Source organism: Mesoplodon bidens, assembly GCF_964165515.1.
Source record: "Mesoplodon bidens genome assembly, chromosome: 13".
Lineage (NCBI taxonomy): Eukaryota > Metazoa > Chordata > Mammalia > Artiodactyla > Ziphiidae > Mesoplodon > Mesoplodon bidens.
The window spans coordinates 50471784-50532731 of NC_138169.1; the positions used below are offsets into that span (position 1 = coordinate 50471784).

The 60948-nt window shown below is 41.2% G+C and overlaps 2 protein-coding genes and 1 pseudogene across 8 annotated transcripts; all 3 read left to right on the forward strand.

The window, feature by feature from the left end:
• Window positions 1-2994: 2994 nt before the first annotated feature.
• ZNF397 (zinc finger protein 397) lies at window positions 2995-11496 on the forward strand. Of its 2 annotated transcripts, XM_081253052.1 has the most exons (4): window positions 2995-3056; window positions 4374-4869; window positions 5145-5286; window positions 7945-11496. In XM_081253052.1, the coding sequence occupies exons 2-4, from the start codon at window positions 4462-4464 to the stop codon at window positions 8991-8993; spliced, it is 1599 nt and encodes a 532-aa protein (XP_081109178.1). In that variant the 5' UTR covers window positions 2995-3056; window positions 4374-4461; the 3' UTR covers window positions 8994-11496. The 2 variants fall into 2 exon arrangements, with proteins under 2 accessions (XP_081109178.1, XP_081109179.1); XM_081253053.1 differs by lacking the exon at window positions 2995-3056 and having other exon boundaries at window positions 4260-4869.
• Window positions 11497-31742: 20246 nt separating this feature from the next.
• On the forward strand, window positions 31743-52640 carry LOC308626826 (uncharacterized protein). 5 transcript variants are annotated; one of them, XM_081252327.1, is made up of 3 exons: window positions 31743-32047; window positions 41302-41533; window positions 49660-52640. In XM_081252327.1, exons 2-3 carry the CDS (start codon window positions 41485-41487, stop codon window positions 51669-51671), a joined length of 2061 nt encoding a protein of 686 aa, XP_081108453.1. In that variant the 5' UTR covers window positions 31743-32047; window positions 41302-41484; the 3' UTR covers window positions 51672-52640. The 5 variants fall into 5 exon arrangements, 4 of the variants coding, with proteins under 4 accessions (XP_081108453.1, XP_081108450.1, XP_081108452.1 ...); XR_014017305.1 differs by lacking the exons at window positions 31743-32047; window positions 49660-52640 and adding exons at window positions 40068-40960; window positions 43840-45847; XM_081252324.1 differs by lacking the exon at window positions 31743-32047 and adding an exon at window positions 40068-40960.
• Window positions 52641-56811: 4171 nt separating this feature from the next.
• On the forward strand, window positions 56812-57571 carry LOC308626838 (small ribosomal subunit protein uS2-like; annotated as a pseudogene). Its single transcript has one exon. The product of its transcript is annotated as a small ribosomal subunit protein uS2-like (transcript).
• Window positions 57572-60948: the final 3377 nt, after the last annotated feature.

The window sequence follows — 60948 nt, forward strand, 5'->3', positions numbered from 1 at the left end:
GTCAAACGACCTCCCTGTTGAATTACTTTAACAGAACCAATGCTCTCTCTTGTGTATTTGCTAGTCATACTGGGGAGATGACAACAGAAAAAACCCCTGCCCTCATGAAGTTTATACTCTAGGTGTTATAGTTGTAAGTGAAGTGAGGAAGCTTACCTTTTATTTCATTTGAATCCCTCACTTTTCTTACATATACTAATATTCAATAATATTTGCTGAATGAAAGAATGATCCATTTTCCTTTAAGCATCAGAAGCCATTTTCTTTATCTTTACAACTGAATAGTGGTTTACAGTTAAGTTTATCTCACTTGATGAAGACCATGAAGTATAGCACTGCTAAATGATATTTACATAATTCAAGCAGTTGGACTTTACTGAATGAATAGCTTTACTCACCAATCACCAGTTTATGAATAAGTGGGTCCTCACCAGACACCGAATCTACTGATGCCTTGATCATAACTTCCCAACCTCCAGAACTGTAAGAAATAAATTTATGTTGTTTATAAGCCACTGAGTCTATGGTATTTTTGTTATAGCAAAATGGGCTAAGACACTATGTAAGTGGAAATTGTCGACTAAGGCTCTTAAAAGTAATCAGTTGCTATTCCACTAGGAATTTAAACCAAGTCCTAGAAATTTACTATAAATCTCTAGTCTACATCTCTTGCAACTAAGTAACTGGTTTATATTTTAAATATCTGTACCATCTTGTAAGGAATGATAGGAATTTGAATTTTTTTCAAAGTGTCTCACTTTCTTACCCATATAGGCCTATTACCTATAATAAGATTACCTACTGAAGTAGATGCTCCTGTTGCACACTCATTATTCATCTATCTATCCCCTTTTTCTGTCTTTTTAACATAACCCTAATTTTGTTCACCTTCCCCAGACTGTCTGTGTCTTTCAGGAGAGGCTGGGATATGAATCTCAATTGGCCAAGCCTATCTTGGAGGCCTCACCCCTTTGTTAGTGATAGGCATGAACAGGTGAAGCAATTTTAACTAATGAGATATGAGGGAAAATCTGCTGGGGGGACAGGTTTTCCTTAGTCTTAAAAAGAGACCGAATATAAGGGTGTCCCCCTTTTCTTGCCTCTGGGTATTATCTGTAATCTGTAACTGAGACCATTTTAGGACCATAAGGAAATCCAGAATGGAGAACAAGCCAACACACTTAAAGATGGAGGAGCAAAAAGAGGGAAGGGACCTGGGTCCTTGACAATATTGTCAATTCATTGAATTAACCAAGCCTGGCGATGGCCTGACCTCCACGCACCTAGCTATGTTAGGTAATAAAAAGGCTTAAACATTAAGGACATTTAGTAAGGTTTTCTACCACTGCAATTGAGAGCATTTCTTCTCTCTCTCAATAGCTCCGCTCCTAAATAGTAGGCTTCTCTATATAACAAGGTGTGGTAGATTGAATGCAATGATAACTGCTTAAATTTCCTCCTATGTTCAAGCTGTTCTTCCTATTAAAAGGTAGTCTATTTCAAGACGCTACCCATGAGACTAGTCCTGCCAGCAGAATACAGAAGAAGTATTACGCATATATAAATAAAATGCCAGTTCCAGACCTAGGTCTTAAGAGATCAAGCATCTTCCCTTCCTCCTTCACTGTTGGAAACCAGGATGATGTAAGAAAGCCTAGGCTAACTCCCGAATGATGGGTCACTACATGGAGAGAAACTTTATGGAGGAGAATCAAGTAACTCCAGCCAAAAGGCAGCACCAAGACCACAACAATGTGAGTGACACCATCTTGGACCTTCCAGTCTCAATTAGGCCAAGAGGACTGACACATAAAGCATCTCTGCTAAGCCCTGTCTGAATTCCTGACCACAGAATTGTGAGCAATAAAACACCTGCTGTTTTTAGTCACTAACTATTGGAGTGCTTTGTTAGGCAGCAACAGCTGAAACACAAGACTGTATTACTTGTTCTCTTGCTTTGTAAAATTACCATAGTCTGTGCACAACGATTAAGAATTTAGTGAGCCACTCTGAATGCTAGTGAATATTTTTTCCAAATATTTGTTTTAATTGTCTTAGCTCACAAAGGAGAATGTGTTTCTATGCATGTATTACCTTGTACTAACATTTACAAAATAATTAAATACTAATAAGAGGGGAAATATTTGTAACAAATGAGAGTAGATATCCTCAGCAAGTAAAAGCCTCTCTCAAATACAAAAGAAACATAGTAACACCTCAATTTTAAAAATGGGAAAAGCCTTTTCCATGAAGAACCATAAATGGTCAATAAACACTTTAACTCAAGCTCACTAATTTAAAAGAAATGCAAGTTAAAACAACATGAGGCATCATTTTTAAATCTACTGAATAGCCAAAGAAAAATTTAAACCCTAAAACTTAAGCCAGCTAAGTTCCAGTGAAAAATGGAAAAGTCCTGTATTAGAGGCGCAATGTCTGGGACCCCAGAGTGTCCTTGAACTACGGCGACTTCGGCGTCTCCGGTCACACGTTGCCTGACTTTGGGCAGAGTCTATGGCTGTAAAATGGGCATAAATAGCTATCGCGCAGAGCAGTTGGAAGGCTCAAACGATACGCAGAGGGAAAAGGAATATAAATGGTTGTTACTTTTTGTTCAGCCCGTTCATCCACAGGTTTACTTCTGCCGGCAGTACGGGAAATGCACAGGAATTACAGGAAAGTCCAAATTACTTTCTGGAAAACTGGAGGTAAGATGACTCGGGAATGACAAGACACAAAGTCAGGAGGAAGAAAGCCAGGGTAGTAGGTGGCCGAGGCGTGGAGCAGTGCCCTAGGGGAGAGCGACGTCCCCCTAAGATCCCCGCCTCTAGAGAATCCTCGCCGTGGCGTCGACGCTCCGCGGGGCCCGCAGCCACCCCGGGAAGGCGGTGGGAGGGCCGAAGCCACGCGCTGATTGGCTGACTGTGAGCACGGGGCGGGGCGGATGGAGGTTCGGGAGGGCGCGCGAGCGGAAGGCCGGGAGCGCGCACTTCCGGTCTTTGTGGCTCGCAGCTGTAGGTTCGCGGCTCGTGCCCTGGCGGCTCCTGAGCTTCGCGGTGAGGGACACTGGGCCTGAGACGGAGCGGGGGCGGGGAGGGCGCGCGGCCGGGGCGGTGGACGCTGGGTGGAGGAGCCCCGCTCCTCGGCCTGCCCATCTCCGGGTCTCGGCACCTTGTCCGGGCGGCGTCTCCGAGCGTCCTGGGGACGCAGAGGAGACCAGCACTGCCCCTGCTTTCCAGCGGAAAGGGCAGTTATTCCCCCACCGCCGTGATTTCGCAGGTGCTGCGATTTAACCGGGATATAAAAATAGAAAGGCTAGTGCGGCAGGGCTGGTTAATAAACCACGGATTTGTAGGCTAAGTATTCTTTTCTCTAAAGTTAACTGTAGTGTTAGTGTTCAAATGTACTGATCTGTCTTGCTAATTCAAGGGTACACCGTTCCATCAGTATTCTCCCATCCAAAGATCAGATCATGATCGGTCTGTATATTACAAAATTAAAAACAATTATTTGTTGCCATATTTCACTTTTTAAAATGTTTACTCCCCTATCTTCTAAGCTTTTTGAGAGTTGAGATTAACGTTGTTGCTTTTGTGTCTCTATAATATCTGACATTTGCACACATGGTAAGCATTTAACAAATACTTCTTGGTTAATTCCTAGGTAGACTCATTTATTCACGAGCAAAAACCTTTGTATCTTAATACCTGGCTCGGGACAGAGCCCATAATAAGTGCCTCAATGTTTGTTGAAGAAGCGCATTAAATACTAAATTTAATCAAATGGCAAACGTCCAACAATGTTTTTATTTAAATCAACTCATGTTTAATATGGACTTTTAAAAATGTTTTATTACTGCCTAAATGAAAAGCACCATTATGTGCCATAGGTTAAAGATAACTAAAAATAAATGTTTAAAAATCAGCATATCAAATCCGAGCTAGATACTGTTACCCATGGAAGTCTGAGGCCTATAGTTTATTTAAAAGGGAATTCTGTAAGTAACATCTTCAGAAGATGTTAAAGACAGACTATTCTCCTTGATGCAAACAGGATTGAAAGAGAATTGAAAAGGAAATTCCTCAATATGTGATTCATGTTAATATTGCATTCTTCTGCCTCTAAAATAATTTCTCATAGCATAAATGTGGTAGGAATTCTACAAAATGAGAGACGTTGAATGAGGTGAGTGATTGTTAGTTTTGTCATTTGATTATTAGTTACAGTCTCAAACCTGATCCCTTTCCATATATTACTTAGATGACTGACCTTTGTTATTGTAAGTTCTTAGAACGATGACTGATCTTTATTATTGTAAGCTCTTAGAGGTTTTTTTCATTGCTGTAAGTTAACAGTGCTTTTATATGCTTCAGGAAAGAAGAGATTACTCAAAAGAAACTCTGAAGTAGAGGACCCAGTTGTAGTGAGCTTTTTGCTAAGCTGTTTCAGCCCAGAACGGGTATGGAATCCAGAGCAGTTTCAACCCCAATACCTCAGAATTCTCAGGAACAAGAGCTAATACTAGTGAAAGTAGAAGAAAGCCTTTCTTGGGGTCAGAAACTTAAGCAGAATGGGAGTACCCGATCCTGCCAGGAATTGTTTCGCCAGCAGTTCAGAAAGTTTTGCTACCAGGAGACACCTGGGCCCCGGGAGGCTCTGGGCCGACTCCAGGAGCTTTGCTGTCAGTGGCTGAGGCCAGAGTTGCACACGAAGGAGCAGATCCTGGAGCTGCTGGTGCTGGAGCAGTTCCTGAGCATCCTGCCTGAGGAGCTGCAGATCTGGGTTCAGCAACACAGTCCAAAAAGTGGCGAGGAAGCTGTGACTCTGTTGGAGGATTTGGAGAGGGAATTTGATGATCCCGGGCAGCAGGTGAGAACAGGGAGATGTGATATGTTTTGGGAAAAGGAATCTACTTCCTGGAGCATGTGGCGGCATTATAAGAATGGGGTGAGAATTTGTCTCTACTGAACCATAACACTGAAGTGACTACCAGGGCCATACCTGTCTCTGTCCTTAAACAGTTCTTTTGTTCCTATCCGTCATCCTTGGAGATGTGTTCGGTGACCTCTTGGAGACTTTTACTAAGCATTTTCCCTAGGGATTTTCTCACAAAGAAATTTTCTCACAAATTTTACTGATTTCAGGTCCCAGCTAGTCCACAGGGACCAGCAGTGCCATGGACGGATTTGACATGTCTTGGAGCATCCCAGAAGTTAACAAACATCGAACTCCAGCCTTTAAAGACACAGCTGAAACCCTGGGAACCTTGCCTTTCCCCCAGAAGCGGTAAGAAATAGAAACTCATCTGGGAACTGTTATCAGGCCTCTGGTCTTGAGGGTAGAGAATTAACAATATTTTACAGCATGCCCCATGTGAGCCTCACGTTTATTATTCTAGAGTGGAGGTGCTCACTCTTGAGCACCTTTGTATTCAGCAATCCTGATGAATTGCAGTCAGCCCTCCTTGTGTCAGTTTCCCCATCATTTATCCACTTATTCCTTCATTTCATGACTTAATAAGGTGCTAATACACATCTGTATTGTGGTAGGCACTGGGTCTCTATCCTGAAAGAATTTTCAAGCCTAGATGGGGTGGTGGACAAGCAAAAAGGCAATTATAATACAGTATAGGGTAGTAAATTACAGAATAATTAATGTACTATGGGGGCACATATAAAGGCACCCACCTAACTCAACCTTAGAGGTCCAAGGAGTACTTCCTGGAGGGAGAGACATCTAAGCTAGGACTTGAACTCTGAGTAGAAGAAAGCCAGGTAAATAGGTGGGAGGAAGAGATTCCCGAGCTAAAGGGAAAAACTCTCTCTGCTCACAACATTTCTGACGCTGCATATGTGGGGTTTTCCCTCCCATTAAGCAATTCTGACACTACCCAGAACCAGTGCAGACCCCACAGGTTAAGGTTTCAGTCCCAAGAGACTGCCTCCCACATCAGATGCCAGTTGCATGTAATGAGTCCCCAGATTATCCACACTTCTGTCCGATTTGGCTGCAAATTGGTGGTTCCACAACCCCCTCCTCAGGTTTCATAATTTGCTATAATGGCTCACAGAACTCAGGGAAACACCTTACTTACCATTACCTGTTCATCATAAAGGACAGAAATGAACAGCCAGATGAAGAGGTCCATAGCACAAGGTCCAGAAGGGTCCTGAGCACAGGAGCTTCTGTGTCTCTGGAGTTTGGGGTTCACCACTCTCCTGGGTGCATTCACCATCCCTAAAGCTCTCTGAACCCCTTTGTTTAAGGTTTTTATGGAGGTTTTGTTAATTAAATCATTGGCCATTGGTGATTAACTCAATCACCAGCCCCTCTCCCTGGAGGTCAGAGGATGGGTCCAAAAGTTCTAACACTCTAATCAACCAGCCCCCTTGCCCTCCAAGAGTCAACTCATTAGCATAACCTCCGGCACCTCCTCATCTCTACCACAGAGGAAATTTTCAGGGGTTTTAAAAGTTCTGTGCCAGGAACTGGGGATGAGGCCAAATCTATATTTCCCACATTACAGTATCACACAAGCAAAGTCCACAAAATCCTGAAGGTGAGAGGATACAGTCCATTCCGGGAATTGCAGGTAATTCAATTTAACTTGAAGAGAGAACTCCTAGGGGAGAGCTGGTTAGAGGGAAACTAGAGACGAAACTGGGACACAGGTTGTGAGAATGTGTCTGTCATCCTCATTCGTTTGTACAGTACAGTGGGGAAGAGTTGAAGGGTTTTAGACGAGTGAGTGACATGATCAGATTTGTGTTTTAGGACTCAGTTGCAGAGCAGAAATGGATTTGAGGAAGGCAAGAGTAGAGTCTGGTTAGAGACAGTTGTAATCCAAGTGGCCACAGTGAATAAATCAAGATGTATTGTGGTGAGAGGTGGGAAAGATCACGGCTGACTCTTGTTCTTCTGCATTTAACTTGAATTGCAGTAGCTGGTCATTGTTAAACGTGGAGCATGTGGGAGACGAGTTGAGGATGGTACTCAGGTTTCGGTCTTGAACAACTTGGTTAATGGCGGTGCTATTCATATAAGTGGGAAAACATAAGGGAAAAAAAATACATATGATGATGTGTTTAGTTTGGGACATTTTGGTGCTTGTCAAATATTTACAAGTAATATGGCCAATTAGCATTGGCTACGAGAGTCTAGAGCTTCATAGACCTAGGATAGAATTGGGGATCTGGGGAGATATTAGCTTATAACATAAGTAGTGATTGAAGCTTAGGACATAGAGAGTTGGTGGAGTGAGGATATATGAGAGCTCAGAACAGAACCCTGAGGAACTCGTGTTCGAGTGATTGACCTTGAATCTAAGAAGGAACAGCCACAGAAATCAGGCTAATGTATTTGGAAGAGAATGGCTCTGGAAGGAAGATGTGGTCCCCAGTGTCAGTGCTACAGAGAGGCCAACTAAGTAAGATCCAGAAAGAAGCCATTGGATTTAGCAGCTATGAAGTTGATTTTGATGACAGTAGTTGGGGGGGTGGGAGGTGCACAGGTATGGCAGAAACCAGATTACAGAATGGGAACGAGTACAGACAACCGTTCGAAGAAGCTTTATTCTCAGTGGGAGTGAGGTTGCATGAGGGAGATGTGTAGGCAAGGAGCTTGATTTAAAAAGATGAGAGATTGAATTTATTTAAATGCTGACGAACAGGAGTCAGCAGAGAAAGAGATTGAAAACAATCGGAAACGAATAGTGGGTAACTGATCAACTGAAGTCTCAGAGGAAGCAGGAAAGGATAAATTTCAAACTGTAGATGTAGGCCTTAGTATTAGAAAGGAGGAGGGACCCTATTTTGACCAGTTAAAGAAAAGATACATGCAGATGGCTTTATCTTTGTAAGTAGAAGAATTTATTTTCTCTCACATAGAAAGGGAGTATTGAAAGTGGAGAAATAAAAAGTTGTTTTTTTGCTGTTATCATTTCAGATTGTGAGAATAATGGATCAGCAACAAAGAAGGACATTTCAGGAGAGAAATCGCGGAGACTTCCCCGGGAGCCTTCATTTGGAGGAATTAGTGAACATGAAAGCAGTTCCGAGTGGCAGCAAGGAAGTGCTACAGGGGAGAAATTAAGAAGATCCCCTTCCCAAGGGGGCAATTTTAGTCAAGTAATCTTCACACACAAATCTCTAGGAAACAAAGACCATCCTGAGCCCCAGAGAAGCTTGATTCTAAATACAAACTCTATAACGTATCAGAAAGTTCCTACAGAAGAGAGACCTTACAGGTGTGATGTATGCGGGCACAGCTTCAAACAGCATTCTGCTCTAACACAACATCAGAGAATCCATACTGGAGAAAAGCCATACAAATGTAGCCAGTGTGGGAAGGCCTTTAGTTTGAGGTCCTATCTTATTATTCATCAGAGAATTCATAGTGGTGAGAAAGCATATGAATGTAGTGAATGTGGGAAGGCCTTCAACCAAAGCTCAGCCCTCATTAGACATCGGAAAATCCATACTGGTGAGAAAGCTTGTAAATGCAATGAATGTGGCAAAGCATTCAGTCAAAGTTCATATCTCATTATCCATCAAAGAATTCACACTGGTGAGAAACCCTATGAGTGTAATGAGTGTGGGAAGACCTTTAGCCAAAGCTCAAAGCTTATTAGACACCAGCGAATTCATACAGGAGAAAGACCTTATGAATGTAATGAGTGTGGAAAAGCTTTCAGGCAGAGCTCAGAGCTGATAACCCATCAGAGAATACATAGTGGAGAGAAACCCTATGAATGTAGTGAGTGTGGAAAAGCCTTCAGTCTGAGCTCAAACCTCATCAGACATCAGAGAATTCACAGTGGAGAGGAACCTTATCAGTGTAATGAATGCGGCAAAACCTTCAAAAGGAGCTCAGCCCTTGTTCAACATCAGAGGATCCACTCTGGGGATGAGGCTTACATATGTAGTGAATGTGGGAAGGCTTTCAGGCACAGATCAGTCCTCATGCGCCATCAGAGAGTCCACACTGTAAAGTGACTTATGAATACTGTAAATACTTCAGTCAGGCTTCTATCTTTGTTCGTCAAAAGGGTTTAATTTACTTTGGAGTAAGACTCCATGGAGGTGGTTGTACAGCACTAGGTCTCGAATCAATCTGACTTTATACAGCACTTGCCAGTGCTCATGCACATTGTCCCCTGAAAGCTTTTCCTGTGACTAATTAGAAAAGCAGACAGAAGAATTATTGCTTCCACCTTTCTCTTACCAGTAAGAATACTCAGGAACTGCGAAAGATAGGACTATAACATTGAAACATCGTTTTCCATGAGAATGTCACAAAGGGCACAGCAGCTCTGTCACTGCATCTAATTGTCAGTGGGTCAGATTTGGAGGATGGTGTGGAGAGTATGAGGGACATTTTGTCTCAGGAATGCAAAAATTTTACTGACCAGTTAAGAACAGTGGCAGGGCAGCAAGATATGGGGAAACAGTTTCATCAATGACTTATTGAGCCCAGAGCAGACCAGAATTAAGATAGTGAAAAGGAAATACAAGTTTCCACCAGTTATTTTTTGAGTGGCTGCTTTGTGCCAAGCACTAGGGATACAGTGGAAAATAAGACCATACCTTCAGTTTCACGGACGACACAAACGCAGTGACACTGTGGTACGATCAGTGCTGTGTGATGTTAAGGAGTACCTGGCCCAACCTTGGATCAGGGAAGGCTTCTGAGAAAAATTATCTGAAGGATGAATGGCCAGGAAGGTAGGCCGGCCAGGAAGAAAGTCTGGCACTCTGAGGAGAGGAAAAGGCCATTTTGCCTAGAGTCTTCCTTTTGAGTTCCTTTTGAAGTGGATTCCTGTCTGTAGGAAAAGCATGCATGGGGCCAGAATCTCTGTTTACTACAGTGCCTGTAGTGAAACATGAGCCAGTGGAGAAATTTGTTAATAGACAAAACCTGGAGTCCTTGGAGCATGGGGTGGTGAGGAGCTTTGTCTTGGTTTGTATGACCCCAGGGCAAGGGTTAAAACGTAGTTTCCTTGTCCAGCCTGGAGGCTAGGCCTTCCATGTGAGTGAGGGCAGGGGGCCAGAAAGAGCCCAGTCTAGAAGTTAAGAGTCTTAGAGTTCCAAATCTCACCCTCGCGGACATAAGGACTCCTTTGGTTCTTAAGACGTGACCAGCGCTTCTGTTGGCTTCCTCCTAACTCCCCAGGCTCTGGGTTGGAAGCCGCTACGGCTGCCATATTTGTTTCTGGGTCTGTACTCCCACAGTTCCTAGTGCGCACACCTAGGCTCAGGCACTAAAAACTTCTTCCATTGCTGGGTCTGTTACTCTCCAGGCGCCTCACATGTGTTCAGTTTTGTCATATCAGCAGTATTTCACAGTCGTGAATTTTGTTAAAGACCATGCTAAAGGGAAGTAACAGTAACAGTCATGGTCCATCCAGAGAGACTGCCCTCTTCTGAGGGACCCAGCAGGAAAAGGATCCCTAGACTTGTGCTTCTCAGTGCAGTGCAGAAAGGTGTATAGGTTAGTCAGCAACAGAAAGACATGTTATTTAAAATACCTAATAGATCAGAGTTACAACACACCTTACCAAAAATTCAAACCTTTGGAAATCTCGAGTCCTGTACATAGGAAGTTTTCATGAGGATAAATAGAGAAGTAATGCTTCTATTGGAGCATGAGCATGTACTAACCAGTAAGAATGGCAGGAGGACTAGATGCCCATGCTTGGAGAGAGAATGTGAGAAAAGAAAGGGCTAGGTTAAATAACAAAATAGCATGGTAAAGCTATTCAACTCATATTCCTCTTCCACAGAGGAAGATCCAATCAAACTGAAAAGGGCAGAACAAATGTTAAGTAGGAATTGATACAACATGTATTACAAAAGGCAAGTATTCTTTATATAGAGGGTTCTTACATATATTGGTAAGAAACATAATAGGTACTTGCAAAGGGCTTTGTATATATGTATTACTTCTCAGCCCATATTTTGCAGATGAAGAAATGAAGGCTTGAGGTTATGGCTTACTCAAGGTCATGTAGCTACAAAGTGGTGAGGTCAGACTTTAAACCCAGGCAGTAGGAATCCAGAACGCGTCTGGGGAGCCAGTTCTCTGTACTATCTCCCCATGAAAAAGTCCCAATAGAAAAAAGTAGTACTTAAATAGGCAAATCACAAAAGAATAAATGCCAATGGACAGTAAATATTAGCCTTGCTAGAATTAAAAATGTATATTAAAGCAAGAGTTGAGATGGCACTTTTTTTCCCTCATAAAACTAACAAGATTCAGGGAAATTGGGACTCTAATGCTGCTGGTGAGATGTGAATAAATGCTGTCTGTGGCAATCAATACCAGAAGCCTTAAGCATTGCCTTTTGACTTTAAAATTCTACCTAGAAATGTATGCTTCAGAAACCATCGTGAATGTACACAAAGTCTTAAAAGCTGTTAAAAAGTGATGTTGATTAATATTAAATAAGAAAGCGTTCATATCTTAAGTAAAAATATAAGACGATATGTACAATACTATTTGTGTAAAAATATATTTATGCATTAAAAATATTGGAAATGTATATAATCTCAGTGCTATACTGGTTATATCTGAGTAATAAGATTATAGGAGATTTAATTTTTTCTTGTGTTTGTGTCTTCCAATTTTTTCTACAATAAATACCTAATATTTCTAAAGTTAGAGAAAAAAAGGTTTAAAAGGGAATGGAAGCCCAGGATAGCTGAGAAATTATCAAGAAAAGCATGTGCTTTCTATGGCATCTTTGTGCCTTCCAAGTCCTAGGCAGTTAGCTAACTCGTTAACTGATCTGTGACTTCCTAACTGGTAAATGACAATGGCAGATGTACTCATCTGACTAGTGTACAAAAAAGTGCAAATTATAAATCTCTGTGCAAATATAAGTTATTTGCATGAAAGTGATTATAGTTGAGAAACACAGTAGCCTTGAAGTGAAGACTTCTGTTCTCATTAGTGTTTCTCCGTGAATTGTGCAGCCATAAGCAAGTCACCTGACAACTCTGGACCCTCAGTTTAAAAGAGCTGAAGTAGGTGATCTCTTACAGTTCAAGCTTCAACAGTCTATATGAAACAGAGGGGGCACCAAGTAGGTGAATGTCAAAGGTAATTGTTTTTCCTTCACCAGAGTTGCCTGAGGAAAAGTAATCCATCCGTTTCCTTTCTGCTCAGAACCCTCATTTCTCTTGGTGTAGAGGCAGTCCACTGTTACCTTAAATGGGTCCTGCGCAGATTTTAAAAGATGTGGATTTTAAAAGATGTGGAATTTAGGCAAAGTGCTTAATACCAGTTTCCTACCTCTCCACTCCTCCCTCCTCACTTCCACAGGCTGCAGTTAACACTGTCCAGATGAGAGGATTAGAGATTTAAACAAGTCTGACCTTGGTCTCTCCAAGCCCCCCTGTGAACAACTTTGCTTCTTTTGCCCTGTAAAGTGAATCCTCAGAGCAAGGAGGATTGCCAATCATTTCCATGCAGAAGGAACTGACCTGAAGAGCATTTCTGCAAAGTCAAGAGGAAGGGTGAGCGGGGTAGGCAGATCTACCCCCTGCTCTCTGATGGCCCAAAACCAGATGTTGCTGCTCAGTAACTTTATCGTTCACAGCTCTCTTGTTGGCAGGCACAAATGATGATAGGTCTAAAGGGTCATGGGGTGTTCCTGCACGTGTGTGTCTATTAAGGACCTTCTGAGAGGGGAGGGGAAAGCTGTGGCATTCTCCCAGGCTCTTGCTCCCAAGGTGGGGAAGCGTCCTGATTCTTGTGGACGATGCGTCTGTTTGTAGAGTCTACTTGCTCTCATTCCCATGTTCTTTCAACCACAGTGCAGCTCCAGATGTCCCCTCAATTTTGTGACTTCACCTGGTGAACTGCAGCCCCAGGGACTAGGTATCATTTCCAGACATGTTTTGGCCCAGGAATCAAAGCTAAGACCACCAATTCCCTGCCTTCTTCCCACAACTCCTTCCCCCATTCTCCCAGCACATTTCCATTCGTGTTACGGTGCTCCCTATTACTGAATGATTAATTTCAAAGCAAAACTTAAAACTCAAATTTTATTACAAGACATCTTGCATTACATTCTAATACTAAATAGTTAAAGTATAAACAATGAGGTCCTACTGTATAGCACAGGGAACAATATTCAATATCCTGAGATAAATCATAATGGAAAAGAATATTTAAAAAGAATGTGTATATATATATATATATGTATAACTGAAACACTTTGCTGTACAGCAGAAATTAACGCCACATTGTAGATCAACTATACTTCAAACTTTTTTTTAAATAAACAGTTGAAGTATATAATCAAAAGTATAAGTGTTAAAATCAGTTACTAAAAATGATTTACCAAACAAGATTTTCACCAAAAAAGTACACATATATTAAGGTTGGGGGGGTAAAAAAAAATCTACTAGAAGTACTCCAAAATGTTAACAAAGTTTCTATGGATGGTGGGATCGTGGGTGATTTATACTTTCTCATTTTCTGTACTATCAACATTTACAATTAGTTCACAATCAGTAAAAAAAAATATTAAATGGTATTAAAAACATGAAACCGGGTTCCCTGGTGGCACAGTGGTTGAGAGTCCGCCTGCTGATGCAGGGGACACGGGTTTGTGCCCCAGTCCGGGAGGATCCCACATGCCACGGAGAGGCTGGGCCTGTGAGCCATGGCCGCTGAGCCTGCGCTCCGCAACGGGAGAGGCCACAACGGTGAGAGGCCCGCGTACCGCAAAAAAAAACAAACAAAAAAAAACATGAAATCATTTGATTGTCACCCATAGGAAAAGGCAACTCTATCCATTTGAACGATCTTTTTAGATTTCTGACTGGCCTCACTAATAATCCTACAACCTCTGGACACAAAAGCTGTCTCCCTAATTTCACCTCTCCTATTACCCACAACAGCTTTGATTATCACATCTTCTTCAGTGACAGTATCAGGAAGGGAAATCAGGACATCTTAGAAGAGGACTCAAACTTTCTTTTAGGTATTAACTGCCCTCAGCAATTGTGAGTTAATTAAAACTGCCAAAATAAAAATTGGGGAAGTAGAGTTTTAAGGAATATTCAACAAATATTCATTGCCCTCAAGTAGCTTAGCATCTGTGAGTCTGGTGATGAGGGGAGGGAACAGGGAATGAGGAAGGCAGACCTCCCATTCCCGTGTTCCTGTCAGCTTCCCATTTCCTGGGCCCCAGGGTCATGGGACACAAACACTCCAGTCCCCACTGTCCCTCTAGCCTCCAATATGTATTCTTTCCTTGGTGTACAAACATGCCTTTTTCCATACAACGCAGCAAAGTCTTCCATCACACTAATTCTCCTAAGTACTTCAAGAGAACTGGGATAGGCCACCCAACTCAGTGACTAAATAGGAAGAGAGGAACAAACACCTGTCCTGGCTTCTGAACCAGGGGCCCCAAGAAAAAAGTCCTGCCAGAGAGAGGAGTTCAGAGGAAGGGATGTCTCCAGATCCTCTGTTCATGCCATTGCATGTGCTATAACCTCTGCCTGTAACATTCTTCTCTTCCTTCTTGCCTTGGTCTGGCTAACTTCTACCCACCTTTTATGTCTCAACTGAGATTTCATCACATCCAGGAAGCCTTTAGTGACTCATGGACCAGGCTAGGTACTCCCCTGCCATACATGCATTTCAACAGAACCATATATATATGAGATGTATATATATATATATATATATATATATCTCATATATCCCATTATACCACATATATATCATATATACATATCCCATTATTCACCTCCAAAGTGAATTCCTAGTATTTCATAGTTGTACACCTCTTACCCAAAGAGTTAAACTCTGGTGTGAGTTCTCTGATGCTGCATAAGGCCTGATCTATGCCTAAATGTTTTCTTACATTCACTACATTCATAAGGCTTTTCTCCAGTGTGGATTCTCTGGTGCTGGGTGAGGGCTGAGCTCTGATTGAAGGATTTTCCACATTCATTACATTCATAAGGTTTCTCTCCAGTGTGAATTCTTTGATGTTCAGTAAGGATAGAGCTTCTACCAAAAGCCTTACCACATTCAATACATTCATAGCCTTTGTCTCCAGTGTGAATTTTCTTATGCTGAATAAGGGCTGAGCTCCGGCTGAAAGCTCTCCCACATTCACCACATTCATAAGGTTTCTCTCCAGTGTGAATTCTCTGATGCCGGATGAGCTCTGAGCTGCCCCTGAAAGCTTTTCCACATTCACAACATTTGTAGGGTTTTTCACCACTATGAATTCTCTGATGTCTAACAAGGTCTGAGCTCAGACTGAAGGCTTTGCCACATTCTTTACATGCATAAGGTCTCTCTCCAGTATGAGTTCTCTGATGTCTAATCAGCTTTGAGCTCTGGCAAAAGGCTTTCCCACAGTCGAAGCACTCATAGAGCTTTCCCCCAGCGTGAATTCTCGGTTGTGTTATAACATTTGAGTTCAGACTGAGACTTCCTTCACCTTCATTACATTCCAGGACACTCTCTTCTGTGGAGATTTCCTTGTTGAAGCTTGCCAGGCTAAAATGTCTTTCCTGGGAAGGGAGCTGACTCATTTTGTCCCCTGAAGCACTTCCTTTTGGCTTCTCAAAATTGTCCAGACCTCCCAAAGCTTCTTCAACTACCTGTCCTGAAGGAGTTTCCCCAGGGAGTCGTCTTGAGGATATCATGGCTGCTGATGCCACACATTCAATAATTTCTTGCTTTGCTGTCAACAGTTTGTCAGCCACCAGCTTGCCATCTAAAAATGTGAATAGAAAATGCAAGTGTCATTTGCTCCCCATGTTGGAAGAAAAGAACTTATTGTAGCAGAAACAGAAAATAAACCAAATGAAATAGGTATTTACCTATTAGAAGGAAAACTCTTAAAAACTAGCTTCCCAACCTAGAATTTAGAAAAGTGGCCTTGGGTAGGGAGAGTTGGCACCCTCAGAGAGTAATATAGACTAGAATGAGAGTCAGCATTGGAAAGGAGGGATGGTGAACAGGGCAAGACATTAGTTAAAGGAGGTAGTGATAAACAGGAGTAGCAGTGAGAGACCAGGAAGCTGGCAGACAATCTTGGGTTAGAGGAGAAGATGTGCTTTTAGGTAATGAGGGAAAGGAAAAGAGGAGATAAAGAGTAATTAGAATAAAGACAGATGTCTAAGAGTCTTGAATCAGCAGTGCTTCTACAAAAACAGGAGAGCAGGAGATACAATTAGGAAATGCTTTAGGGGTTAGAATCGGACAGAGGTAGGTGGTGCAAAGGTAAATTGCAGATTCTGGCAGGTTCTAAGTTGATCAAATGATTATAAGTAAATAGAATAAGACATGCAGAGCATAAGAAAAGGAATATTGTGAGTTCCTGACTCATTCTGGGGCCAGGTGGGAGTCTTCTATGTTCACTTTTTTATGTATAAATGGTCAAAGATGGTGGATGGAAACAAGAGGCAGATGTGACGGCCTGGTGCCAAACCTTCAGCTCTCACATGACACGCCCCTCTCATTTCTAGATTTCTAGTAACTCAGAACAGGAGACTACTGGATGATGGCTGAGGTAACTTCAATTATTTTGAGTGGGGAAAATCTGAAGAACTGTTAAGTTACTTTCGTCCGCCCCAGAGCCCTCTAAACTTATATGCATTTTACAGATCCGGAAACGAAGGCTCAGAGAGGCTATGTCACTGATGTAAGGCCACAGAATTAATAACTGGTAGAGTCAGGATTCAAACAAAGATGCTTAACATCAAGGCTTGCACTTTCCCCCTACGTCATCTGCTTTCCCTACTGGAAGGAAGCAGGGCTGTAGTTGCACTAAGAAAAAAAAATTCATTTAAAAACCATTTTTATTTAGCTTCAGAAAAGTCATATTTTTCTATGAAAACAAATACTTCTTTTTTATATTCTTGGAGTTCATCACACTTCAAACACAACAATAAAGGCTCACAATGATTACCTGACCAAAGCAGAGGGCTATCCAGCTTCCCTTTTCCTCACTCCTTACCAGAAATCACAGATGGACAACACTGCCTCTTAGATTAGGACAGAACACTAAAATTCACACTGTTCTTGGATCTTAAATAGAAATTTAAATTACTCAAGGCTATGCTCATTCAAAAAGGGAAAATGTATGAATAAAAGCATAATATATAAAAAAGGCAGAAGAATAATAAGCACCAACTTGGTTAAAGTCAGAGACCTGACAACCTAATGAGAAATCTTGTCAAAGTAGTAAATAGGTCAAATTATAAAGAATATAAATTATAAAGGGTATAAAGTTGCAATAAAATGGTGTAGGGACAAATTTAGGGCTGTGAAAATTAGAAAAGCAATGCAATTTATAGGATTTAAAATACTTCTTCAAATTCTATAATCACATGAAGACAAATTATGAGACCAGAGAAAAATCTTGACCTTAGATGTATCGATAAGGAAAATATCAAGACTCTTATTCTTTCACCTATATATGTATATTATATTTAAAAAATTAGGATAAACAGTTAACTAGAGTAATTCCTGGAAATGACAAAGATTAAAAGTAGAATATGAGATGATTACTTAAATATTTAGAAATATTGGTACAAAAATAATCCAAATAATCTAATTGATATCTTCCTAGAATCAATGATAATTTACAATCAAGCCCAAAGTCCAGATGCTGGAGGGCAGAGTACAGATTATAGGAGGCTCTTTGGAAGAGAAATAAGCCATAGGTTCCTCTGTAGAAGAGCTCTTCTATATAACATCCCCTTACCCCATGCCACTACTTCCCTACCTTTTCAGTGACCTGTATGGTCTAAAATCATCTTAACTCGGGACTTGGCCTTTAATTGCACATGGACAAATATGATTCAGCCTAATACTATATAGATGATGCTCCACTACCCACTCAGATCCCCTTCACCAACACAGTGCCTCCTTCCCTCAGCTGCTGTGAGTGTTGGCTCCTAACGACCCACAGCTGCCCTCTTCTCTGGAGCCCTGGCTGATGAAAGCCACCTGGCCTAGGAAATTACTTCCACCCTCACTGCCCCCCAACCCCGCCTCAAGAAGGAACAACTCAGCAGTACAATTATGCTCCAGGGGGTCCTCCCAAAGCCCCACCTCATGGATTAAGCCAAGGCTAGGTTTTACCCGAGACCATATCATTGCTTGATCTTTTCCCTTCCTAACCCTACCTCTCTCACTCCATCACAGAGTTCTCCTGAGGAGCATGCCCTCAGTAAACCACCTGCACTCAAATCTCCATCTCAGGTTCTTCTTCTAGCAAAACGTACTGCTAGGCTAGTGAAGAAGCTAAGGAAAATTATATATTATATTATAAAACCAAGAGTGTAAGGTTGTAAAAATGACATGGCAACTTTTACAATCCTATCAAGGTGGATTCCTCCAATGATTTAATCCTTACTGACCTAGGTAAAAGATGTGAAATGGTCCACATTAATTCTTCAGAGGTGGAGCTAAGCCCCTCAAGACTAAAAAAAGATCAGCATAATGAGGTTTATCAGAAACCCAGTCAAGGCCATTCAAGACCATATACTTAGGAATCAGGCATAAATGGAGGATGAGGACATTTTGCTAAGGCCAAGGAAGGCTGGAAGATGGAATCACTGTGGCCATAAGTTGATTGAGTCAACAACATAATACTACTGTGAAGGGGCAAACAAATAAAAATATATAGAGTGCAACAAATAAGAGTTGGGGGGGGGGTGTGAATCTACCTTGTAAATTGACCAGATCTTCATTAGAGTACTTCATTTTTTTATCCCTGTACTTCAAATGAATGTGGAGAAGCTGAAGCACGTCCAGAGGAATGAACTGTGATGACCAGAGCGATGGAACACAGATGGAATCAGAGGCAGTGAGATGCTTAGTTAAAACAAAGTCAAAGGGCAGTGTACTCATTACCTTCAAGAACAGGTGTGTTTTATGAGGATTCTGCTAAACAAATAAAATAAAATGGAATTAAATTAAAGATGGAAGTAGTTCATATGGACACAGAGAAGAAGTTTAATACCGTTTTAGTTTGCTGGTCTGCCTGCCATAACAAAATACCATAAACTGGATGGCTTAAACAACAGAAACTTATTTTCTCACAGTTCTGGAGGCTGGAAGTCCAAGATCAAGGTGTTGGCAGGTTTGGTATCATTTGAGGTCTATCTCTCCTTGGCTTGCAGTGGCTCCTTCCCACTGTGTCCTTATACGGTTGTCCCTCGATTTGTGTTATGTCCCAGTCTCCGCTTCTTACAAGAACACCGTCATATTGGATTAGGGCTCACCCTAACAGTCACATGTTAACTTATTTACTTCTTTAAAGGCCCTATCTCAAATACAGTCACATTCTGGGGTACTGGGGGTGGGTAGGGCTTCAACATAGAAATTGGGGGGACATAATTCAGGCCACAACAAATATCAGTATGAAAAACCCAAGAACAACTTAAAAAATTACAGCACAGTCTCTGTTCCTCAAGACCTTAAAAGGAGGAAATAGAAGTAATCTACCCTAACTGATTTAGATATTTACCTACTTTAAGGCAGGGGACTTGAGGAGATGATTTTTTTAAATCCACTTGAATGTAGTTTTTGCTTGATGCAGAAAATATTTAAGTGGGCTTACTTGGCTAATGATGTGTGTTGGGGGGCTGGGAGGGAGTTTCCTAGGAGGTCTCAGCGTACAGATGCATGGATACCTTTGGTGAATGCCAAGGTCCAAGATCTAGCTCTTGACTTTGTGGCCTCATAAACCTAACTTTATCACCATACAATGAACAGATTTACCTCTTGGGGTTAACTCTCATTAGCCAAGCTCATGAAACTGAGCAATAAAACCATAACAAAAATTAATGAGTAATTTAACTGTCACACAGACCAGACTAGACTAATGTACATTTTTATTATAGCTAAGCTTCATAGGAATTTAATAAGGTTGCTTGGTAAAGATGAAATCAGAAGGGTAGTTGGGTGTAACAAACTTGTTAATGAGAACAAGTTAATAAGCCTGATGTACATGCTCCCCATAGGGATGATTTTGCCAATAACATAATCAAAGCCCTTTTGGCCAGCTTCAAATCCACCCTTCAGTGCCCTGCCTGTGCTACACTTCTCCCTGGCCAGCTGACAACGATGTGAGCTTTAACAGTAGGGGCTGAACAGACCCTGGAGGAGGAAGGGGCTTTTCTTCCTGGTGCTGGTGTGCTCTCTTTTTCCCTGCACGTGTGGGGCACCCAGCAGTGCCAATCAGTTTCAGGGGCACCATCCCTGAGGGTGGCTTTGCAGCAAGTTCTGTGTCATGGCACCTCCCCACGGTGGGGGCGGGCTCCTGGCACCCCAGAGGGTAGCTTCTCAGTGAGTTCTGCCCCCTAGAACACACACTTTCCCCCCACCCATGAATGGCTTTCCTTCATACCCCAAAGAGCAGTTTCCCAGCAAATCTGCCAGCAAGCACTCAGGGAACATCTCCATCCAGTGGGCCATAGCTGTGTCCTCTCCAACAAGATCTGGATCTCAGTTCAGCCAAGGGAACGGTAAGATGCAGCACCCTCTTGCAGATTTGTTCCTTTCTTGGGCGTTCTGCCTCAACCCTAGAGACTCCCTGTATGTGTTATTTCTGTATACTTTATGGGAGTTTTAAAAACTAATTAGTATGTAATCCTCTATCATAGTTAATAATTCATAACATTAAATTTTCCCTTGTCAAGTTACTATGTGGTTTCTCTTATTGATACATTATGCATCTCCATCTTAGGGACTGCCTTGCCAGTAGGACCATAATATTAAAAAACCAGAATACTGCTCTTTGAATATTATGGATATTATTAGAGAATCTTATTAGAGACCTTAATTCTTAACCCTAAATTAGAAATTATATTGGAATTTCAGATTCTAGGCAGAGCCAATGGTAGAATATTTCTAGGCAAGGGGGCTTTTTCACAGCACTTAATGACAGTCATAAGAAGCAGTTATTAAGAAAATGACCCATGCCACGGATTTAAGCCCTCACCTCCGCCCTCAACCCCCAGTGGACTGTGGCTCCTCACCTCTCTCACAGAAACCGTGGGGCTCTTGAATCTCATTCTTGCCCTGGTTCTCCAAGGGCTGGAGCTGGATACTCAGCGACTTCAGTGCTCCCACAGATGTCATTTCCTTCCAGATCATTCCTTGGCCATGAGCTGTGTCCTAGGAGTAATCAAGTACCAACACTATGATTCTGAGGACATACAAGAGGAAAACCCTTAGAATAACAGGGCAGGGCAGCCAGAGTCAGAAACACATTCAGATGATTCGATAGAAAACAACAAGACTAAAAGCTCTAGTGACTTGATCCCAGTGCACAAATAATAACCCAAAGGACAAAAATTTTATAATTCTAGGGTAGCCCCGTCAAGGCCACTCAGAATGGCTTCCTCATTAACTTACAGTCAGTAAAACAAGCAAACAAAACACCTACTTACCTGTTGCCTTGGCTCGTCAAGCTCTTTCTCCAGCTCCTGCAGCATCACCACAGCTTGCTCTCCACTCTCTGGTTGGTTCACTCGAAGCCAGGTCTGCAGCTCCTCTGGCAGGATGCTCAGGAACTGCTCCAGCACCAGCAGCTCCAGGATCTGCTCCTTGCTGTGCACCTCTGGCCTCAGCCACTGACAGCACAGCTCGCGGAGCCGGCTCAGAGCCTCCCGGGGCCCCGCGGAGTCAGAGTAACTGAACTTCCTGAACCGCTGGCGGAAGGCCTCCTGACTATAGGCATTGCCCTGAGGGCCAAAGTCCTGCCCCCAAACATAATTTTCTTCTTCGACCTTCACAATTATGAGTCCTTCCTCCTCTTTTGGAGCATGGTAGACCAAGGCTGCAGACTTTCCTGCCATTCTGGGCAGAGATAGTCTGAAGAGGCTGCCTAGTTGAAGCGGGGAGGGGATGGACGTCTAGTGTCTGAGAGATTCTTTCTGAATTCCAATTCTCCAAAGAGCTCCTGAGGTGGACAATGCTAATATCACACAAGGAAAAAAATGTGTTTAGAATATAAATTCAGGTGTTTGAAAACCAGTTGCCACTGAGTGTAGCACTGTAAAGAAAAATGACTAAAAGGGAGCTTCCATGTAAATAATACATTTATAGATGATTCAGGATTTTTCTCAGGATGTAAAACAGAAAAGTTAAAGTACCACTGAAATAAATTCAACTTTTGGTAACAATGTTAGAGACAACATTAGGGATAATAACTAATGCTTATACATCATGGAAATCAGAAAAAACACTATAGTATATTATCACCTCTCAGAATAATAACCACCATTTTACTGAGCACCTACTAGATGCCAAGCACTAGCTAGATACTTGACATAAATTTAATATAATTTCCCTAATAATTCTATAAGGATAATCATAATTATGCCCATTTTCCAAATGAGGCTACTGAGGATCACAAGGGGACCAAAGACACACAGCCAGTAAGCAGCAGAATGGCTCTCTGCAACCAGAGGATTTATTAGCTCTTTCTATTAAGCCATAGGGTCTCCCCAATGAAGGGAATTTGCACTTAATAAACCTACTATGGGCCAGGCACTTTACAAATACAATTTTTTGAGGCTTGTAAATAACACTAATAGGTATGTATTATCAGCCCCACTTTACAGACGAGGAAACTGAGGTTCTTGAAAGTTAAGTAATTTGCGATTTGCCCAAGGCCCCAAACTGGTATACGGCAAAGTCAAGACATGAACCTAGAGTAGCACAACCCTGAAGCACTTGTTTTTTTAAATTACAGAACGGGTTAATGCCCAGGACAATCTTGGTTGCTAGTATAAATTAAGAATGAGGGTGAAGGACTTCCCTGGTGGCACAGTGGTTAAGAATCCACCTGCCAATGCAGGAGACAGGTTCAAGCCCTGGTCCAGGAAGATCCCACATGCCGCAGAGCAACTAAGCCCGTGTGCCACAACTACTGAGCCTGCACCCTAGAGCCCATGTGCCACAACTACTGAAGCCCATGCGCCTAGAGCCCGTGCTCTGCAACGAGAAGCCACTGCAATGAGAAGCCCGCGCACTGTAACGAAGAGTAGCCCCCGCTCGCCACAACTAGAACAAGCCCACGCACAGCAACGAAGACCCAACACAGCCAAAAATAAATAAATAAATAAATAAAAATTAAAAATCTGCTTTCTAAAAAAAATAAAAATAAAAAAATAAGGGTGAAAATGTTAGGAAAAGGTCATGGAGAATGGCCAGGGTGAATGTACAAAAAAAGGAAGAATTTTTTTAATGTTTTTAGTTCTTTATTTTTTTTAATTTTATTTATTTACTTTATTTATTTTTGGCTGTGTTGGGTCTACATTGCTGTGCACGGGCTTTCTCTAGTTGCGGCAAGCAGGGGCTACTCTTTATTGTGGTGCGCAGGCTTCTCATTGCGGTGGCTTCTCTCATTGCAGAGCATGGGCTCTAGGTGTGCAGGTTTCAGTAGTTGTGGCACATGGGCTTAGTTGCTCCACCTGCATGTGGGAACTTCCCAGACCACGGCTCAAACCTGTGTCCGCTGCATTGGCAGGCAGACGCTTCACCACTGTGCCACCAGGGAAGCCCGGAAGAATTTTTCCTGACTTTAAGTCACAAGGTTCTGAGACAGCACAAATGAAAGAGGAATGGATTCCTTCATCCATTATCTCAACAATACTTGAGCTATGTGTTAGGCAGTGTACTCAACAGGACTCTCAGGATTCAGAGGTCTGTCTTCAAGGACTCCTAGTTTAATAAGGGAAAGTGACAGGGAAACAGGCAAACACAGTGCAATACATCCAAGGATGGAGGGAAGCAGACAACGTAGCCTGGAAAGAAGACTAAGACCAGGAAGAATGAGGGTGAAGGACTTCCCTGGTGGCACAGTGGTTAAGAATCCACCTGCCAATGAAGGAGACAGGTTCAAGCCCTGGTCCAGGAAGATCCCACATGCCGCGGAGCAACTAAGCCCGTGTGCCACAACTACTGAACTGGGGGAACCATCTCAGCAGAGTTTGGTATGAGTGAGCTGGGTGGAGCTATAGAGGGAGGTCATTCAGGCAAGGAGCAGTGGGTACGAGAGGATGTGGCCCACTGAGGAAACTGCAGGTGATTCAGAAAGGCCAGACTCATGGCTATGGCTCAGAAACAGCCATGCATGACCCTCAGACTTGTTGAATCAGAATCTCCATGGGTGGGGCTTCAATAAGTGCCACAAATGCTTCTGATGTGCAGCCAGGGTAAAAACCCTGAGCCTCGGCAGAGTTAAGGAATAGTGAGAGGAGGAACCTAAACACAGAGAAACTTGGGGACATTTTTCTGCTTAATTCTGTGGTATTTGGAAAATACTAAATACATTTCTTTAGTTCTTATTACAACAATTGACATTTAAGAAATCCTATGATGATGCGTTGTCAGATCTGTGCATCAGTATAAATACTATGCCTCAGCAACTTGTCCTCCATTGGGTGGCTGAAGAATTATCACTGTTCCTTCTCCATCTCCTTCACAAGTCCATCCTCCTTTACATCAGAGTTCCACAGGTTAGCCCTAAGTCCACCACTGTTCTCATACTCTCCCAGGCAATCTCATCCTTACCTTCGGTTACCATCGATCTCTAGCCTGGACCTCTCATCTGAGCTCCAGCCCTATTTATCCACTGTGACTCACATCCATCACAACTCTTTTTTTTTTTAAATAAATTTATTTATTTATTTATTGGCTGTGTTGGGTCTCTGTTGCTGCGCGCAGGCTTTCTCTAGTTGCAGCGAGTGGGGGCTACTCTTCATTGCGGTGCATGGGCTTCTCACTGCGGTGGCTTCTCTTGTTGCAAAGCATGGGCTCCAGCAGTTCTGGCTCGCAGGCTCTAGAGCTCAGGCTCAGTAGTTGTGGCACATGGGCTTAGTTGCTCCATGGCATGTGGGATCTTCGCGGACCAGGGCTCAAACCGATGTCCCCTGCATTGGCAAGCGGATTCTTAACCACTGTGCCACCATGGAAGCCCCATCATAACTCTTCTTGAATTTCTCAAAAGGACTTCAAACTCAGCACATCCATGATCAACTGATGATTCCTCCCACCCCAACCTGCTCCTTTCCCAGTGATTCCCCTCTCAGAAGTAGGAACAACCGTACGGCTGCACTGCCAGAAACCTGGAAGCATTCCTAACACCTGCTTTTTGTATTTAATGCAAATTAAGTCCTACTGATTCTATTTCCTATTTCCAGAATCTGCCCTTTCCCATCTCTGCCACCACCTTCTTCATTCCAGCAACTATCCTTCCTGTTACACTGTACAATAACCCACAGTCTGTTTATAGAATAACCACAGTGACTTCTTCAAACTGCAAATCTCATCCTGTTCCTCTGACTAGTTTTAAAAAAGCAAAAGCAAAAACAAAAACAATAGATAACCAACAAGGACCTACTGTAGAGCACAGGGAACTCTGCTCCATATTCTATAATAACCTAATGGGAAAAGAATTTGAAAAAGAATAGATACAGGGGAGGAGGAACCAAGATGGCAGAGTAGAAGGACGTGCTCACACTCCCTCTTGCGAGAACACTGGAATCACAACTAGCTGCTGGACAATTATCGACAGGAAGACACTGGAACTCACCAAAAAAGATACCCCACATCCAAAGACAAAGGAGAAGCCACAATGAGACAGTAGGAGGGGAGCAATCACAGTAAAATCAAATCCCATAACTGGTGGGTGGCTGACTCACAGACTGGAGAACACTTATACCACAGAAGTCCACCCACTGGAGTGAAGGTTCTGAGCCCCACGTCAGGCTTCCCAACCTGGGGTCAGGCAACAGGAGGAGGAATTCCTAGAGAATCAGACTTTGAACACTAGTGAGAATAGATTGCAGGACTTCGACAGGACTGGAGGAAACAGAGACTCCACTCTTGGAGGGCACACACAAAGTAGTGTGCACATCGGGACCCAGGGGAAGGAGCAGTGACCCAGGGGGAGACTGAACCAGACCTACCTGCTACTGTTGGAAGGTCTCCTGCAGAGGCAGGGGGTGGCTCTGTTTCACTGTGGGGACAAGGACACTGACAGCAGAAGTTCTGGGAAGTACACCTTGGCATCAGCCCTCCCAGGGTCTGTCATTAGCCCCACCAAAGAGCTCAGGTAGGCTCCAGTTTTGGGTTGCCTCAGGCCAAATAACCAACAGGGAGGGAACCCAGCCACACCCATCAACAGTCAAGTGGATTAAAGTTTTACTGAGCTCTGCCCACCAGAGCAACAGTCAGCTCTACCCACCACCAGTCCCTCCCATCAAACCTCTTAGATAGCCTCATCCACCAGAGGGCAGACAGCAGAAGCAAGAAGAACTACAATCTTGCAGCCTGTGGAACAAAAACCACATTCACAGAAAGATAGACAAGATGAAAAGGCAGAGGGCTATATACCAGATGAAAGAACAAGATAAAACCACAGAAAAACAACTAAATGAAGTGGAGATAGGCAACCTTCCAGAAAAAGAATTCAGAATAATGATAGTGAAGATGATCCAGGACCTCAGAAAAAGAATGCAGGCAAAGATTGAGAAGATGCAAGAAATGTTTAACAAAGACCTAGACGAACTAAAGAACAAACAAACAGAGATGAACAATACAATAACTGAAATGAAAACTACACTAGAAGGAATCAATAGCAGAATAACTGAGGCAGAAGAATGGACAAGGGACCTGGAAGACAGAATGGTGGAATTCACTGCTGCGGAACAGACTAAACAAAAAAGAATGAAAAGAAATGAAGACGGCCTAAGAGACCTCTGGGACAACCTTAAATGAAACGACATTCGCATTATAGGGGTCCCAGAAGGAGAAGAGAGAGAGAAAGGACCTCAGAAAATATTTGAAGAGATTATAGTCGAAAACTTCCCTAACATGGGAAAGGAAATAGCCACCCAAGTCCAGGAAGCGCAAAGAGTCCCATACAGGATAAACCCAAGGAGAAACACGCTGAAACACATAGTAATCAAATTGGCAAAGATTAAAGACAAAGAAAAATTATTGAAAGCAGCAAGGGAAAAACGACAAATAACATACAAGGGAACTCCCATAAGGTTAACAGCTGATTTCTCAGCAGAAACTCTACAAGCCAGAAGGGAGTGGAATGACATACTTAAAGTGATGAAAGGGAAGAACCTACAACCAAGATTGCTCTACCCGGCAAGGATCTCATTCAGATTCGATGGAGAAATCAAAAGCTTTACAGACAAGCAAAAGCGAAGAGAATTCAGCACCACCAAAGCAGCTCTACAACAAATGCTAAAGGAACTTCTCTAAGTGGGAAACACAAGAGAAGAAAAGGACCTACAAAAACAAACCCAAAACAATTAAGAAAATGGTCATAGGAACATACATATCAATAATTACCTTAAACGTGAATGGATTAAATGCTCCAACCAAAAAAAAACACACTCGCTGAATGGATACAAAAACAAGACCCATATATATGCTGTCTACAAGAGACCCACTTCAGACCTAGCGACACATTCAGACTGAAAGTGAGGGGATGGAAAAAGATATTCCATTCAAATGGAAATCAAAAGAAAGCTGGAGTCTATACTCATATCAGATAAAATAGGCCTTAAAATAAAGAATGTTACAAGAGACAAAGAAGGACACTACACAATGATCAAGGGATCAATCCAAGAAGAAGATATAACAATTATAAATATATATGCACCCAACACAGGAGCACCTCAATACATAAGGCAACCGCTAACAGCTATAAAACAGGAAATCGACAGTAACACAATAATAGTGGGGGTGTTAAAGTGTTAAATGATGACATGATACTATACATAGAGAATCCTAAAAATGCCACCAAAAAACTACTAGAGCTAATCAGTGAATCTGATAAAGTTGCAGGATACAAAATTAATGCACAGAAATCTCTGGCATTCCTGTACTGTAATGATGAAAAATCTGAAAGAGAAATTATGGAAACACTCTCATTACCACTGCAACAAAAAGAATAAAATACCTAGGAATAAACCTACCTAGGGACACAAAAGACCTGTATGCAGAAAACTATAAGACACTGATGAAAGAAATTAAAGATGATACCAACTGATGGAGAGATATATCATGTTCTTGGATTGGAAGAATCAACATTGTGAAAATGACTCTACTACCCAAAGCAATCTACAGATTCAATGCAATCCCTATCAAACTACCACTGGCATTTTTCACAGAACTAGAACAAAAAACTTCACAATTTGTATGGAAACATAAAAGATCCCGAATAGCCAAAGCAATCTTGAGAATGAAAAACGGAGCTGGAGGAATCAGGCTCCCTGACTTCAGAGTATACTACAAAGCTACAGTAATCAAGACAGTATGGTACTGGCACAAAAACAGAAGCATAGATCAATGCAACAGGATAGAAAGCCCAGAGATAAACCCATGCACATATGGTCACCTTATGTTTGATAAAGGAGGCAAGAATATACAGTGGAGAAAAGACACCCTCTTCAATAAGTGGTGCTGGGAAAACTGGACAGCTACATGTAAAAGTATGAAATTACAACACTCCCTAACACCATACACAAATATAAATTCAAAATGGATTAAAGACCTAAATATAAGGCCAGACACTATCAAACTCTTAGAGTAAAACATAGGCAGAACACTCTATGACATAAATCACAGCAAGATCCTTTTTGACCCACCTCCTAGAGAAATGGAAGTAAAAACAAAAATAAACAAATGGGACCTAATGAAACTTAAAAGCTTTTGCACAGCAAAGGAAACCATAAACAAGACCAAAAGACGACCCTCAGAATTGGAGAATATATTTGCAAATGAAGCAACTGAAAAAGGATTAATCTCCAAATTTACAAGCAGCTCATGCAGCTCAATACCAAAAAAACAAACAACCCAATCCAAAAATGGGCAGAAGACCTAAATAGACATTTCTCCAAAGAAGATATACAGATTGCCAACAAACACATGAAAGAATGCTCAACATCATTAATCATTAGAGAAATGCAAATCAAAACTACAATGAGATATCATCTCATGCAGGTCAGAATGACCATCATCAAAAAATCTAGAAACAATAAATGCTGGAGAGGGTGTGGAGAAAAGCAAACACTCTTGCACTGTTGGTGGGAATGTAAATTGATACAGCCACTATGGCGAACAGTATGGAGGTTCCTTTAAAAACTAAAAATAGAATTACCATACGACCCAGCAATCCCACTACTGGGCATATACCCTGAGAAAACCATAATTCAAAAAGACACATGCACCCCAATGTTCATTGCAGCACTATTTACAATAGCCACGTCATGGAATCAGCCTAAATGCCCATCGACAGATGAATGGATAAAGATGTTGTGGTACATATATACAATGGAATATTACTCAGCCATAAAAAGGAACAACATTGAGTCATTTGTTTAGATGTGGATGGATCTAGAGACTGTCATACAGAGTGAAGCAAGTCAGAAAGAGAAAAACAAATATCGTATATTAACGCATGTATGTGGAACCTAGAAAAATGGTACAGATGAACCAGTTTGCAGGGCAGAAGTTGAGACACAGATGTAGAGAACAAACGTATGGACACCAAGGGGGGAAAACCGCGGTGGGGTGGGGATGGTGGTGTACTGAATTGGGCCATTGTGATTGACATGTATACACTGATGTGCATAAAATTGATGACTGATAAGAACCTGCAGTACAAAAAAACAAACAAAAAAAACAACTAATGCTAAACTTTATTTGGGTTATTTGTATGGAAATATGTTAATATAAATGTTCAGATATTACATGAAATTTCTAGAAATCTTATATCTTCTAGTATAATGTTATAAGTCATAATTCTAGTTATTACTTTAAAATGTATATCTCAGAAATAACTAAATTTCCTTGTCAATTGCATTATAATGAACTTTCATCAAATCTTTAACCATGGTCGTTTTTAAGTCTTTTGTCATTTACAGACAGTTCTGGGTGTACTCTGAAGCTTTTGCAAAAATGTTCCTATAAAAGGGTTTCATCTTCAAGGAATTCATGGAAAAGACTCTGACAAGTACAGGTTTCTGGTAACTGACTACTCTGCTGAACTAAGTGAATAAGCATTTTCAGAACTCTAACGGAAAATTGATGAATCCATAAAAGTGCTAACAAAAGATCAAGATGAAAAAAGAAATTAATTACATGGGACTGAGTGAACTGATGAGGATGATTATAATTTTTGTGACTTTCTGTTCAAATATAAAAAAAAAACATTCCACAAGCACTCAGAGGCAAAAAATATAGAAAACAATTTTCACTGCAAAGTAAAGGAGCTGTCACAGTGGAGGATTACTGGACTGAATGTCAATATTATGACATAGTATGAGTGTTTCGTGTTTGGTAATTGCAATCATTGTTGCTTTTGTTGTCATCCATTTACAATGCTTAGTGTCAGTTTATTTACCTCTTGTAAAAATAAAATACAGTGTGTGTGTGTGAAAAAAAATCTGATAGACAAAAAAATAAATAAAAGGATACAGGTATAGTATAACTGAATCACTTTGCTGAACACCTGAAATTAACAAAACATTGTTAGTCAACTATACTCCAATATAAAATAAAAACTAAAAAAGACAAACAAGGGCTTCCCTGGTGGCGCAGTGGTTGAGAGTCCGCCTGCCAATGCAGGGGACACGGGTTTGTGCCCCGGTCCGGGAAGATCCCACATGCCGCGGAGCGGCTGTGCCCGTGAGCCATGGCCGCTGAGCCTGCGCGTCCGGAGCCTGTGCTCCGCAACGGGAGAGGCCACGACAGTGAGAGGCCCGCGTACCGCAAAAAAAAAAAAAAAAAAAAAAGACAAACAAAACAAAATCCTTTAGCCAAGGTGAGGCTTTCTTTGACTGCAGTCACCTCACTTTACAGATGCCTGGGCCGCATCCCAGCCTGAGCCAGAAACTTGTGGGTGGGGTTTTAGATCTGTAAAACATTCCGCAAGTGATTCTGATGTGTAGGCAGGCTTGAGAACCCTGGGCCAGTCAAGGAGTCATGAGAGACACAATGAAAGAGAATTGCATTCCTTTCCCTCAGAGCACCTCTCTCATTTTGTCAGTATACTTCAGTAGGACTATTGGGGTAATACATATCTTCTCCATGATTAGACTGTAAGCTACATCCACATTTTTGCTCACCACTGTATCACCATCACCCAATCCAATGTGTGGTATAAATTGACTGCTTTGGACCAGAAGTGTGGATGTAAGTGTCAGTTGTTTATGGAGTTGTTTAGGGAACCCAGTTGGGGGGCTGGAAGCACCTCTGGGAGATAAGATCCTGGTTCCAGTCAGCTCTTAGTCCAAGCAACCCAAGAACCTCCATGGCACCTTTGGACAATCCTGCTTACTGCAGTATAATGTATCTACATTGTCTGCTTACTTAAACACTAACTGAGCTTTTATTATAGTCAAGTGCTGTCTACCTGTTTTAAGTGTCTTCATTCATTTCACCTTCATAGCACTCTATGCTCTATAGTTTTACAGAAGAGAAACAGAGAAGTTATGTAATTTGTCTCAGGTCACATGGCTAGTAAGTGATGTAGTCTGGACTGTTTTGAAACCACATGGTCTGACTCCAGAGTCCATACTCTTGGATGTGTGTTCTGATGAACTGCCCTTTCACATCTGCCTTCCCTCACCAAACCAAGAGCACTTTTAAGGACAACCTGTGGTTTTCGCACATTTCTCTAACAATATTTATTGAGTGCCTACTTCGTGCAGGCACTGTGCTAGCCACTGAGCAAAGAGTTATAAACAAGACAGTGTCCTTGTATTACAGAACTTAAAAATAGTAAGGAAAAGCAGGTCAAACAAAAATCGCACGCAATTACCTGATTTAATCGTGATAAGAACTACAAAAGGGAGAGCAGAAAGTGCTCTGAAAGTGGTAAAAAATCTAACCTAGACTGGGAAGTCAATAAGGACGGCTGAGAGCGGACTCAAAAGCGATCTCTGGACGCGTGAAGTGGGAGGAGAGATTCCATCAGTGCCCCTCCGACTCCTCTGCTAGCGGCCTGGCACACAGAAGGCGCCCGGTAAGTGCTTGTGGAGTCAGTCGACGCAAGGGCGGGTGGATGAACCGGCAAACGGACAAATGCATGAAAGATGGACGGACGGAGTAATGGGCTGATGGACAGATGGGCGGGCGGACGGTAGCATCGAGGGGCGGCCACCTGGTGCAGCCGCAGGCTCTGCCCGGGGCCGAGGAAGGCCGAGGCCGGTCAAGGGCGGTTTGGGAAACACACAGGGCCGTGCCGCCGGACCACCACACTCACCCTTCGCTCCACGGGCTGTGGGGACCGACCCCAGGCGGGGAGCAGAGCGGCCTCTGGCCGCGCGCGCCGGAAGTGGGAGCGGCGCGCCCCTCTAGGCCGCCCGGAGGACTGCAGCTCTGTGGCGGGCGGGCGGCAGGGTTCGGAGGACCGGTGCGGGGTCCGGGAGAAGGACCGCGTCTCTGGGTGGAACCTGGTGGGGAGAGCCCCAGGTCGAAAACGGTTGACAGGCGACTGAAAGAGGAAAAAAGAAATAGAGATAGAGGTTAGTATAGCATCAAGGAGATAAAAATAGAACCCATCATCTGTAAATTTGGGGAAGAGGACCAGATCACATTCACACACCACAAACACGTTGACTGTCTGCAATGACAGTTCTAGAAGTTACGGGAATGACTGTAGGGGAAGAGACTGTACCCTGGCATCGCGAGGGGACAAGGCGGAGTTCAACCCTACCGTCGACTGCAAGGGCGTGGGGACCGGGGCCGAGCCAAAGAAGGTCAGTAATTTCCCGTAGAATGCGCTACTCAGGCTGAGCCTTGCCGACCGAGTAAAACGGAGATTTGGAGGAGCGCAGGTTTCCCAGGTAGGGAGCGGCAGGAGCGAGAGCCCAGCGGCGGGACGTACGGGGCACGCTGGGGAGTTAGCCCAGCATCTTGGTTGGCCGGAACCTAGGCTAAGGGATGGGTTGGGGTCAAGTTTGGAGAGTTTCAAATGCCAGGCTAAGGAATTAGGAACGCATTTAGGAACGGTGCAGGCCATTAATATGTGAGATGGCCAGAACTGTACTTCAGGGCAGTATCGGACAGTACTTTGTAGAGAGGATTAAAGGGCAAAAGAGACGAGAGAAAGAGGACAGGCGGTTAAAAATGTGAACTTAGCAAGATTTGCTAGTATCTGAAAATATGATTGAAGATGGGGAAGGGAATGACATTACCAAGGGAGATCTTATGGAAAATAAACAGGGAATTATGAAATACTAGTACCTGGGGGTGGGAAGAGGAAGAGTTGGTAAAGAAGAGGAGCTTCTCAGAGAAGTTGGGCCCAGCTGGTCCAAACATCATAAAAGCCAGGAGAGCATCTCAGGAGAGGGAACAGGTGACTAGGAGTTGTGCCAGAGAGCTGGAGATGATGAGAACTAAGGTGATGCTGGAATTAAGGCGAAGGGCAGAAGAAGGGTCAGAGAGAGATGTTACCTGAGGAATGTCCTTGCCAGGGGTTAAGAAGTGTATGGTAAGGCCCTGAGAATAGATAATAATTCCTTTTAAGAAATGTGATAATGCAGGAAGGAAAAAGAGAGGACGCTGGTTGGTCTAGGCAACAGGATTGAAAGGTGTTTCTTTGTTTTCTGAGGAGGGTAGAGACCTAATTATATTTGTAGAAAAAAGGTAAAGTGTGAGTGGGGAGAAAAATTGAAGATAAAAGAGGAATAGCTGACAGGGAGAGAATAAGACTGGATAGGTCTCAGAAAATAAGATGAAGCATTATAATAAAAAATGGTGCATTTGGTCTATGTTGTCATGCTTTGAATGCAGACCAGCCAAGTAGTATCAGTTAGTAATGCTGATTTTACCAGTAAATATGTGCATGTACCGTTTGTTGAATTGTCACAAACTGAACACACTCATGTTACTAGCACTCAGATAAAGAAACAGAATATTATCAGTCCTCAGAAAACCCCACTGTGCTCTCCTCAAGCCGCTACCCTCCTCTAGCCCTGAAAGATAGACTACACTGAACCTTGAACACGATAGGTTGGCCTTGCCTATTTTTGTATTTTGTATAAATGGAACTCAGTATGCACTCTTTTAAGTCAGACTTCAACATTGTTTGTGAAATATGTTCATATTGTTTTGTAGATGTACACTATACATTTTCACTTCTAATAATATTATATTGTGTGATTATGCCAACACTCAGACATTTTATTATTGGTGAACATTATTCAGAGTGAAGTATTTAAGTCTCTAAGTACATTAATTTATTTTTGAATATTAAACCAACCTTGTATTACTAAGATAAATTCTACTTGATTATGGTGTATAATTTTGTAATATATTAAGGAATTTAATTTACTATTGTTTGATTGAGAATATTTGTGTCCATATTGTTAGAGGTATTGGTCTGTAGTTTTCTTTTCCTGTGATATCTTTGCTGGCTTTGGTATCAGAGTAATTACTGCCCCCATTTATTTTCTGGGAGAGATTGTGAAGGATTGGTATTATTCTTAAGCTGTTTGATAGAATTCACTAGTGAAGTCATCTGAGCCTGTGCTTTTGTGCTTTACTTTGTTAGAAAAATTTTTATCACTAACTCAATTTCTTTACTTTTCATATATTTATTCACAGTTTCTATTTCTTTTCCAGTCAGTTTTAGTAATTTGTATATTTCTAGTAATTTGCCCATTTCACTTATGTTGTGTAATGTGTTGGCATAACGTTGTTTATAATAATCCCTTTAAATCTCTATAGGGTTGGTAGTGATGTCCCCTCTTTTCAGCTTTTGTTAATCTCTCTTTTTTCTTTGGTCAGTCTAGTAAAGGCTTGTCAATTTTTGTTGGTATTTTCAAAGAACCAAATTTTGGTTTGATTAAAAAAAATTTTTTTCTGCTTTTAATTTCATTAATTACTACTCAAATCATTATTACTTCCTTCCTTCTGCTTTTTTTGGTTGTTGTTAAGTTTGCTCTTCATTTTTAAGTTTCTTAAGGTGGAAACTTAGGTTACTGATAAGAGATTTTCTTTTCTAATATAGGCATTTCAAAGCTAAAAAATTTCCTCTAAGCACTGCTGTAGCTGCACTCTATAAAATTTTATATGTTGCATTTCATTTTCATTCAGCATAAAACATTTTCTAATTTCCCTTGTGATTTCTTCTTTGAACCACAGGTTATTTAGATATGGGTTGTTTGATTTCTAAATATTTTAGAGTTCCTGAATTACTCTGTGGCTTGATATGCCCTCTGGGTCAGTGAAAACACTATCAACCCCAGTCTCTGGGCCACACAGGTCCCATTGGCCCCTGAGCCACTCTCAGCTGAGGTGGCCTTGGTGTCTCAGCCCTCAGTAGTGGACCCACCCTCTGGGTACTCCATTTCCTGGATGTAGAATCCCAAAAGTCTGACAGCTTTCCTTTATTTTGTCCTGTCTCTGTCAGGAATTTCCCTGGTTGTCCAGTGCTTAAGACCCTGCGCTTCCACTGAAGGGGGCGTGGGTTCAATCCCTGGTCAGGTAGCTAGAATCCTGCATGCCCTGCAGCACAGCCAAAAAAAAAAACAAATTCAGTCCAAGATGGCAATGTTGTTTCTGGTGCTATAACATTCTCAAGAGCCATGTTGGTCTTCTGTGGATATCAAGGGGATCCACACAATTGGATACAAGTGTCCTCCACAGATCCTTCCTATGGATAACCCCATTTCTATTCCTGGTTTCTGTTGAGATGGTTGATTGGATCCATGAATCACACATCTAACCTCTTCACCAAAAGGTTGTCCAGCTACACTCATGGCCTTGTCTCCAGAGCAAGCTATCTGTGTAGGCTGAGGATTTTCCAAATCATCAAGTATTGTTGCCTTTTTGCTTAACAGTTCCTTCCTCAATTTATCTTTTCCTCTCACATTTTACTATAATCAGCAAGGAAAAAACATCAAGCCACACTTTACACATTTTGCTTGGAAATATCCTCAGTTAATTACCCAAGATCGTCACAAGTTCTGTTTTCTGTCCAACAGCAGAATATGATTCAGCCAAGTTTCTGCTACTTTCTAACATCTATCACCTTTCTCCAGTTTCCAGTAATGTTTTCTTCATTTCTGCCTAAGACCTTTTTTTTGGCCACGCCGCGTGGCTTGTGGGATCTTAGTTCCCAGACCAGGGATTGAACCTGGGCCCCGGCTGTGAAAGTGCTGAGTTCTAACTACTAGATTGCCAGGGAATTCCCCCCACCAGAAGTGGTTTTTTTTTTAATTTTTTATTGGAGTATAGTTGGTTCACAATGTTGTAATAGCTTCTACTGCACAGCAAAATGAATCAGCCATACATACACATATATCCCCTCCCTTTTGGATTTCCCTCCCATTTAGGTCACCACAGTGCATTAAGTAGAGTTCCCTGTGCTATACAGTATGTTCTCATTAGTTCTCTATTTTATACATAGTATCAATAGTGTATATGTGTCAGTCCCAATCTCCCAGTTCCTCCCATCCCCCCTTTCCCCTTGGTATCCATACCTTTGTTCTCTACATCTGTGTCTCTAGTTCTGCTTTGCAAATAAGGTCATCTATACTATTTTTCTAGATTTCACATATATGCAGTAATATACGATATTTGTTTTTCTCTTTCTGACTTCACTCTGTATAGAAGTATTTTTTTAATGCTCATTATTTCTAGCAAAATTCTGTTCATGACAATATATGTATTCTCTAAGATGACAGAGGATTCCTCTACTGTCCTTTTCACTTCCTTCTGAGACCCTGCCAAAGTCACCTTTAATATCCATATTTCTACCAACAATCTCTACAAGGCAACCTAGACTTTTTGTATCATGAGCCTCAAAACTCTCTAACTTCTAGCCATTACCCAATTCTAAAGCCATATCTACATTTTTAGGTATTTGTTAAAGCACCACCCCATTTCTGGTACCACAAACGGAGTGGTTTAATACAACAAAAGTTGATTCTGTCACAGTCTGGAGGTAAGAAATCCAAAATCAAAGGTGCTGGCAAGGGCCATGCTCCTCTGAAGGCTCTGGGGAAGGACTGGTTCCATGCCTGTCTTCTAACTTCAGGTGGTTGCTGCCATCCTTGGCATTCTTTCCCTTATGGATGCATCACTTCAGTCTCTGCCTCCACATTCACATAGCATCCTCCTCTCTCTGTGAGTCCCCTCTGTGTCTGAATTCATCTCTTCGTATATGGATACCAGTCATTGGATTAGGGCCCACCTTAAACCAGTATGACCTCATCTTTACTTGATTACATCTGCAAAGACCCTATTTTCAAATAAAGTCACATTCTCAGGTAACAGAGGTTAAGAGTTGAACATATCTTTTAAGGGGGGGGGGACACAATTCAACACAACAGTGTGGTAAGTACAAACTAAGAGTTGTTTAAACCACTGTGACTTGGTTTTGAAGTTGAAGACTTCAAGTTGTTGCCAATGACCTTATTTGATTGAAGACAACAGAAATGATTTGATCTGAATTCAGCACTAAAGGTCTTGGAGAATTCTAGCGTTTCTGATACAAGCCTACCCATCTCTGCAAAGTGAACCTAGGGAGCTCTGATTATATTGGCCATTATTTCCCCTTCTGAATCTGAGTTTTCAGCACTTGTTCTGTTTTTGAAAAGTCAAAGTCAATTGGACACGCACATTAACATTTCAAAGGTGTTGTATTGTTGTAATTCAGGTGTCTTATTCAAAACAAACAGCAGCAGCCTACTCATTAATACATACTTGATCAAAAGGAAAGTTAATTTTTTTTAATTTGGCTTCACAATTTGGATTTATATCCCTTTTTTACCTAAACCTAGAGATTGAGTTTTAAGTTGAAGTTTATTCTTTGTGAAGATTGCTTATATAGTCTAAGTATCGAAGGAAATTAATTTCCAATGCAATGTAATACATGGTAAGCAAAAGTTCTCATGTAGGTCTTCATGTTCAACTTTCTGAGGAAGAGGTCCATAGTTTTCATCATATTCTCAAAGGAATTATAGTATCTCAAAGATTAAGAACCACTACTCTACAAACCATGCCTAAATCAGATATATGTTAGTTTGGCCTAGTTTCTCCCAAGAGGAAATGGAATAGGAAATAGAAATAAGGTAGAATATTGGGGGGGGGGCTGTAACATATCAATTTCATTCTTGAGGCTCTGATATCATTTTCATGCCTGTATTACCACCCCCTGATCTCTCTGGAAACCTCTGAATGTCTTTTACCTTACTGAGATGAACCTCTTCAGTGTCAGCTGGAGTGGACCACAGTTGGGTCTAGGTTTGTTTTGGCCAATCCATCGAACTGTTGAACTCCAAGCTGGCTTCTCAGACTCACTCACAGAATGTAACATCTCTGGTAAGACTCCACAAAGCAACAAATCTAGTGTAATCTGAAAGAACAGTTTGGTTTTCTTAGTTAAACACCTAGAAAATTTATGTTCACTTCATCACTTCTGGGTAAAAGATTAACAAAACCCTTACATTTGTACGTGAGAATTAACCTTTGGTTGACTTTCCCATTCTCTTTTACTGGAAACCTATTACAAATATGTCAGCTATGGCATTCTCATACACTGTTGGTGGCAATGCACAATGATTCAGCCACTCTGAAAAGCAGTGTAGCAGTTTCTTAAAATGTTAAACATACACTTAACCAGGAAAGAGAAAAAAGCATATGTCCATATAAAGACTTGTACACGAACATTCATAGCACCTTTATTCGTAATAGTGAAAAAACTATAAATAACCCAAATGCCCATCAACTGGTGAATGGATAAACAAATTGTGGTGTGTACATCCAATGGAATATTATTCAGCAACAAAAAGGAGCGAACTATTGATACACACAGCAAGATAGATAAATCACAAAATAATAATGCTCAGAAAGAAGTCTGAGTGCAAAACAGAGTGCATTCTGTTTGATTCCATTTAAATAACTCTAGAAAATGCTAATTAATCTATAGTAACAGAAAGCAGAACAGTGGTTGGGTGCTGTGGCAGGAAAGGGAGGGATTATCAAGGGAAGGAGGAAACTTTTGGGGATGTGGTCACAATTTTCATTGTGGTGATGGTTTTACAGTTGTATACATATGACAAAATTTACCAAATTGTATACTTTAAATATTTGCTGATTATTGTATGCCTGTTACACCTCAGTAAAGCTATGTTTTAAAAAGCATCTGTACTCCCTACTTGGGAGGGCTGGACCCAAACGAGTTCCTGACATTTTATCAGGGTCTCATTCACACATCCCTAAGATTTCATAAATCAGAGCAGGGTCTTAGGCTGGAACAGAAAACCCTCTTCCTCTACCTCAATCATTACTTCAGCCAGCCACTATTTTCTCAAACCTATACCTTTTCCTCTGACATCTTAACCCAAGTCACATGTCTCACCAGTCTCAATACTTCTATTATTTCTTATTTCTATATCTTCCCCCCACCCCCGCCCTTATTTCCCAAGATATTTCCAAGGAAACAGCAATATCCTTTCCTACCCTGATGCCCTCCCCCACCCCCTTTCAGGTCCTTCTCACCCTGATCCTTTAGCCACAATGAGGATTGTACTGGCAAGCAAACATTTTAGGAGACCCCATGGCCTTTCTTGATAGCAAAGTAGGTGAAAATGCAGCTTCGCAGCAATTTAGGCATTAATTCCTGAGCATTATTTATTTTTAAGGCAGTGGTTCTCAAAGTGTGGTCCCAGGACCAGCAGCATCAGGATCACCTGAGAACCTGGGCTCCCATGACAGACTTACTGATTCTAAACCGGCGTGGGGCCCAGCAATCAGTATTTTATTAGAGGCATGCCACTGTGCTGGGGGAAACCCAGAGAGGACAGGAAGAAAGTTAGAATGGAAGCACACCAGCGAATCTGATTGACAGGTTTGGGGTTGGGTGGGTGGGGGAACAGATTAAAAAAAAGAGAGAGATAATTAAGGAAGAACTCATTTTGTAGTCAGAAAACCTACCCTGCCCCAGGGAGCTTTCTAGAAAGATGTTTTCTGACATTCACGTCAAGAATTGGCAGACAGGGGGACTTCCCTGGTGGCGCGGTGGTTAAGAATACGCCTGCCAATGCAGGGGACACGGGTTCGTTTCCTGGTCTGGGAAGATCCCACATGCCACGGAGCAACTAAGCCTGTGCACCACAACTACTGAACCTGTGCTCTAGAGCCCGCGAGCCACAACTACTGAAGCCTTCATGCCTAGAGCCCGTGCTCCGCAACAAGAGAAGCCTGCGCACCGCAAGGAAGAGTAGCCCCCGCTCGCCCACGACAAAGCCCGCGCACAGTAACGAAGACCCAACGCAGCCAAAAATAAATTAATAAATTAATTTTTAAAAATCCAAAGTGATTGAGTTATGTGTGTGCATGTATATACACACATATATTTAAAAAAAAAAAAAAGGAATTGTCAGATAGTGCCAGCCAGGCCCCTCGCTACGGCTCTGCTGGGGCCAGATTCGCAGCCGTTCAGAGTTAAATCTCGGCAACTCCCCGCCCTCACCTCACCTCGCCGCCCCCCGCCCCGCGCGTGCGCACGTGCGAAGCCACGCGCCATAGAGCTGAGCAATCCTCCCAGATTCCTAGAGCGGTCGGCGGTGATGGCCGGTTTACAGGGTGTGGGGCTTGACGGTGACTTGGAGAATACATCAAGGTATGGGTGATGTCGGCTCACGGAAGGCGGAGGAACTCGGGTGATCTGCCCTCCCCAGCGGCCTTGCAGCGCCACCGGGGAACCGTATGCTGTTTCTTGAGTCCGTGGGGAGTCGAGGCTGCCGACGTGGCCCCCAGACGCGGCTCCTGGGCATTGCGAGCTGGTCGGTTCTCGGCCTGGTGTGCTTTTGGTACGCGGTCAGCCCTTGACTAGCGTTGGGTTCAGCTGAATGAACACCAGAAACTTTGGGGGCGGGTGGAATCCGGAGCTTGGATGCATTCACACGAATCAGCGGACGAATGCGTGAGTATGAGAAGAACGGAAGGAGGGAGAGACAGATCATGATGATGGATCAGTAGTGTCATTTCGGTGTAGGAGGGGCAGCGAATAACATAGAGCTAATCGCTAGGGCCAAATTCTGAAATTCCCTCCCCTGCCTTATCTTTACAGTTATATCCTGATTTTGGTAGCATTAACCCCCGGATTATCTTTGAAGATCTCTAGATTTGGAATGGAGAATGTATGTCCAAGAGGGGTGATGTCTGACTCCTGAATGATAGGGAAAGAAGCGTAGTAAATTTGAAAGAAAAGCGCTTGAAAGTTAAATGAGATTTTGTTTTCTCTTTAACTTCTTTTGTATCTAGAGGATGTTCCTGGTGGTCTAGTCTCAGAACTTATATCTCCAGTCTCCACAATGATTCCCTTCCAAGTCCAGTGATGCCCAGTTGCCTCCAGGTCTCAGACTCCTACGTGGACAAGAAAAGCTTAGTGAGGAAATGGTAAATCTCCAGTTGCTCCCTGAGGTGTCAAGTGTCTAGTGGCAGTCCATGGAGATCCAATTCAATTATGAAGCTCAAAAACACTACCTTCTGTCAGGTGAGAAGCAGTGTGTATCTTTCTTAGTGGTTTGGGTGGGTTGGGGGGTGGGCGCCGTGTTGCCTTGCTATGTTAGTGTCTTCAAGTGCTATTGGTATTTCTCATTGCCTACCCCCCCACTGTATTAGGCAGTACCATTTCTTTTGTGCTCCAAGCCCATGGCTTTATTGTACATTCTGTCAATCAAATTCTCTTGGTTTTCCTTCCTCTTCTTAAGTACCCAGTGTCATCCATTTTTCCCATTATAACCACCTTATTACCAATCTGTCAGTGTTTGGTATTTGCCCTTTAAAATCTTTTCAGGTCATCTTTCTCATGTACTGTCGGGGCATAGTTAAAAGTTTTGGTGTCTGACACCTGGATTCAAATACTAGCTTTGTCATTTACTAGCTTCAGTAAGTTACTTACATTTTTAAAAAATAATCCTGTTTCCTCACTTTATAAGTGTATAATAAATCATACCTTGGAAGTTATTTTGAGGGTTGTGTCTATTACTCCATAATAAAGGACCCCAAAACTTAGTGACCTAAAACACTAAGACATTTTTCAACCATGTTATTTTCTTATGGTTCTGTAGGTCATCGGCTTGGGCTGGGTTCAGCTGGGCAATTTTGTTCGGGAATCACTCATGCTCAACTAGGGCCAGGGTCTATGTTGGTATCAGTCGTAACATGTCCAGCTGTTGGTGCTGGCTATAGCTTGGGTCACGTATCTCCGGCAGGCTAGCCTAGACTTTTTCACAGGGCAGCTAGTCTTTAAAAAGAGAGAGGGATGCTAAGCACTTTTCTAACCGATGTTTGCATTACATTTGTTATTATCTCATTGACCAAAGCAAGTCACATGACCAATTCCAGAGTCATTGTGGGAGAAAACCACACAAGGATATAGATATTAGGAGATAGGATCATTGGGGTCCATTACTATTATAACAGATACCACAAGCACTAGATAAGATTCCATATATACGGCTCTGAGCACATACCTGGCTGGTAGTAAATTCTTTACGAATGGTAGTCACTGTTATTTTTAGTAAGATAATCTTGGTGCTGACTTTGTTCAGATGTTCTGCAGGCTCTCATTTCCACATCATATTTTGCTGCTTTTTGATTTTGGTCTTCCCATTACTGCTGTTTTGCCTATGAAATTAACCTTCTGTTGTCCTTTTCTTTTACTCTAAATCTTTTGCCTGTCTTTAGTTTTGGAGTATCTTTTTTTTTTTTTTTTTTGCGGTACGCGGGCCTCTCCCTGCTGTGGCCCCTCCCGCTGCGGAGCACAGGCTCCAGATGCGCAGGCCCAGCGGCCACGGCCCACAGGCCCAGCCGCTCTGCAGCACGTGGGATCCTCCCGGACCGGGGCACGAACCCGTGTCCCCTGCATCGGCAGGCGGACTCTCAACCACTACGCCACCAGGGAAGCCCTAGAGTATCTTTTATTTTATTTTATTTAGGTTCTCTTTCCTGTAATTAGAATTTGTTTTTCCTTAAGATTGTATTCCAAGGCATCTAGCTCTCTTCTTTCCTGAGAATCACTGAGAATCACTGCTTCCTCCTTGTTGTTTTACATAAACTGACATACATACTATATGTGTTTGTGTCTCTTAGAATGTGTATAAAGTAACATTTTTTATGTTAAAGAAATATAATTATGTTAATGTACATTTATAAAATATAGAAAGGCACAAAATAGAAATTTTAATAGCCTACAACTCCACCATTTAGAGGTAGTCACTGGATACATTAATACATTAATACATTAATGTATCCTTCAAATCATTTAATTAACTGTTCAACAAATACTTATTGTTGATAAATGTTTATTAGTTCATAAGATCATAGCTTATTAATGATTATTAACCATTAATATAATATTATTAGTTACTGAGGGTTTACTTTGTGCCAGCCACTGTTCTAAGTTCTGGGGATGTAGCAGTGAACTAATCCTTTGCCCTCAAGGAATTTACATTCTAGTAGGCGAAACAGGAAATATATAAATATACAGTGTAGTATCAGATAGTGATAATGGTTATATAAGATGTATCAGGATTCTGGCAGGAAACAGATGGCTCATTCAAATTGGGTAATTCAAAGTTTCATAAAGAGGATGGGAAGGATTACAGAAATCAACAAGAGATGGAGAACAGCGTACACAAAGCCTAAGCTGATAGTCATAACTGTCCTCTTCCATCACCCACTCCATATTGCCCTTACCTTCTGCCAGAATCTCAGTGGCACAGAGTTCTTTATCTAGTCAAATAAAATAAACCTTTTCTAGATGACCTGAGTCCTTGGTGATCCTGTCTCTTTCAGGTTACTTCCGTGAACCATTGACTAGGCCTATTAGACATGAGAGAACTACAAGGCACCCCCACTGAGTCCTCTGAGTTCCAGTAGCAGCAACTATTTCCCCACTGGTGATTGGTATCAGTCATTCTGGCCGGTAGAGTGACCCCATCTCTGCAGGCTGGTTTGGCAGTTTGAGGAGCCCAAAATGCTGAAGCAGGAAGCAGTCTCAACTTCAAATTTAACAAAATTATGACTTTGTCCCATGGTAGAAGTATTTTTCCTTTGAGAATCAGAACCCTGAACCCACCAAGCCCAAGATCATAGGGATAGGAAGCAAAAATATTCTAAGTGGATTACGAGGTATATAGTAAGAAGAGACATTATTACTTTCTCTACCACCCTTCCTTCCTATACCCATGTATTATGGCCATGGGGAAGACAACACTGTTTATCACCCTTTAGTTTAATGCATATATTGCACCCTGTATGACAGCACCCCAAGCTTACCAAGGTGTTATTGTCTAGCTTGTACTGTAACTGAGCCTACATTTAATCATTCCACCATTATGACAATCCACTTACTTCTGGATGATGGGACATGTGGTAAGACCCATGAATTATATGTATATGAGATCATTGCTTAACTTCCTTCCCTGTAAAATGACTCCTTTGGAGGTAATATTATAGAGAATACCATGATAATAAATACGGCATTCTCTTAAGTCAATGCAAATTTGTATCTAGACTATGTATTTAGTCCTTTGAAGCTGCTGCCCTTTCCATAATAAAAGGGGTCAGATGTAATGAATCTGTCCCCAAGTGGCTAGCTGGTTCCTCTCTAGGGAATGGTACCTTATTAGGGCCTTAGCAGTTGGCTACTTGGGCACATAGCAATGATTATAGGCATATCACCCTTGATAAGTGGAGGTCCGTATTGTTGAGCCCATATATAGCCTCCATCCCTGCTGCCATGACCTCTTTGTACATGAGTCCATTGGGCAAGCATTGGTAAAAAGCCTGATTGACATTCATAATATGGATCACCAAGTCCATCCTTCTGATTGAGAGGCTTCTCCACAGTGGATGCCCTTTGGTGAGGATTCACATGGGCCACAAACACATTCATTCTTTGGTTCATCCTCATACTTTTCCTCCAGAATTCTTATTTCTTGTCTTCCAATCTTACTCTTTCCAAGTACTTAACTAATCAAATAACCCATTAGTCACTATCCATGGATCAGTATATACATGTGTCTTAGGCTATATTGCCTTCCATGGAAAGTAGACAACCAGGTGTATACCTGAAATTCTGCCCAGGAAGGATTTGCCTTTACCAGCATGTTTAAGGCCACCCCTGAGTAGGGGTGTAAGTGAAAGGTACTCACTTTCAGGTGGTGCCCACACACTGGGCAGGCCCATCTACAAACCAGTTCTGTACATTTTCCTCCTCTGTTAACTGGTAATAGGGAATTCCCATAGGGCCATGAATATAGGTTGAGGGGGAGAGGTAGTGGACCAGTAGGAACAAGTACTATGGGAATCTGAGTCACTAGCACATGGAATTTACTTGTCTTCCAGATATGCTTTTATAATGGAATACTGGTTTGTATGTTCAGTTTTATGAATTGATGGGTCAAATAACAACTAATACATAGTGTCAGTTGGCAATAGTTATTTGGTGCCCTGTGGTCAAGCATTAAGTTTCTGTTAGTGCCCAAGAGCAAGCCAGGATCTGCTTTTCACTTAGAAAATTGTTGGCAGAAGACAGTATGGCCTTACTCCAGTGTGGTTCTCTTATAGAGGCTTGCAAGAGGCTTCATACAGCAACCATGACTGCTGCAGACACTTCCAATACCATTGGCTATCCTGGTTAATAAGGGTCATGTGACAGGACAGCTTGCATTGCAACATGGTCCTACTGCAGAACGTTTTTTTTTACTCTAAGCCTCACTCAAAAGTAGCAACTGTGCAAGTTACTCAAATTGGTAATTTCAGCACATTTACTATGGTATCTGTTACCTCAAAAATGCAGGGCCCGGGCTTCCCTGGTGGCGCAGTGGTTGAGAGTCTGCCTGCCGATGCAGGGGACGTGGGTTCGTGCCCCGGTCCGGGAAGATCCCACATGCTGCGGAGCGGCTAGGCCCGTGAGCCATGGCCGCTGAGCCTGTGCGTCTGGAACCTGTGCTCCACAATGGGAGAGGCCACAATAGTGAGAGGCCCGTGTACCACAAAAAAAAAAAAAAAAAAAATGCAGGGCCCACCAAGCATTGTGCCTTTCTGAGGTGGTGACAGTTGGTTAGAGAGATAACCGAAGTGAAAGAATAAGCCATGTAACCATCTGAGAGAAGAGTCTTCCAGGTGGAGGGAATAGCAGAAGTCAGAGGCCCATAGATATAGCAGGAACAGAGTAATAAGCCTGGGGTAGACGTGTGATAGGGGTGGTTTAGAATGAAATGAGGGCAGAGAGAAAGAAAGGGACCAGATCATATGGAACCTTCTAAGTCACGGTAAGGACTTAGAATTTATTCCCAGTGAAATGGGAAACCATTGGAACTCTTTACACAGGATAACATGTAAAGATCACTCTGACTGTTGTATGGAGAGCAGGAGAAAGGTAAGTTAGCAGGAAGAAAGCAAATGATTTAAGAGAGTAGTCAACTGTGTCAAACAAATCAAGAATAAGATTGAAAATTGACCACTAAATTTGTCAAGATAAAATATATTAGGGACTTTATAAGTGCAGTTTTGATGGAGTTACAGAGATAAAAGCCTGATTGCATTGGGTTAAAAAGAGAATAGACTTGATGTTGGTTAGAATATAGAGCAATGTGAACTATATACACCTGGTGGAAGTGTGAATTGGCTTAACCACTTTGGAAAAGTCTAGTTGAAGACCTAACAGTTCTGATCCTAAATTTATATAACCTAGAGAAACATTTGGATATGTGTATCAAGATAGACGTACCAGCATATTCATATCAGCATTGTTTGAAATAGCAAAATGTTCTTATCCATTGAAGAAGAATGGATAAATCACTTGTGATATATGTCACACTATAATAGTGAACATGGATGGACTACAGCTACACACATGACTGTGGATAAATCTTCCAAACATAATGTTGAGTAAAAAAACAAGTCAGAATACATGTGGTATGATTCCATAAATGTATAAAGTTCAAAAACATGCTGTATTTGCCTGCTAGGGCTATAACAAAACCACAGACTGGGTGGCTTAAACAACACAAATTTATTTTCTCAGTTCTGTGCATTACTTTTAGTCATCTATGCTTTGCTTTCTTCTAGAAGTATTATAGTTTTAGCTTTTATATTTAGGTTTAGATTACATTTCTACTTAATTTTTGTGTATAGCATAAGGAAAGAGTCAGTTAATTTTTGTTATTATGATATCCAGTTGTAACACTTTTTTTGAAAAGAGACTAACCTTTCACCCTTGAATTATATGGGCAACTTTGTTGAAGGTCAGTTGTACATACGTTTGGATCTATTTATAGACTCTGTTCTATTCCATTAATGGATATGTCTATCCTATGCCAGTACCTCGCTGCCTTGATTACTGTAGCTTTGTAGTAAAGCTTGAAATCAGGGAGTATAAGCTCTCTAATTTTGTTCTTCTTTTTCAAAATTGTTTAAACCCTTCTCTGCCTTTCTACACAAAGTTTAGAATCGGTTTGTCAGTCTCTATGAAAAGGCCTGCTGAGATTTTGATTGGGGTTGCATTGAATCCATAGATCAATTTGGGGAGAATTTCTTCACTTTAACAATATTCAGTCTTCCTATACATAAATGATGGCATATGTTTCTATTTATTAGATCTTTAGTTTCTCTCAGCAACATTTTTTAGTTTTCATTATGCAGATACTACACATATTTCATTGAATTTGTTTCTAAGTGTTTCATTTTTTTGGTGCAATTGAAAAAAATTGTTTTTAATTTTAGGTTCTAATTGTTCATTGCTAGTATACAGAAATACAATCAGGTTTCATGTATTGCACTAATAAAACCATTTACAAGTTCTAATAACTTTTTAAAGACACTTTAGGATTTTCTGTATATGTGACTGCATAGTCTATAAGACAGTTTGACTTCTTGTATGTCTCATTTATTTTTCATGTCATATTGCATTTTCTATGAATATTGAATAAAAGTTGTACAATATTGAATAAAAGTAGTTAAGAGAGGGCATCCTTGTTTTCCTCCCTTGTTCCTAGGAGAAAAGCATTTAATGTTTAACCATTAAGTATGATGTTAGCTGTTGGTCTTTCTTTGCTTTTTATTGAAGTAGTTTATTTACATGTAACATAGTTGATGTTTGGATTTAAATATACCATCTTATTTTTTGTTATTTTCCTATATTTTGTTTCTTTTTTGTTTTTCTTTTTTCTCCCTTTGTGCCTAATTTAATTATGTTATCAAGTTTTTTGTTTTTCCATTTTTTTCTCTATTAACTTATTGTTTATACATCCTTTTATTGTTATTTAATTGTCACCTAATAGCAGCCTTTCTCAAATGTGATTCTGTGAGAGAATTAAGCCAAAATGCTCTAAGGCATCCACTGTAAGTTACATATTAATGTTTCTCCTGTACATCTATTGATTTACTTGCTATCTACCATCTTTGGGAGAATTAAGAATATAGTCAGGCAAATTATTTTCTTTTTATTTTCTTGTGGAACCCTAGTTGAAAAAGGCTGCCTTAGAAGTTACAACATACACATTTGATTTATTACAGTTTATCTTAATTTATTATTTCTAGGATAACCCAAAGACCTTGTAATATTTTAGTTCTATTTACCTCCCTCCTCTTGTGCGATTTTTGCCATATATTTTAACTCTACATATATATTGTAAAATCCATGAGACATTCATATTGCTTATATCATTCAGTACATACACATTTAGATTTACTGCAATACTTTACTTTTTCCAGTACCCTTTGCCTTTGGCAAAGAGGATAAGCCTCCACTTGGAGGCTTGGGATTTTGGACTTTAGCCCTTGAAATTAATCTTTGTCATGTTTTCAGCTCTCTAGACCATTTGCAGTCTGAGAATGGTATGCCTTTTATAGTAAACACCACTTAATAATGGACTGATAGTCTCAAGAATTTCAATGGAGCTCCCATGTTCTCTACCATTACAGGCCTCTGGTATTGTTGAGCAGAGGAATAATCTCAAAAATCAACTCAAAAGAGATTTCTGATCCTACCTCCCTAACCTTTTTCTGGTCCACATACCTTAGTAAGGAAGTTTGGTCACTGAATATGGCTGTTCCCAAAAGGATCATGTTTTCTAGGCCACTTCCTTCTAATAATCAGGGCAAAAGAGGTGGAGGACTATGTAGACCTATTTTTGAAAATCCAGGCTTCTTTTCTAACCATTCCTGGGCTTGATGCTTCTTTCTTTCCACTAATGACAACATATGACCAGCCTGGTTGGTATACACTCACAGTGACAGCCTGGCTGCCACTGCTTCCTCCTCCTCTCCCTCCCTTTCACCTCCTCCCCCACTCCTTCACCCAAGTATTCATTCATACTGCCTACTTTATATATGTCAGTAAGTTGTTTATGTATTAGCTCTAATATAGTCAAACTTTCCTAATCACTGTAATTAGGTTTCAGTATTCCCAGATCTCCTGTGACAGACATATACAGAACATATCTGATAAGCCACTTCAATAAACGATTATCCATTACTTGTTGATTCTTCTTAGTTTCCCTCTCAGAAGATAATTTTCAGTATTTTCATAGGAAAATACTAATGTATTTCACCTGAAACTTTCTTACAGTATGGAGAACACATTCCATTTATATTTTATTGTTCTAGATGGTGGGACTAAGGCCAAAGTTGGAGAGCTGGCTTCCGAGGAGGAAATTACAGCAAAAATTGAACCGTTGACTGAAGAGTCTGGTAACCCCAGAGATAATGTTCTCCAGGATTCTGAATGCAGGGAATTCTGTGGATTTGGGGGTAAATTCAATGAAAAGGATCAGAACCTCTTCAAAAGAAGACAACATAACTGTGATGAATGTGGGCAAAACTTTGCTTGTAGTACAGGCCTTATTAGGCATCGAAGAACCCATTGGGAGAAACCCTATGAATGTGATAAGTGTGGAAAGGCCTTTAATGTGAGCTCAGCCCTGGTTCTGCATCAGAGAATTCATACTGGGGAGAAACCCTATCCTTGTAATTGGTGTATTAAAAGTTTCCGTCGGAGCTCAGACCTTATTAAACATCAAAGGGTCCACACTGGTGAAAAACCTTACAAATGTGATGAATGTGGGAAAGCCTTCAGTCAGAGCTCTGATCTTATTATACATCAGAGAATACATACAGGAGAAAAACCCTATCAGTGCAGTCATTGTAGTAAAAGTTTTAGCCAGCGCTCAGACCTGGTTAAACATCAAAGAATACATACTGGAGAGAAGCCTTATACATGTAACCAGTGTAACAAACATTTTAGTCAGAGTTCTGATGTTATAAAACATCAAAGAATCCATACTGGTGAGAAACCATATAAATGTGATGTGTGTGGAAAAGCCTTCAGTCAGAGCTCAGATCTTATTCTACATCAGAGAATCCACACTGGAGAGAAACCATATCCATGTAATCAGTGTAGCAAAAGTTTCAGTCAGAACTCAGACCTTATTAAACATCGAAGGATCCACACTGGAGAGAAACCCTATAAATGTAATGAATGTGGGAAAGCTTTTAATCAGAGCTCAGTCCTTATTCTGCATCAGAGAATTCACACTGGAGAGAAACCCTATCCATGTAATCAGTGTAGCAAAACCTTCAGTAGACTTTCAGATCTTGTTAATCATCAACGAATTCACACTGGAGAGAAGCCTTACCCATGTAACCAGTGCAGTAAAATGTTTAGTCGAAGATCAGACCTTATTAAACATCATAGAATTCATACAGGTGAGAAACCCTATGAATGTGATGAGTGTGGGAAAACCTTTAGTCAAAGCTCAAACCTTATTCTGCATCAGAGAATCCACACTGGAGAGAAACCCTATCCATGTAGCGATTGTACTAAAAGTTTTAGTCGTCGTTCAGACCTTGTGAAACATCAGAGAATACACACTGGAGAGAAACCATATGCATGTAATCAGTGCAATAAAAGTTTTAGTCAAAGCTCAGACCTCACTAAACATCAGAGAGTACACTCTGGGGAAAAACCCTATCATTGTGATTGTTGTGAGAAAGCCTTCAGTCAGAGTTCTGACCTTATTCTTCATCAGAGAATTCACACTGGAGAAAAACCATATCCATGCACACAGTGCAGCAAAAGTTTCAGTCAGAACTCTGACCTTATCAAGCACCAGAGGATCCACACTGGGGAAAAACCATATAAATGTAATGAATGTGGGAAGGCTTTCAGTCAGTGCTCAGCTCTTGTCCTACATCAGAGGATCCACACTGGGGAGAAACCATATCCATGTGATCAATGTGGCAAAAGCTTTAGTCGGAGCTCTGATCTTACTAACCATCAAAGAATCCACACTAATGAAAATCCATATAAATGTGATGTGTCTGGGAAAGCCTTTAGCACATGCACTGATCTTACTGAACACCAGGGAATCCACATTGGAGAGAAACCCCACAGGTGTGTTCAATGCAGCAGAAATTTTAGCCAACTCTCTGATCTTATTAGTCATGAGAAAGTCCATTCTGGGGAAGCCACTCTAAATGTGATGAATATGGGAAAACCTTTAGTGTATACACCAACTTTATTCAGTACCAGAGACACTCTGCCAGAAAAAAATCTTATGAATGCTATGGATGATTATGAAAAAGGTTTTAATCAATGCTCAACTCTTGTGCTACATTAAAAAAAACACACAAGAGAAAACATATTAATTCAATTTTTATAATGAAAGTTTAACTCAGAGCTCAGACATTACTAAAGAAAAATTCTGAGGAGGAATCCTGTGAGTTGTTGGAAAACCTTCAATGTGAAAAAAATTTTTACTGAATGTCAGAAACAATGGAAAAAATTTCTATCTGCTGTAATGTAAGAAAAGCTCTAGTCTTTTATTCAAACACTACACAAGAGGAAAATTTTATCATTATAAGAAATGTCTAACCATATTAATGCAGAACCTTATCAGATATTGTAAAAACCAGTGTGCTGTTGTGTGCAACCAGAACTCAGAAGGAAATGTATTAGTGTTACAATCTCAAACCTTTAGTGAGCCCAGATCACCTATTGCATATCACAGAAGTTATTTTAGAGAATGTAGGGAAAATTTAAACCCTTCCCGTATCTTAATTGGCATTCACTCTGATAATTCGCATACCACTTATCTCCTGACAGCTGGAGAATCCTACCTTATGCAAACATTAGTTATTAAATTCCCTCTGTGTGAACATGCTATACTATTCTGGTATTAAACTTATTAACTGCATAACTCTAGTGCCCCATTTTCTGAAATATCCTTTTTTTTGTGGGGGTGGCCAAGTTTTGGTCTTCCTAGTGAGCATGAGTTTTCAAGTTCCTGTGGTGCTCACAGCAAACATGAATTTATTTTGCTCTTAATAATGTAGCCCATCCATAAACTTTAGTGGTTTGAAATTACTTCTTCAACACTACCATTTAATTACAGTTTCTAAATATGTGAAACAAATTTTTAAAAAATAATTCCATATGTTAAAGTGTGAATATTTCTCTACTACTGTGTTTATCCTGTCATCTATAGATTGAACAAAAATGTTAGCTAAAGTAACACCCACATGACTAATTTATATTGCATATTCTGTCTAAAAATAAAAAGACCTATTGATCATTTTTTTAATGGCAACATTCATCAGACTTTGTTTGTTGATTTCTGACATATATATTGATAATATGCCATGTGTACACAATGTTTTCAACTGAAAAACAAAGTTTTTAAAAATAAAAATTGTCTTTGTGATATTAACCATTTGTTAAAATCCTGCTACTGTCATTTACTTTGACTATCCCCCATAATTATCCAATTAATATTTTAATTTAACATACATTGTTAAATTATTATATGCAAGGCATTTTTTAGGTTTTGTAGTATACACAAAGAATATACTGTCCCCAAAAAGCATGTATTGTACAGTGATAAAGGCTGATGTATACAGAAAATATATGGCTCAATATAATCATAAAGTTAGGCAAGATGCTTATAAGAGCTCACAGGAGGTAGGGTTCAATTCTGATTGGAAAGAAAAGGAAAAGCTTTGTGGAGCTCCTGAGATTTGAGTTTTGAAGGATGGGAGTAGAGGCATAAAGGCAGAGAGGGAATAATCAACAAAGGCACAGAAGCAAGAAAATATAAGAAGTGATGTAGAGTATGGTGCTTAGTCATTAATTCAATAAATATTCAGTGTCAGGCACTGTATCAAGTGCTGCTGAAGAAAAAATGATTCCTGCCCTCATGCTTAAGTGTTTAGGAAAATAATGACTGAAGCATGTACTTAAAAGAGTAAGAATAAAGTGGAAATTAAAATGAAGAAGAAAAGACAGTTAAATGTGATGCTAGAGCTTTCCTGGTGGCTCAGTGGTTAGGAATCCGCCTGCCAATGCAGGGGACACAAGAAATGTGATGCTAGAGCTTTCCTGGTGGCTCAGTGGTTAAGAATCCGCCTGCCAATGCAGGGGACACAGGTTTGAGCCCTTGTCCGGGAAGATCCCCCATGCAGGGAAGCAACTAAGCCCATGTGCCACAGCTACTGAGCCTGCATTCTAGAGCCCTCAAGCCACAACTACTGAGCCTGCGTGTCACAACTACTGAAGCCCGTGTGCCTAGAGCCCATGCACCTAGAGCCTGTGCTCCACTACAAGAAGCCACTGCAATGAGAAGCCCATACATCACAGCAAAGCGTAGCTGCTCACCACAGCTAGAGAAAGTCCACACACAGTAACGAGGACCCAACGCAGACAAAAATAAAAATAAATAAATTTTGTTTAAAATTTAAAAAAAAATGTGATGCTAAACAAGCAGACACTTCAACTTTCTGGGGTTTAGTGTCATCTGTAAAACAGAAAAGTACTAGGTATGGTTGGAATAGATTTCATATTTCTGCATTTTATTCTCAAGGTAATGGGAAGCCATTAAGATCTTTGAACCAGGGAATGGAATGATCATCTTCCTGCTTTCATAAGAGTCTAAAATTAAAAGGAGGAGCAGAAAGGAAAACTATTTGGGCAGTCTGGAAATAAAATCACAAGGTCCAGATTAGAGGAGCTAAAATGCACAGACATGATGATAGGTTGAGAAGTGAGTAGGGAAAAAAGGCGTCCAATCGATTATCGTCTGTTCCTTAGGGAATTTTAAAAGTGAAGAAGAAAAAATAAGATGATCACATTTATATTTGAAGGTTAGCCATCTTTCCTGAGAATAAACGTTAAGAGCCAACTGCTTACTACACGTTACTATCTAGTGTCCTACAGGTAAACTCAAATTCATGAAGTTGACACACACCCATGATATCTTCCTCCTGAATCCCCTACTAAACACCTTGCCATCCAGATAAAATAACTGGTTGCTATCCTACACTCCTCACCTCCAGTTTTCTAAATCTACTTGTTCACTAGGTCATTTCTGAGTTACAAAAATAACACTACCTACTGTAAAAATTTAAACAGTAGTGAAGTATACAGAGTAAAAAGGGAAGAGAAACACAGAGAATTGGACCTGACACTTTATGCCAGTTGATTTCCCCCAGGCATTTGCTGATTCTCAAACTGGCAGGGCAAAAGGCCAAGAAATCTAACCAAAGGGCGCTGGAAGGTTAAGTGGAACTCAGCAGACTCACTTTGCTAGTGGATAAAAATTGGGAATACAGGACATGCCAAGTAGGAGGTGTTCTTATAAACACCCCACAATTTCAGGGTAAACATTAAAAGGCTAAATATACCCTCAGAATAAGAATAAAATATGTGTGGACCAAGTCTAAAAAAAGTCTGAAATGCAATCTCAAGTCAGGTCAGCCTTTTAGTGAATTAAGTTATCTACTCCTAATCTAGCTGCCAATGAGAAGAGAAAAGAGGGTGAATCCTGTCTGGAGAACAACAACGTCATCCAGAGACTATAACTTTTCATGCACAATGTCCAGTGTTCAAATCAAAAACTACCAGAATCATTAGAGTCATAGACATTAATATAAATTTACACACCCACACAGATGGATAGACCAGAAACAGTTATAGAATGTGTGTATACATGGGTTAGTAAACATATATATATATATATATATATATATATATATATATCACATGTACATACATATATAACATAGCTCTGTTCTCTGAGAGGACCCAGGGCAATGATACTCCAGTATTAATAGGCATAGATCATGGTTTGTAGATAGCATTCTACAAATAAAAGGAACCAGTGCTCCTTTGAGAAATGGCTGATTCTAGGACTAGGGCAGGGAAAATACAAGATGAGCCAGGAGCATGTTATAGCACCAGAAAGTAAGCAAGAACTCAAGAAACAAAACACTGGGAGCAGGTCAAAGAACATAGGAGCCAACGTGAAAGTGTTCCCAAGGCCAAATAAATATACATGGGTCCATAGTGATATAAATAAATATGGCAGAAGAGACAAACCTTCGTAAGCCCAAATACACCAGTAATTATATTACATGCAAGTGGACACAAGACAAAGATTCTTGACTCAAATTTTTTTTTTTCTCGATACGCGGGCTTCTCACTGTTGTGGCCTCTCCCGTTGCGGATCACAGGCTCCATACGCGCAGGTTCAGGGGCCATGGCTCACGGACCCAGCCGCTCCGCGGCATGTGGGATCCTCCCAGACCGGGGGACGAACCCGTGTCCCCTGCATCGGCAGGCGAACTCTCAACCACGGCGCCACCAGGGAAGCCCCTTGACTAGATTTTTTTTAATTAATCATGTAGTACTTACTTGAGACACAACTACCAGAATCCAGGAAATTTAAAATATAAGTATGGAAAAAAGATACTGCATTCAAACACCAACCAAAAGAAATGTGCTAATAGCTGTACCAAAAACAAACAAGAAGTAGACTTTAAAGCAAAAGTCTTATTAGAGATAAAATGGGACATTTCTATTGATGAGTCAATTTACCAAGAAAATAGAAATATTCTAAAAGTGTATACATCTAATAATTTTGCTTCAAAGTATATAAAACTAAAATTGACAAAACTAAAATGAGAAAGAGATAAATCTACAATCCTAGTAGGAGACTTTTACACAACTCCCTTAGTAAAAGAGGACAAGCAGAAAAAATGTCTAAGAATATAGTATATGTGGACAATATGATTAACAAAATGACCTAATGGACATATTAGATAACAGTACAACCAACAATGACAGAAACCTTGATTCTTTTTAGGTGCATAGAGAACATTTCCCAAAACTGAGCATATGCAGGTTTGTACATTCAGCAAGCATATGCAGCAAGCCTCAACAAATTTCATCAGATTGAAATCATTTAGAGTACAGCTGTGCAATAGAATTTTCTGTGTTCTATCTGCACTGTTCAATACAATAGACACCATAGTCAACACAGTAGTCACTAGCCACATGTGGCTACTGAACACTTAAAATGTGTGACTGATGAACTACATTTTATTCATTCTAATTAATTTATATAGCCACATCTGGTTAGTGACTACATATTGGACAGCACAGACTTAGCATATGTTTTCACATAACAATGAAATTAGCTAGAAATCAATAACACACACACTTTAAAAAATTCCCAAATGTTTGGAAATTAAGAAAAACAATTTAAATTACCCATGGGTAAAGGAAGAAAGCATAATAGAAATTAGAATATATTTTTATCTGGGTAATAGTGATATTATTAGGGGAAAAAAAGGCTAAAATTCAATGATTTGAGTATCCATCACAAGAAGTTAGAAAAAGAATAGCAAGTAAATCTAAAGAAAGTAGGATGAGGTCCATAAGGTTTGTTCTGGTTTCTCATCATAACTTAAAGAGAAATATTCACAATGTCCAGAGTCCTTGATGTCCTGCAAATGGAGGAAGAGGCGGTCCTCAAATTCCTCACATAAGGAACCCACTTAGGGTGACACCAGCCTTGACTTCCAAATGGAACAGTGCCTCTACAAAAGGAAAAGTGATGGCCTCTGCTTCATAAATCTGAAGAGAATCTGGGAGAAGGTTCTGCTGGCAGCTTGTGCCATTGATGCCACTGAAAACTCAACTGATGACAGTGTCGTATCCTCCAGAAGTACCAGCCGGCAAGCTGTGCTGAAGTTTGCTGCTGCCGCTGGAGCCACTCCTACTGCTGACTGTGTCACTCCTGGAAGCTTTACTCACCAGATCCAGGCAGCCTTCCAGGAGCAGAGACTTCTGGTGGTTACTGACCCCAGGACTGCCCACCAGCCTCTCACACAGGTGTCTTATGTTAACCTGCCCACCATTGCTCTGTGTAACACAGACTCAACTGTGTGTTCTGCGGGCATTGCCATTCCCTACAGCAACAAGGGAGCTCACTCAGGGGGTCCGAGGTGGTGGGTGCTGACCCTGGAAGTTCTGCGCATGCGTGGCACCATCACCCATGGACACCCACGGGGGGTCATGCCTGATCTCTACTTCCACACACACCTGGAAGAGACTGAAAAGGAAGAGCAGGCCACTGCTGAAAAGGCTGTGACCAAGGAGGAATTTCAGTGCGGATGGAGAGCTCTAGCTCCTGACTTTACTGCTACTCAACCTGAGATCCCAGACTGGTCTGCAGATGCGTAGGTGCCCTGTGTGCCTATTCAGCAGTTCCCTCCTGAAGACTGGTCTGCAGCTCCCACTGCTCAGGACACTGAATGGGGAGGGACAACCACTGATTGGCTTTAAGCTGTTCTCCCATAGACCTTAAAGAGAAAATGGAAATGAAGTTGATGAAAAATCAACAGTTTCTTTAAAAAAAGAAAATAGAAGGAAGGAAATAGTAGAGCATGAATTAATGAAATAGAAAGCATACATTTTAAAAAAGAAAAGACAAAAGCTCATTTTTGAGAAAGAATAAAATTGGCAATCCCCCAGCAAAACTGATCAAGAAACAGAGAGAAGTCCCGTTTGTCAATGTAAGGAATGCAAAAGTGGCCATCAGCACAGATCTACAGCCACTACAGGTGTAACATAAAGGATATGATTCATAATTTTACCTAAAAAATTATAAAATTTACCCAAAATTGACACAATAAGAAATATAAAATCTGGGACTTCCCCAGTGGCACAGTGGTTAAGAATCCGCCTGCCAATGCAGGGGACACGGGTTCAATCCCTGGTCGGGGAAGATCCCACATGCCATGGAGCAACTAAGCCCGTGCACTACAACTACTGAGCCTGCACTCTAGAGCCTGCAAGCCACAACTACTGAGCATGAGAGCCACAACTACTGAAGCCCGCGCTCCTACAGCCCGTGCTCCACAACAAGAGAAGCCACCGCAATGAGAGGCCAGCGCACCACAAAGAAGAGCAGCCCCTGCTCACCGCAACTAGAGAAAGCCAGTGCGCAGCAACAAAAACCCAACACAGCCCAAAATTAAATTAATTAATTAATTAATTAAATTTAAATAAATAAAGTGCCCAGCTCAATGGCTTTAAAAAAAAAAAAGAAAAGAAAAGAAATATAAAATCTAAATAGCTCTGTGTCTATTAAGGAAATTATTGGGAATTCCCTGATGGTCCAGTGGTTAGGATGCGGCACTTCCACTGCCGGGGTGGCCAAAAAGAAAAAAAAAAGGAAATTATCTGTAACTTAAAAATTTCCCATCAAGAATAGTCCAAGCCAGATATCTCAGCAGGGAAAAGTTCCAGACATTAAAGGAAGAAAAAAAGCAATCTTACACAATCTCTTCAAGGTAAAAGAAAAAGACAATACACTACCCAACTAATTTTATGGAAGCTGTGGATTATGTTCCTTACAGAAGAAGATTTCCTTCCTGGAACTAGACCAGGAGGCATGGCTTTCCCAAGGATTTTGGCACACGCATTTCTCCGCATCTCCCTAGGATGCCTTTCAGGCCTTTGATCACTCCAGCTGTCAGCGAGCTGCATCTGAGCCTCCAGGGCACATTAAAAGGAATCTCTTTCCAACAGTTGGCAGGCAGACTGAATCTAACTATCTACAATATCATACAATGCATATTTATCACTTACACTACACTTCTCCAGACAAGGTGTTTGTTATTTCTTTATAAATGTGGTTCTGTGTAAATGCTTTCATTAAATTTTATTTAGTCTGCTTACTCAATGATATAGCTAATTATGTGGGGCCAGTGGAATTCCTAGACTGTCAGTTGGTCAAGGGGGCCCTATAGAAAACTCCAGAAGAATGAGAATATTCCTTTCCTGTAAGCCATGCTTTAGGGAAAAAGTATTCTTCTAAATCAGTGGTCTACAAACTACTGCAGGAAGGCCAGCCAGCCACTGTTTTAATGGAACACAGCCTCACCCATTTGTTTGTGAGTTATCTAAGGCTGCTTTCTGCTATAAAGGCAGAGTTGCATAGTTGCAGCAGAAACTGTATGGCCCTCAAAGCTGAAAATATTTGCTATCTGGCCCTTTACAGAAAATGTTTGCTGACCCCTGATCTAAATGAGAATTTTTTTTAACTTTTATTGATTTTTTTTCTTTTTGCTGATTATAAATGTGCTGCTAGCTTGCTGTTAAAAAAAAAAAAAAGATACTATGTAAAAGAATAAAGATAAGTCATTTATCTCCAGAAGCCTACTTAGCCAACTTAGTATTTTGATGAGTGCCATTCTACATATACATTTGTGTACTTTTTTCCAAAAATGATATTAATGATGGCAAATGAAAATTTTCCCATTGTTGTATCATAAACATTTTTCAAAATAAATTTATTTATTTATTTGTTTTATTTTTGGCTGTGTTGGGTCTTTGTTGCTGTGTGCGGGGTTTCTCTAGTTGCGGTGAGCAGGGGCTACTCTTCGTTGCGGTGCGCGGGCTTCTCATTGCGGTGGCTTCTCTTGTTGCACAGCATGGTGTCTAGACACGTGGGCTTCAATAGTTGTGGCTCACAGGCTTAGTTGCTCTGCAGCATGTGGGATCTTCCCGGGCCCGGGCTCGAACCCGTGTCCCCTGCATTGGCAGGCAGATTCTTAACCATGCGCCACCAGGGAAGCCCTATCATAAATATTTTACACATCCATAAACGTAGCTCTTCATCTTCATTTTAAATATGGCTGTAGGGGATATTTATAACTGCTTTCTCAATATTCCCTTCTCCCTCTCTCTGCCCCAAGCTTTCTCAATAACAGCACCTTACCTGATTTTCCTTTAGTAATTCACTCTCTCCCTTTCGGGGCCATTAAGTTTTCTTTAACTTTGGATTTTGAGATAATTTCAAACTTATAGAAAAATTGCAAGAATAGAACAAAGAATTCCTATATGTGCTTCACCCAGATTCCCCAAGTATTATTTTATCACATTTGCTTTATAATTCTCTACTTATGCTATATACCCAGATATATCTATATCTATATATATAGATATGTTAAGTTTTCCCTGAATTGTTTAAGAGTAAGTTACAGACACAATGCCCCTTTGACATTCAAACAGAGCGAGGAGGAAGAGGATTTTGAGCAGAGAAGTGACACAGTCTGAACATGATCTGGATGCTGTGGGGAGAACTGAGTGAAGCGGAGCAAGCAGGAAATCAGGGAGGCTATGGCCTGACCAACTGGGAGGACAAAATTGCCACTTTCTAGATGAAGAAGACTACAAGAAGAACATGTTTGGGGAGAAATTAAAAATTGGATGGGGGCATGTTGGGTTTAAGATGCCTAATTAGTCACTGTACCAAGCCCAGTTTATAAGCCTCCTCCTATTTGCAGGGCCAGAGTTTCTGCTCTGTGATACTGAAGACCCTCTAAGAAGACTGCCTGCACCAACCCTTGAGGTTGCAGTCCCACCAGGTTGCAGGTAGAGGGAGCAACTGACTCCCCCTGGATCTCTGCAGAGCCTGCCACTCCTCCTGTGCTATTGCGTTGTCTTGGAACCTGACTGCTGGAGAGGCTGAATGGTGCACCTGAAAGTGTGGAATTGATGTTCTGTGGTGGAAGCTGACCAGAGGGCGAGCGAGGGGAGCCTGCAGAAAATTC

Bases quoted from the DNA above. Each gene is read 5' to 3' on its own strand.
- ZNF397 (XM_081253052.1), top strand. From the start codon at position 4,462: ATGGAATCCAGAGCAGTTTCAACCCCAATACCTCAGAATTCTCAGGAA. The intron at 4,870-5,144 runs GTGAGAACAGGG...TACTGATTTCAG, and splicing joins TTGATGATCCCGGGCAGCAG to GTCCCAGCTAGTCCACAGGG. The intron at 5,287-7,944 runs GTAAGAAATAGA...TTATCATTTCAG, and splicing joins TTGCCTTTCCCCCAGAAGCG to ATTGTGAGAATAATGGATCA.
- LOC308626826 (XM_081252327.1), top strand. From the start codon at position 41,485: ATGGAGATCCAATTCAATTATGAAGCTCAAAAACACTACCTTCTGTCA. The intron at 41,534-49,659 runs GTGAGAAGCAGT...TTATTGTTCTAG, and splicing joins AAAACACTACCTTCTGTCAG to ATGGTGGGACTAAGGCCAAA.